Genomic DNA, 72089 nt, shown 5'->3' with positions numbered 1-72089 from the left:
AGACAATATACCGTACAGTATGCAGATTTTGTCCATTTTTATGTGGCTTTTATATTACTTTGGTTTTTTTTTTTTACTTTTATTTTTTTGAGACAGGGTTTCTCTGGGTAACTTTTATCTGCATACCAAGTTTACTTTGCATTCACAGATATCTGCTTGCCTCTGTCTCCTGTGTGCTGGGATTAAAGGCCTGTGCCACCACACCCAGCTCCTGCTGTATTTTTTAAATCATTTTATTCCTTTTCTCTCCAAAACCTACATATATTTTAGAACACACTGTAAACCTTTAGCACTTTTTCTTAATGTGAATCTGTCTTTACTGTAAATCTTTATCTTTTTCTGGCCACAAGTATCTTATCTGGTAAACAACAACATTGCTAAAATGAAAGTCATAGCTGTGTTAGCCATGGTCTATCCAAGATGGTGGCAGCTATTTTACTGCCAGCACTGAAAGCTGTGCTCACCGCCCTAGTCTGCGCTGCCATCCAGCAGCATGCTGCTGGCTTGGAGATATGGTCACTGACATTGCCAGCTCTGGTACACACCAATAAATTTTTAGCAGTGCTTTTTAAAACCATGCCATTTTGTGGCTCTTATGCTGAGTCAGGAAACCTCCCTTAAAGGAGCGGCACAAATCTCTGTTTGTCTCTTGCAAAGCAGAGTCCAAAGGAGAAAAAATGCTATTAGTAAGAAACTGTGCTTGTTTTTGTTCTTTTGTTTCTAAAACCCTTTCTTAAGCTTTTGTTAAATTTTAAGTTGAAGTTATTATTAGCCACGTGGGCACTATATGTAATGAGTATGTTTTTCCTTCTGCCGCTGATCTTGTCCCGTTGCCGCCCCAGCCCCAATTAACACACCAAGACTCTGTATTTGACATAATGCTGTTTGCCCATTTCTTGTTTCCTATCTTCTTACTGAAGAGCCGGCTGGCGTCCTGCTCTCTCCAGACTCTCCATCTTGATTCCTTACTACTTCCTCTTTCCTCTTTGTCTCCCTAATCCCTTCTCTCTTGCTTTCCTATTGGCCAACAGTGACTTATTCATTATCCAGTATGAGAAACATATTTACAGAATGACATCTCCCATCAAGTTTATTTCATTAATACAGTTCAGTCCCCCAATTCTGAACTCTAACTGTGTTCATGTTTGCACTGTCAGTGAAGCTATACATGTATTTCACTGCAGTCAATGTCCTTATTTATCTAGCTCTCAGGTAGATCATGAAAACACCCAATCACTATCACACAACTGCATATTCTCCTGCAGTGAACTTTTAGGCCTTTGGAGCAAACTGATTAATGCTACCAGGCCTGATGCAAATGAAAATCAACCAATTATGTTGTCTAAATTACCTTGAAAGAGTTGGTATGTGAATTCCTGAAAATGTGCTCTATAGGATCTCTTTCATTGAAAGAAAAAGACAGTGAGGTTTACAATCACTTTGAATAAACATTGTTTTCTGTTATAGCTACAATAATCATTACCCCTTTTCCATGCTACATACATCTTATATTGTGTTCTGAATAACACAGCATGTGCCCGCATACACACACACACACACACACACACACACACACACAAGCACACCACACACACACACACATACACACACACAAGCACACCACACACATACACACACACACACACACACACACACACACACACACACACACACACAGAGTTAGGTCTCAGGATGTCCACTTACCCAGATATAAGTTTGAGCAGACTATTGGGGGATTTCTGGAGGTTAGACAAAAACTGGTTCCCATCTTCCCAAAGTAGTTGTTTCCCTTACCACCCACAGAAGGGACATATTGCTGCCTGACAGGCCTGTGACTCTCTGTGTAGTTTAGGGTGACCCTACACTCACAGAGATTCACAGCATCTGCCTCTGGAGTGCTGTGACTAAAGTGTGCACCACCACAGCCGGCCAAATTTTAAGCATGATTTACTTGAAGACCATGAAAAAGTATGGCAATGCTTCATATCCATTTATTCCATCTCACACAACAAATAGGCAGTCACAGAATTTCAGGTTGCTCATGACAGCTGCAGGAAGCAGAGATTAGCCATAGGTCAAATGATGGAATATAGTGTGCAAACCCAAATATTCAGCACGCTCAGTGTTCTCTCTTCCCTTCCTTTGTCCCATGCTGCCTGACCCCTCCCATCCTATCCCTCTCCCCAATCCACAAGGAAGGTGATGACTTCCAGGAAGGATCATCAAAATCAGTCAAGTTCTTTGGAGTAAGGACTAGGCGCTCCCTACTGCCTCTAGGCTAAGGGAGTATCCTTCCATGGAGAATGTGCTCCCAAAGTCCTTTCATGCACCAGGGATACATCCTGGTTTCACTGCCAGAGGCCCCTTAGACTGCCCAGGCCTTCTAACTGAGACCCATGTTGAGGGGGTCTGAGTCAGTATAATGCTAGTTTCCCAGCTACCAATCTATGGGTCCATGAACTCCGCCTTGTTCAGGTCAGCTGTCTCTGTGGGTTTCTGCACCCTGGTTGACCTCATTTTCTTATCACTTCTCCCTCTTTGCAACTGGATTCAATGAGTTTGGCTGTGCATATCTGCTTCTCTTTCCATCAGCTACTAGATGAGGGTTCTATGATGGCATATAATTCCCATTATCAAGGAAAGGTGTGTTTTAAGCCTTTCCACTGTAGCTCAGATTGTTAGTTGGAGTCATCCTTGTACATATCTGGACATTTCTCTACAGTCAGTTTTCTCTTCAAACCTATAATGGCTCCCTTTATTATGGTATCTCTTTATTTTGCTCTCCTCTATTCATCCCCCGACTCAATTTTCTTAGACCCACATGTTCTCTTCTCCCCTTCTCTCTCTTCTAACTCCCTCTCCACTCATTGCCCTTCTACCCAGTCCCACTATGCTCAGGAGATCTTGTACATTTCTCCTTCTATGAGGGATTTTTTATGAATCTCTCGGGTTCCTCCTTGTATCCTAGTTTCTCTGGTGTTGTGAATTATACGCTGATGATCTTTTGTTCTATGTCTAAAAATCCATATATTAGTGACTACATACCATGTTCCTCTTTTATGAATGGGTTACCTCACTGAGGATGGTTTATTCAAGTTCTATCAATTTGCTTGTGAATTTCAGGATACCATTTTTTTTTTTTTTTTTTTTTTTTTTTGCTAAGTAGTATTCCATTGTGTAGATGTGTCACATCTTCATTAACCATTCTTCAATTGAGGGGCATCTAGATTGCTTCCAACTTCTTGCTATTACAAATAATGCTGCTATGAACATAGTTGAACAGATGTCTTTGTTGCATGGATGTGGATCATTTGGGTATATGCATAAGATTGGGATTGCCTGGTCCTGTGGTAGACTGATTTTCATTTTCCTGAGGAACCACCATACTGAGCTCTGAAATGGCTGTACAAGTTTGCACTCCCACCAGCAGTAAAGGAATGTTCCCACATAATTGTGCCTTTTAATTACAAACACAACAGATTTCACATTTCAGCCCAATCACATGACTTCCTAACCTAACCTGCACATACTCTATAGGATTTTGACCAAGTCACCAGGCACAGGCCAGAGCTTCCCTCACTCCCCATGAAGACAATGTCTCTAACATGCCACATAATTTGGACAGAAGGAGATGAAGCGCAAAAGTGGATAGAAAAGAAGTGGGCAAAGAAAGGGTGAAAGGTAAAAGAAAGAGGAGGGAAGATAGAGTCAGGCAGATGAGGGAGGAGAGTAAATTTCCACTGGCAGGGAGAATGGACCATGGAAACGGAGAGTGTTAGAGCAGGAATAATGGTGGTGGTTCTAAAAGAGTTGGGGTGTGCCATCAGCCAGCTGAATTCCTTGCTGATGGTTCATTCTGCCATGGACTGTGGAACTTTTTTGATTATCAGTTTTTATTTCTTTTTTTATTTAATTTATTATTTTACATGTCGATCCCAGTTCTTAATGTCATCACATTCCCTGCTGTTCTCCTCTCCTGTCCCCTCCCTTTTACCGCCCATCTCCCTCCCAGTTTACTTCACAGATATCTTCTAATCTCCCTTTCCAGGGTGATCCATGTCTCTGTCTTAGGTCCTCCTTGTTACCTAGGTTTTCTGCAGCTCTGGACTTTATTCTGGGTATTCTTTCCTTTTCATCAAATATTCACTCATGTCTTTCTGAGTTTGTGTTATATACTTCACAATGTCTTTTTCCAGTTCCATTCCTTTGCCTGAAAATTTCATGAGTTTGTTATGAATAATTCTGCTATTGACATAGGATGGAACTAGATGGCCTAAATAGGGAGGGATACAGTCAAAGAAAATAAACAAGCTATCTAATAGAGAAAACTACTATGGGCTTCTGGAGAAACCTGGTGCTAAGGTAAGTTCCAAGAATCCACAAAGAGAACCCAAGCTAAGATTGTGAGCAATTACAGAGAGGGTGCTTGATCTGGCCTATCCTTGTAATCAGATCAACGCATACCACTACTATATTCATAGAGTACCACATTTAGTAATTGATGGAACATAGAGTGGGACAGCCAAAAACAAAGCCAAGCTCCAGGAAACCAGCCATGAGAGCAAGGAAGGTACAAATGAGCAAGGGAGGTCAAGATCAGGATGGAGAAATCTACAGAGATAGCTGAACCAAGCTCACAGAAACTCTTGAATTCTAAACCTACAACTGTAGAACTCCAGGGGACTGAACTAGGTTCTCCATATGTGGGAGACAGTTGTGAATCTTGGACAATCAGAGGGGCTCCTGGAAGGAGAACAAGGATACAAACCTGGTACATGAGCTAGTTTGTTGGAGCCCATTCCTTATGGTGGGATCCATGTTCAGTCTCAATGCATGGGAAAGGGCCCTGCCCCAAACTACTGTGTCAGACTATGTTATGTCCTCATGGGAGCCCTTATTTGGGAGGAAGAGAGAACTAGGTGTGGGCTGGGGGAGATGAGAAGTGTGGGAAGAGGGGTGGAAGGAGAAGTGTGGTTGGAATATAAAATGAGATTTAAAAAACAGAAAAAAAATTCTTCCTGCCAAATTCCAGGTCCAGTTTATGCATGGTCAAAATACAACAAACCTAATGCAGGGCAAAAAAGGGCGGGATGTGCCAGGGTACTTAGCACACACCTTTAATCCCAGAAATTGGGATGCAGAGGCTGGGGATCTCTGGGAGATTGAGGCCAGCCTAGTTTACAAAGTGATTTCCAGTGACCTAGTGTCACCCCATGTCAAATCACCCCCCTAAGTGGGGAGGACAGAGCTTGATGGGAGCTTTCTGGCATTTCTCTGTATTACAGGCTAACTCCTGTCACCTCAGAAGACCAGGTAGCCTATAATTTCCATGTATTCTACTCTCACCCAGTAGACAGGGAGCTGCCATTAGGTGGTGCTGTCTTTATTATTTCCCCTGTGCTTACCCCCTCGCTAATCCTATACAAGGAGATGAAGGGAATGAGAAGCCAGAAAGCTATAGTGAGGACTGGAAGAGGCAGGCAGGTCCCAGCCTTTTCTACTTTCAAATATAAGGGTAAGTGTAGAGACTACATATTTCTCTGTAGCTTTAAAATAAAATTTGAATTCAGAGATTAAGTTATTATCCAGAAATATATAATTTGACTTTTATTTTTTTAAGGAATGTGTTTCACTTGTGAGTAAGAGATTTGGTAATGTAGACCAGGCTAACTCTCAATTCTCAGAGATCTGTCTATCTTTGGGTCCTGAGTGGTGGGATTAAAAGCATGCAATGCCATTCCAGATTAATATCATCTTTCACTTGATTATAAACCTAGTAACTAGTAACTGAAGAGACAACAATCAGTATTTACTTTTGAACATCTCTTTCATTGTGTCTGCTTTTAGATAGCACATACATGTTGATATTAGGGGCAGTATCACTTGTGTTCCTCATGGACAAGTCTGGATGCAGATGAGCATTTTTGTATGTATATAACCCAGATTGTGCTAAAGAAGCATCTCTCAGCAATTGCTATTTTATTATTATTGTCAACATATGGAATACTTTCCACATATTATAATGATGAAAATACATGACATTTTAACACTAAGGTTAATAGAGAAACTAAACAGAAGAATTAGAATTACTTCTAAAGCAAACACACACGAGCCGGTGCTTCGTCTAAATAAATGTTGTTGTGCTCATTATGACAGACCTAAACAAGGCAACAGCAAAACAAGATTTTAGGAGGGCTACCATAAACAAATTGTCCATGTTTACAAGAGTCCTTTGGCAGCAGTGTGCAAGGCAAACATCTTAGAGAAGGTACAATCCATGGTGCCTGGTATATGGATAGGAATCTGTTACAGTTTACAATAGAAATGCTGAGGCCGTGACTTGGGACAGGGAGTGAAGGGCACATGCGTGGACATTTACATAGCTTTTCACTCCTTCCATGTACAGGTAAGAGTGAAGCAACATGGTCTTTATCACTTCCAGCTTTCCAAACAGGAAAAGGGGTATGAGGAAGAGGTAGGACAGGAGACAATGTTTAGGATTGATTTTGTCTGTGAGGCTCCTAAGGGGTCACTACTGGGAACATTTTCCCAAAGATATCCAGTAGCAAACTGAAAATATAAGCCTAGGCCACAGGTTAAAGGCTTTCACCAGTCGAGCACATAGTGACTGCACAAGGGCAACACTCTTGTCAGTTTGTCCACTCTATTCCCAGGATCTCAAGCAGCACTTGTAACGGCTGCACAGCAAGGCCAAGGAGAGCTCATGGCATGGGAAGTGGGAGGGTTCACAGTCCTAGAGAAGAGCTCACTGTGTGTAGAAGCAAGCGAGGCAGACACACCTGGCTAAGAGCAGGTGAAGTGAGAGCATTGACAACAGGACACGGAAAACAGGGTTTAACACAGTGAAATGGAGCTGCTTGGTGGAGCATGCCTGTAATCCCAGCATTCCAGAGTAAGAGGAATACAAATCTCTGTGAGTTGGGGCCCATGCTAGATCTCATTAGAGATGGTTGCTGGGAACTGTCAAGAGTACAGTTTCTACTGAGCAGGCAGAAGTCTAACATGTCACAGGTTTTCTGGGCTTATGTCCCTGAAGTTTCATAGCCACATGCTAAAGTTACTGTCTGATAATTTACAAGTCATTATTAAAGTCAGCCTTTTCTCTCTTCATTTCCATTAATTTTGCATAATTTGTGTCTTGCCCTTCTTCCATTTTCTGTTAAAGAATCCACTTTCTAGTTCCATAGTTAGTAAAAGTCCAAGTAGCTCCCTGGCAATTTTGGGCAGAAAAAGAAAATACTCACAAATGAGCATCATTTCACTTTCTTGAAGGAACAAAATTACTATCCATATTTCAAATAAGGTTTATAGACACTTTTTGAGATGATGAAAACATAACTATTTATTTGATTCAATAATATATTTAAAATAAAAATATTGTAAAATACTAAGATTACCTTAAAATACTAAAATTACTCATAACTTAAAAAAAACCTGTTATCATTTTCTTGTGTAGGTACTCCCTTGGCACAGTGAGCATTTGAAGGTCTGTGGAGACTGAACCTAAGTCTGCAGATATGACATACTCAGCCCTCATATGTACTGTAAAAGAAATAAAAAAAGTCACCTCATTAATATTCTGATATATAAATCATCTACTTCCCTGCTTTCCCTTCTGCTCTAGCTCTTGTTGTTGGAATTCTTGCATAACCCCTTGTAGTGTCATCCCTTCAAGGTCTAGTTTATACACTTGTTGCCTCTTCTCCTGCAGCTGGGGGTGAAGCTCTTCCACTTTGCTCTGCAGCTCCTCCCTTTTCTGCTGGCCCAGGGTGTTAGCTTCCTTTTCTCCCAGCAATGTCTTTTGTGAACCTGCCTGTCCTTTTCCATCATGGGTTTTGCTCAGAAGGAATCCGGTTTCAACTTTTAAGTTCCATTTAGGAGTTCGATCATGCGTTTCTGCTTTTCTTCTAATTGTCCCTGAAGCTCTTGGGCTGCCCACCATTGCTATGCATCTCCTGTTCCTTGTCTAGGGTGAACTTTATCTCCTGAATCCTAACTTTTTCAGTCTCCAGAAGAACCTGAACCTCTAAGTCCCGGCCTTGTCTTCTGATATTTGAGCATTATACAACAAGTGACTCTATTTATTGTTAAAATCATTTAGTAATTGCCTGTGTTGTCTCAAAAGTTCATCCAAGTCTATGTTCCTGTGTTTCAGGTCTTCTAGAGTGGATCTTAGAGCCTTGAAGGGAAAATGTAATTTAGATGATGTTATGAGTAGGTTTCCCTGCTCCAGTCTGGTCTCACTACTATGCCAGCCCCAAATAATACACAGAGAGTCTGTATTAGATATAATTCTGTTGGCTAGTTACTAGTTTCTTAACAGCTAGCTCTGTCTTAAATATTAACCCATTTCTATTAATTTAAGTACTTCCATGTGGTCTCATCTTACTGGAGAGAGGGGCTGGCATTCTCTCTGTCAGTCCACCATTTTGGATCTCCTCCCTCCTACTTCCTCTCTCCTCCTAGTCTCCTAGTCCCACCTATCTTGCTTTGCTATTGGCCAACAGTGCTTTATTCATTAACCAACATAGCAAAATATATAACAAAGCAGTTATCAAATAAGAACAGTTAACAATATTTAGTCCATTAACATTTAGCAAGTTTTTAAGAAAATATTTTATCATCTATCATATCTTTGTGAGTCTAAAATCCTATATGTAACTTATCTTTAATCCTAACTATGGAAAACTATACCATAACTATCTGTCTTCAACTCCATCAAAGACCACAGAAGGATAATATATACACTCTAGAAATGACAGAGACAACTCGCCTTGTCAGTCACCTGAAGTTCTTCTGTAATGCTCCATCTTTAGCCCATAGGCCATAGTTTGTCTGGCACTATGTGTCAGCAAAGCAGGAAACTTTAAAGTGTCTACCTGTATTGGCAGTTTGTCAGTCACTTTTTTCTGTGTCCTGCAAAATGTCTGGCAGACTATTCCATGAAGCAGGAACCCTGTAGCAAATGTCTATCTTGTATCAGCAGTCAATTTCCTATGGGTCCTTCATGTCCAGTTTATACAGCATAAAGTTGAACAGTCCAGGCAAGAGTACTTTCTTGTCCAAATGGCTAGTCTTTCCATATTGGGAGTAAACTCCATAACAGTTTCTTTGATGTCTATCTATCTTCCTTTCTGACATAGGTGGTGTTGCCAGGATCAATTGTGCCTCATTGTTAAGAAAAACCCTAAACCATTTTAAATGCCATATTCAGTAGGTCTTTGAAAGGTTTAAAGAATGCCTATTAATCTCAAATACATTTTAAAAAACCTAAGCAACTTAACTCTAAGTTTTGGCTATCATAGGTAACTATCTATAATCTGTACTAATTTATACATTACATTTTAAAATGAGCTTTTTAAACACAATACCTAAACAAGAGGAGAAATATACACATCATAAAATTGACCTCAAATTTGTATCAATAAATGAAAATCCATTCCATAACAATTTATTCATATCTATACCATAATCCCCTTTTTAACCTTTAAAAAGATTGGTTGTGATTCTTAACCATTTATAGCCAAGTCTATTTAAATGAAAACAAATATTTATAGACAATATTTGGGAACTTGGGTGTCGTTCTTTCCAAACTGCTTCCTGCTGGTAGGGGGCGCTGTCATGGGACTCCTAAGAAGACACAGAAATCATGGCTGTGGTCTGCAATGCTGCCTTGTCCAAGCTGTTTTGAATGTTGGATCACCTGGGACAATGTTTCAGGGGGTTTGGCTTGATCAAACCACATTAGTCTGGAAGGAATCCACAGCTTTTCATTTTCTGTGGAAACAAAAATAGAAATCCTCTTCCCCAGTAACCTGTCCTTAGATTTAAATTTTGGAGTCAAAGCAGTTTTAAAATATATAAATTGAATTAATCCAGCAGCATTTCTTTTAACAGTTGTTATTTCCTCAGCAGTCAAATAATTTAAAGACAACAGAAAAGTGTATAGTATCCAAAGTTTCTCTGTGCTTGCCATCTTTACGTGGCTCTTTTATTACTCTATTTGTTCTACTTCTATTTTTTCATTTTTTGAGACAGGGTTTCTCTGTGTAACTCTTATCTGTCCTGGAATTCACTCTGCATACCAGGTTTACTTTGAAATCACAGGTATCTGCTTGCCTCTTTCTCCCGAGTACTGGAATTAAAGGTGTGTGCCACCACACTCAGCTCCTCACTGTCTTTTTTAAACCCATTTTATTCTTTTTCTCTCCAAAGCCTACGTATATTTCAAAACATATTGTAAACCTTTAGCAGTTTTTCTTAACCTGAATGTATCTTTACTGTAAATCTTTATCTTTTTTGGCCTCGAGTCTTTTATCTGCTAAAATGAAAGCCACAACTGTATTAGCCATGGTCTATCCAAGATGGCTGCAGGTACTTTTACCACCAGAACTGAGAGCTGTGCTCACCACCTTGCAGCAGCTTGCAGCAGCAGGTTGCAGGCTGGGAGATGTGGTCACTGCCATTGCCATCTCTCATACACACTATTCAATTGTTAGCAGAGCTCTTTAAAAGCCATGCATTTTGTTTGTTTGTTTATTTGTTTTTGTTTGTTTTTTGCTGCTTATGCTGAGGCAGGAAACCTCCCTTAAAGAAGCCACTCAATTCTCGGCTTTTCTCTAGCAAAAACAGAGCCCAACTGAGAAAAGTGATGTTACCAATAAGCCTTGCTTGTCTCTTCTTTTGTTTCTAAAATGCTTTTTAAAAGCTTTTGTTAAGTTTTAAGTGGAAGTTCTTATTAGCCACATGAGTGCCAATTTGTTATGAGTAGGCTTACCCCTCCGATCTGGTCCCACTACTGTGCCAGCCCCAAATACCACACAGAGATATTGTATTAGATATAATTCTGTTGGCCAGTTACTAGTTTCTTAATTGCTAGCTCTGTCTTAAATATTAACCCATTTCTATTAATCTAAGTACTTCCACGTGGTCTCACCTTACTGGAGAGAGGGGCTGGCATTCTCTCTGTCAGTCCACCATCTTGGATCTCCTCCCTCCTACTTCCTCTCTCCTCCTAGTCTCCTAGTCCCACCTATCTTGCTTTGCTATTGGCCAACAGTGCTTTATTCATTAACCAATAAGAGAAACATTTACAGAATGACATCTCCCATCAAGATGAACATGTTAATATTTAAATAACTGTTAAAGTATATGACAATGACTTTGGTAAAAGCAATATGGAACTATTGGTAATTGATGATAGAATTGTTATCCATCAGACACAAGTAATTGTTTAGAGAGCCAAATGACTTGTTTGCACCAGGGATATAAACACAGACTTCTCTAGCTTAATATAAAGCAAAGTAAATTTCTCCAAATGACAATCTTTAAAATATGTATGTTCTCATTCTACACTTTCAATATATCAATGGAATGTAGTTTTAAATTTTTAGGTACTTATATATGAAGGCACAAGACAATACCTGTTCTTCAGTGTCATGGCAAGCAGAGAATTGTGGGCAGAGGGGAGGAAGCCATTTTAGAGAGGGAAGGATGTAATGGAATGAATTTGAAATTAAAATACAAAGGGGTGGCTGGGCATTGGTGGCACAAGCCTTCAGTCCCAGCACTCAGGAGCCATAGGCAGGGGAATCTCTGCGAGTTCAAGGCAAGACTGGTATACAGAATGAGTTCTAGGACAGCCAGAGCTGCTACACAGCGGAACCCTGTCTTGAAAAACCAAAGAAAGGAAGAAAGAAAGAAAGAAAGAAAAAACAAACACACAACAACAAAAAACAAAACAAAACAAAACAACAAAGAGGACTCCATGGAGAAAAGGAATAATTGGAGAATGGCCAGGGAACAAGACAAGTCAATGAGGCCGGGGAATGAATGAGAACAAAGAATGACACCTGTATGAAATACCACAATGAAATCTATTAATTAAAAGAGTAATTTAAAAATTAGGGATTAAAAAGGAAGTGTACAAACATAGAAAGATTTGGCTACATAATTATAATTCTTCTGCCATGTGGATTCCTAATAGCCTGTGATAGAAATTGAACTCGACCATCTTAGTTTTTTCAAAAGAAGAAACATAGTGTAAAATGGCCAAATGTCCATAGAGCATCCAAGACAGCTGCACCTTTGTTTTCTAGTGTTCAATGAATGAATTTTGATCCAGGTATATAATCAGTAAAAAGTTTGTTGTGTTGACTAGAGAGATGGTTCTGTGTTTAAAATATTGGATGTCCTTCCAGAAGACCTGGGTTCAATTCCCAGAGCTGACATGATATCCAACAAATAGCTGTAAGTCCAGTTTCATGGGATCCAATACCATCACCCGAGTTATTTACAAGAAAAGATGATTGGTTACCTAGATCGAACCAGATGAGGTCACTGCATGAACAGCACCTGTTCACTAGGTAAAGCATATGTCATCTAGGCACGGGATAGGCAGACCTTTAAAACCATGGTCTGGCTGTTTTCTAGCTCTGTTGTTTTTCCTTTAAAAGATGCTTGCTATGGGACAATAAATGAGTACCTGCTTGGGTAGACTCCCTGCTGCATCTGATTGTCTCTGGGATCCTGGGAGGCTGGGAAACAAGCGATCTTCATGTAGTTACCCTTCCTTAACTCAGTTCAGCCTTCTGTGGTTGGGTTATGACCCTGCACAGGAAGTTTTGGTAGCAAGTGCTAAGACAATGAAGTAAGTAACATTTTAGGCAATGGCTAAGAAAGCCAGAGTGGTTGAGGATGAGGTGGTTGAGTGGATGACAGGATATATAATTATGGAGACAATTTAGAAGAGCTCATAATGGTTCTTTTGCTCTGAATGGTTTATGTCTTAGTTAGCTTTGTCAACTTGACACAGCCTACAGTTACCTGAGAAGAAAAATTGGCACGTGTATAGGAGTTTTCTTACCATTAATTGAAGGGCCCAGCCTACTGTGAATGGTATCATCTTTAGACAAATTATCCTAGACTGGATATGAAACCTAGTTAAGTGTCAGGAACTCAGATAGCAGGCTTGCCAGCACTATTGCTTAATGGTTTCTGCTTCAAGTTCCTGCTTTTAAGTTTTCACCCTGGCTTCTCTAAATTATGGATTGTGGCCTGGAAATACAATTCGAAATAAACCCTTTTCTACCCACATGGATTTGATCAGAGCATTTTATCACATCAATAGTAATAGAAATAGTAATTGGTCTTAGGAAAGCGAGATGTAGCTGTGATAGACCTGACCCCGTGCTTTTGTTTTGGATGTTATGCTTGGAACAATGTTGTTTATTAGGGTAATTCTGGTGCTTTAGAGTAAATGCCATTGACTGTGTAGAGCTTGATGAGCAGTGGATATAGGAATTTGAAAGACAATGTTGAAAATGTGGTCTGTGAGGCCTAGCTAAGGAGGTTTGAGAAGGTTGCAAAGCTAAATTTAGAACTGGACTGGGGTCATTCATAAGAGATTGTTACTAAGAATTTGTGGTTTCTGATCAGCTGAAGAATCAGCTATTATTAATAAGAGATCAAAGCCATCCAGGTGACATCTCCCGAACTTCATTGGAGAACAGGGACATGCTTCCTCAGGACACATGTGTCTACAACACACAGAAGCCACAGTCTAAAGAGGCCAAAGCTGAACTTGACAGTGTGAAAGAGTCACTCACATAGTACTGGCTTTGAAGGGGATGAAAGCTGCAGGTTTGAAGGGTCATGGAAAGAAGCTAAATTTTGGCGTAGTTTGGCAGTATGGACATGTGGAAGAGACACCAAGAGAGGACACTGGTGAAGGTTCAACCTCAGTTTCAATAGACATCAAGAGTGCTAGAGATGCTAGGACTGTGGATTGTCTACCAAGGACAGTAGCAGGAGAAGCCAGCCAGAGCCTACACAACAAGCTATGAATGGCAGCATTGGAGAGTGGGACTGTCCAAGCCCTTTGGAACATAGAAGGTCATGACTGATTCCCAGAGATCAGACATTTAGGCTACATTGTTTTATTTGTAGTCTAGAAAGTAGCAAAAGGTGTAATAGTTATTTTGATTTCTGTATTTGTTTTCTTTAAGCCTAAAATAAGATCTATGATGGAGAAATTCCATGGGTTGCTGAAAAGAATGTGTATTTCATCACTGTTGTTTGGAATATTCTTTAGATGTCAAATCATCTAATCTATTGTTCATTTAACTCCCAAACTTCTTGGTATTTTTTGTTTGTTTGTTTTGATGACATACTTAACAATGCAATAATGGGATATTGGAGTCACCCACTATTGTAGCTGGATGTATATGTGCATTAATGTTCAGTAGTGTTCATTTGATCAAATCAAATTCACTGATGTTCACTGAACATATAATTAGTAAAGTTTTGTGATGACATACTTGCACAGGTAATTAACACATAGTGTATGTAGTGATTGTGTGTTACAGAAGAGAGAGGTAGAGATACAAAGAGAGAGAGAGAGGAAATATATATGGAGAAAGACAAAGAGAGACAGTGAGGAGAATAGGCAATCAAATCAGGGACTGTGAACTTGTGAAAACTAGGCAAGAAGAAAAGAGTCCCATCCTCATACGCTGGCTAGAATTCATGGTTCTCTTACCTCAGCCTCGTAGTGTCTGAGGTTCCTGGATGTACCACCATGAACAGACCAGCTCTTTTTTTAAGACATGGAAACTACATACATGGTGCTGCTCTAGTTTGCAGTATGTATTGTGTCATTAGTGAGGCATATGATGCTTGGATACTCCTGGATGATGGTGAGTCTGACCAGGGGCTCTAATGCAAGAGAATCTTAAAAATCCACATCAGTTTTGTAACTGATGTTATCCCTATCTATTGTTTCTTTGGGTTCTATCAGCTATTTCTTTAGAAGATGTAACATTTCATCTTGACTTTTCACCAGTGTCTTTATGTCATTATATTAGTGTAGAATTAGATTCATTTGTTTCATTTTTATTTTGTTTTTTGGAGACAGAATTTCTCTGTGTAGCTATGAAGTCTGTCCTGGAACTCTGTGTAGACCAGCATGGCCTCAAACTCACAGAGATTCATCTGCCTCTGCCTCCCAAGTGTTGGATTAGAGGCTTCACCACCACCGAGAGCTCATTTGTTTCTTTTTAAAGAGAGGTTGTTTTTCATTTTCATAAATTTGGCTTTTTAAAACCAAATGTCTATATACCTTCACAATAGTAAGTTATATTTAGAGTTTCTTAGATGAAAATATGTAGGGATAAATAATTTATGTTATTTTGCCTGTTTTTAAAAATGCCGTATAGTATATGTGAGATGTATTTATTAGATTTCTTAAAAAATGAAAAAACACATCCTGATCACCGTTGGCAATGCAGGATTTGTGTAAGGTTGTGGTGTGGTCTAAGCTATCAAAGATGTTATTTTTTGAGTTATCCAGTTACTCAAGGCAACTCAAGGAAGTAAATAAGAGGCAGGTGTCGTGGGAAACAGGAGTCAGCCTAAAGTCTAATGACTGGAATTCTCTTAATTCATAAGACATGTTGATTTCCAAGGAGAGGTTGTGATTGGGTTTGTACATTCATTTTCAAATAGTATCTAAAATGGTTTGAATTTTGTGCTGTTCCACCTCAGGAGAGATCATCTTCTTTGTGTATCTAGTCTTTACAGTAGTCTGAATACTTGTAGGCCAGTAAGATTGATTTCTCTCAAAACCACCAGTAGCCATAGCACCATCCAGCACTTTTCTTAGCATAAGTAACACAAATAATTCCATTTAAATTATTTTATTCTGAATATACAGACCATATGGGCCTTTGTCGCAATAATTCGGAAGCTGAGTTCATGTGTTGTAACTATTTAGTGGTATAAACTCCTTGGATACTGAATTTTGTGATCATGTATTTCATTAGTCAGAAATTAACTGCACTGTCTTGGACAACTGGTACATAATTTCATCCTTTGCACAGTAGGACCACCTACTAGGATTTCATTTAGATCCCATTTCACTTTAACTGTATAGGTCAGTTTTATGTCTTTATTTTTAAACTACTTTTATTTTTAAACTTAAAACAGAGCTGTCATATTTTATTGAAGACATTTTGTAAATATATATTTAATCCTTTGAAACTCCACTCTAGGTGCTGGAGTGGTGGCTCAGTGGGGAAAGTGACTGCCACACAAGTGTGGGGACCAGAGTTTGCCTCTCAGGCATATTAACATTGAACAGGCACAGCAACAAGCCTGGGACACAAAGCTCAAGAGGCATCCATGGGTAGGACCTGTTGCCTATCAACATGACCTAAATGCTTTCTTGTTACCTTTGGAAGTAGCAGGTTGCCAAGAGATGATGCATCTCCTTCTTTATGACATCACCTCAGTGTGAGGGATAAATACCCTGAGCCAGGTCCCAATTCAGCTGTACTGGATGCAGACTAGTTTTAAGCTTCTGGTGACAGCTAGCCTTTTGAGGAACATTGAAATGAGTATTATATAAAGGTAGGCTGTCTTATTCAGTCTTTGTGCCTTTGACCTTGAAGGGGAATGAATACTTAGGTCAGTAGAAGGTTCCATAAATGTGACTAATTTCTAGGTATTCACCCCAGGTCCAGGTAATCAGGTGACCCAATGTGAATGAGATCTCAATAAAATGAAATCCAAACTCACCTTTCACTACAGCTTCTATACCTAGTAATAGCATAGACCATGAGACGTTCCCAGAGGCTTCTGGTCTCATTCAGAGAAATGGGCACTAATCTTACAAGAGCCTTCATAAATTAGTCTGGCCTTCTGTGACTACTGTGATTTTATGTATAATCTCCCACTCTTAATTAGCCACCTTTGTGTCTGGATCTGCCTTTAGGACACCACTCACACTGTACTTTATATGTGTTCCTGACCTCATTCACACTAAGTGCTCACCACCTCATGCGATTCAAGCCTTTAAGGTTGGGAAGTGAGTGTAGATCAGTTTTGTTCCCAATTTATATTCCTAATTCCAGCCCCTTCAGGAACAAGGTTCTCAAGCAGAAGCCCCTGAGGGAGGAGAGCCTCTGCATAGCTTCAGGGAACCAAGAGCTGGGAGAAGCCTGGGACACCAGGAGTTGTTCTCCTTGTAGGAGAACCTGGGTGGGCAGGAAACTGCTGGCACAAGGAGGAAGGACTTGGGGTGGGGTAAGGAAGGAGTAGGGTGTCCTCAGGGTTCCCCCTCATCCTGGGCTGATGGATCATAGTCAGGGGGTCCTTCCCTAGCCACCTGATTCCCCACTGCAGCTTGTCCTCTTCAGGCAGCCTCTGCTTTTGAGTTTGGAAAGGCACTGTGGTGTGGTAGAAGCCCCCATCCCAGATCTGGGAGCAGCTACATAGCCAGGCTCCCAGCAGGTGCGAACACTCACCCTCCCAGTATATTTCTCAGGGGATAAAGATGGCATTGGTGATGGCAGGGTGGTGAAGAAGGCAGTTGTGGCCAGTGAGACAGAGCTTGACCTGGGCAGCTTTGTACAGCTGGGCAGCTTTGGAGCTTTGTACAGATCTTTCCTCTCCACCCTGTCCCTTCTTGGCCCGCAGAAGCGATGGAGGACGAGGAGAGAAGGAGGAAGATAGAATATGGCAGGGCGAAGGTAGGACCATGGTGGCCTGGCTGCAATGGGAGGAGGTTATCTCTGGGTAGGGGTAGGGTGAGGAGGGGCGGGGCCGCGGGGCAGGGCCTTGGCTGGGGAGAGTTGCCCACTCTGGCTGTAGAGGGAGACCTGATACCTGTGCACTGACACCATCCTTTTTTCCCCTTAAACTTTCTAAAGAGAGTTTTGTAACTGATTGGCGCTTTGAGCTTCCAGAGTGTGTGTTTAGTGTTTTATTTTGATTTTAGAAGTATCATTTCTTCATCTTCTCCTCCTTTTCCTTCTTATCTGGTATATTTGTGTACAATATCTTTTGGAGGTGTGTGGAATTGTGAGATCGAAGGTTCTATAAATTAAACAGCACCGGTAGAATTGCTGTTAATGTAATTATTATGAATTTGGAGTTCAATTTTTTTGTGGGCATGCTTATATGGCAAGGCCTGTTAATAATCGGGAATTAAAATATGTATCTGTCAGTGGGCTTAATGAATAATTTCACACAGGAAATGAATGTAATGATTTCTTTCTGAAATTACCTCTTTGAGCATATTTTGCCCTCCTTGCTCCCTAAAATGAAGTTACCTTTGAGATAATATGTTGTCATACGTGGAGACAATTAAGATATTTTTAAGGGTTTTTCCTATTGTACTAGATGGTTTTGTATCATCGTGACACAAGCCACAGTCATCAGAGAGGAGGGAGCCTCAATTATTTTATAGAAAATTAAATTTACAAAATAGGAAGTTCAGGCTGGATAGATGGTTCAGAATGCAAAGTGTTTCTTGTGCAAGCGAAGTTCAGGTCCCCAACATCCATATAATAACCCACGGCTGGTGGTGTGAGTCCTATATTGCATCACAGGATAAGACAGATGGAGACATGAAAATGCCTGTAATTTGCTGGCTGGCCTACCTAGCCAACACTATGAGCTACTTCTTCAGTGGTGATGATACAGGATGGTACCTGCAGTCAACCTCTGGCCTCCCATTCATACACTCTGGCAAGGACATCAGCATACTCAGAGAAATTAAATCTAGAGGAAAACACTTGTAGATTCATTTCAAAAATACACAAAACTTGTTATACCTTTTTATAAGATTTAATTATGGCTGTGTGTTTAGTATTACTGAAATCCAAGCTAGATGCAATTATAGATGTTTCAAGCCTGAGGTGAAGCCTGCTCTGTCTATTAAGAAGAGGTGCGATGATTTTATTTTCATAATAATTATGCTGGGATAATATTTTAGCCTCTACTCTGTCTTAAGTATTGTCATTAGTGGTTTGAATCAATATTTTTAATAAGGATTCACTATAGTTCACCCACCATTGTGATATGTATGTGATGATAATTCTAAGGAGATGATGGTAGTTTATTTGTCCTAGTCCAATGGTAGGAATATTTTATATTATTGAAGAAGTCTGTTACCTTTTATATTTTTCCTTCTACCATGTCAGCTGAAAGTGTTTCCTGCTCTTCTATCCCTAAATGGTTTAATCCTCATTTGTTTCCTTTATAAATTTCATTAGAGCCCAACGTTTTAGATATAGTTTTGCCCTTGTTTTAATTTTTATTGGCTACATTTTAAAAACGAAATCGCAAGAGAAAGAGGTGTCCAGAATTAAACATTTTCAAATTAAACTTAGATAAGAAAGGTACATTGCTGTGGAGTCTAAATGAATTGTATGAATGATATACAAATGATTGAAGGCTAGAAAGCATTAACCTCTGAAATTTAGATTATTTCCATTATTTTCTTTTAGATAAGGCTAAACAAATCACAGTTAGGGCTAAATTTTTGAGCATAAGCTAATTATCTTTAGCGTTAAGATACAGACCTAAGAAAGACATGAAGGATGATAGTCTTTACCTCCTCTGTGTGTCATGCCTGAGGCATGTGAAATGTCTTAAATGCTCTGAGCACCTGCCTCACTCTCCATCTTCTGATGTTGAGCTAATTCTCTTTCTTTCAGATAGTTTCACTTTTTAGTCCTGATTTAGAAACATCCTGTTTCTTTGTAGCACAATAGGAATTCTCTATTAAGGACAGCAAAAGTGTCCTTTGTTTTGTCACTCCATTTTAGTGATAGTTTGAGTTAAATAAAATGACCCAGAGCTTTATAATGGTAGAAAAAAATCTTAGATGATAATTCTGCTTTGTCTCCCACCCACCCCCATAGCTTGCTTAATATCGAGCAAGAAAGGCCCAAGGTGACCAGCAGTCTAAGAACAAGATTAAAAAATTTTCAGACTGTGTACAACATCAACACTACTTGAATAATAATGAAAGAACTTGTCATGAGTTCAAAACCGATGGGACACCTAATCAGGTACTAGTTGCGGTGAGTTATTACAGTTTTTCAGCATAGTTCTGAATTTAATGTCATCGTAAGGAGAGTGGCCATCAGTACCCTGTGCTGTTTAATGATGACTTTTGTCCCTTCTTGCAAATTTCAGCAGTAAGGCAGTAGCTAGCCATAAAATATTTAATAACCTCTGGGGGATCCTTGTGGGCTTCATTCAGCAGCTATTTATTGAGCACTCACAGTGCAGAGATGAGGAAGGGAGATGGAAAGACTACTACCACTACGTTCAGACCCATGCCTGCAAGAATGCATCTGCTTTTCAAGTACACAGGTGATGCCAAACCCTTGTTGTGTTACTTGGGTAGGTAGCAAATCAAAACTTAACTATGAAGCCATTTCCTGCTTTTAGTGTACTAAAAGAAGTATATTAGTGTACTATTTTATCATACTGAAAACACTGGTACCTTTGTGATGATATTAGTAACCAAAAAATTGTTTGTTTGAAACAGAGTTTTCTGCATAGCTTCTGAGCCTTTTCCAGAAACTCACTATGTAGACTAGGCTGGCCTCCTCATAGAGATGCTCCTGCCTCTGCCTCCCAAGTTCTGGGAATAAACCATATGCTGCCACCACTGCAAAGCCTACGCAGGAATTGTGATCCCTATTTCATGAGTGGTTTCCTTCTATTATTTAAACCCCTATTTCTATTTTGAAAGACTCCAAAATCTTACCACTGTAGACCAAATGTATTTTTGCAGGCTTCACTCTGTAGCTGCATTGGACCTTTGTAGACATGGCATATTTTAGTTAGGTTATAAATGGTAACTGGATCTACACCTTTCATTAACTTAAAATTTGCCTTGGTAATGCTCCCTGGTTAAGTTAATGTCAAGTTAGAGTTATCTGAAAGAAGGGAATCTCAATTGAAAATATGCCTCCATAAGATTGGCCTGTGGGGCATGTTTTTATATTTATTTTTCTTATTTTACATGTGGATCCCTGTTCCCTCTCCCTCCATCACTGCTTCCCCCCTTTCTCCCTCCCTCCCATGCCCTCCACCACCCTGCTGCCACCCCCCACTCCCCAGAGAGTGTGATGCAGTCCAGGAGTTATCAACAAAATCTCTCAAGTCATTTGTGGTAGGGACTAGGCCCTCCTGCCTGTCTCCAGGTTAAGGGAGTATCCCTCCATGGGAAATGTGCTTCCAAACTGCTTTTGTGCACCAGGGATAGATACATTCTGGTTCCACTGTCAGAGGTCCCTTAGATTGCCCAAACTTTCTAGCTGAGACCTCCGTTCAAGGAGTATGAATCAGTCCTATGCTGGTTTCCCAGCTATCAGTCTGGGGATCCATTAGCTTCCCCTTACTCAGTTCATCTGTTTGTGTGGGTTTCTGTATCATTTCCTCCATGTCTGCATCTGGATTCCAGTTGTGCTTAGTGTTTAGTTGTGGATGTCTGCTTTTGTTTCCATCAGCTACTAGATGAGGGCTCTATGATGGTGGATAAGTTAGTCATCAATCTCATTATCAGGGAAGGGCATTTAAGGTAGCCTTTCCATGTTACTCAAGGTGTTAGTTGGGGTCAGTCTTGTAGGTTTCTGGATATTTCTCTAGAGTCAATTTCCTCTTCATACCTATAATGACATTTTCTTAATTAGTGATTGGTGGCAGAGGTCTCAGCACATTGGGAGTGGTGTCGTTCTGGGGAGGGGTCCTGTGTTCTTTAGGAAGGCAGACTGAGCAAGCCATGAGGAGAAAGCCACCATGCACAATCCTCCATGTCATCGTCTGTATCAGCTCTTGCTTGAAGGTTCCAACCCTGTTTGAGTTCCTGGCTTGACTTCCTTTGGAGATCGAACAATGACATGGAAACATAAGGCAAATAAACTCTCTCCTCCACAACTTGCTTTTGGCCATGGTGTTTTATCCTTCAGCAATAGAAACCCTGACTATCACAGTATCTGATGTCATTGATCAAAGTTTGGTATCAAATCTCAGAAACCAGCTTAAAATATCTGAAGCCAGAGAGTTCAGTGTAAGTATACAGGTGTCCTCCAGAATTTATGGGCAGAAATACAATCAAGACTTCGAAAGATAAGGGAAGTAGAGTCTGAAAAGTCACCATGGTGCAGCAGTTAGTTCCCGGGCCACTTCTCGTGGTATTGTGGGTGGCCTCAGTCTTATTTCCCTCAGTAGACATGAATTCTCTGAACTATCATTTGGAAAATAATTTATGGCTCATTCAGTCCAGTCATAACAGCTGCAGATCTCAAACCCCTGAACAAAGAGAGGTCACAGAGAGCCAATGTCTGCAGAACAATCCTTCAGAATTCTATTCACAAACAGTCACTTCAGGGCTCAGTATGTTGAAGGTTCTTTCTGTTTTCAACTTACAGGCCAGCAAGACATGCCTGAGCAATGCCCACAGTAGCTCTGCTGAGGGGCTGGTTTTCGTCAAACAGCAGGTCCTTGCCCAGCAACAGCAGCTAGAAAAACAAAACCATCTGCTAAAGGATTATCAGAAAAAGGAGGAGGAATTAAAATCTCTAATTACCTTTCTACAAGAGAAAATTAGAGTACATGAAATGGCAAATATAGATGTCAGTTAGCCTGTCACAACTTTGTAATATTCTTATTCATGTGTCTTATGAATGTGAATTAGAAACTTTTATAATTAAGTCAAATTATGAAGATGGAAAATATTTTATTTCTAAAGCCATCAAGAATCTTATACTACAGTTATGAACATATAGTGGCATAGTATTGTGTTTAATACTCTCAGAATTTGATTAGTAGCTTAATACTGTATTGATTAATGTTACGACTATAAATAGTAGCAACCTTAAAATACCCATTTTTGAAATCTGTTTTGTAAGAATTGGAGCCTTGGCTGCTGCTCTAAGCTGACAAAGTTTCCAGTCGTCAAAAGCATCAGAGTTCTTGAGAAGGATAAAATTTTACCTGAATGATTAGAGTAACAGAGACTCAATAGCTGGCAGCATGGACAGCCACCCCAGGTCCTCCACAGTTGTTGAAGTCAGAGGCTTTAAGGACATCTGCCTTCTGCTGATGGCAGGAGACCTGTGGATTACGAGCTTTTGGAAGACTTACCTACTGTTGGCCCAAACAACATGGAGAAATTCGATTCCACTGCCCTCTTGTCCACGGTCCTTAGAGCCCTTTGCAGCAGTTGAGATGAAAGGCAGGATTGCTCTGTGGCTAGCATTGCCACTTTTGTGGTTGGAGCTTCTTTCAGTTTCCATCAGTCTTCTTGGAGGAAATGGGTGGTGCCAGGAGCTGGCCTGTCTCTCTGTTATAAAAGCTTTTTAATGAAACATTTTAAATGCCATATTTTCTAGATCTCTGAGCATTTGAGAGCTGTCTGACTGTTTAGCATACCTTAGTATACAAAATTTGTCTTTACATACTTGCCTTAAGCACACAGGTGGCTAGGTAAGGCTTTATCCTTGTAATTAATTAATCTGTTTGGAAAACTGGATCCAAGCTGAGAGGCTGTGGAGGGATGTTTTACTCAGAGACCTGCAGCCTGACTGTAACTAGTTTTAACTTAGTAGGTTAGACTTATACCTGTAGAGGAAAAAGTGGTACAGAAAAACTCCCTTTGATAATAGAGTCTTAACCTTTATAAACAGCTTACAGGAAAGACTGGGTGGCATAAATATTAGTTAGCTTGAAATAGACATGTATAACCTTAAATGTTTACCACCATTAAAAGGTACATGAGGGAGTTTTTTTCTACAGGTTTATTCATGTGTCTTATGAATGTGAATTAGAAACCTTTATAATTAAGTCAAATTGTGAAGATGGAAAAGAATTTATTTCTAAAGCCATTGAAAATCTCATACTGACTGTATATGTCACACCGATATAGTTGTTGAGATAGTTATACCCTCTACTGTGTTTCTTAAAGTGGTTTCCATGTGTTACCTCAAGTGTCAGTAGAAACTAAAGCTATAACTAAAATATCTATCTTGTCCCATCTGAAATCTTCCCATCTAGTTTAGCTATGATATTGAAATTGTGAAAATCCCTTTGTCACAGTGTAAAATTCTGTAGATTTATTACAAAAAGAAATGCAGTGGATTATTTCATGCAAATTATATTCTATTTATTGGAAACATTTAGATATTAAGGTTCTTTGGGGCAGGGGATTGCATTATGTATCATATAGATGAAAATCTTAAATTATAAGTCAATTCATCCTGAAAGTTTTGCTTTCACTGATTTTCCAATGAGAAAAGAAAATTCAAAAGTGATTTGTTGCTGGCTGATTTATTCCCATACCAGATTTGGAATACAGATGGCTTGGGGCAGGGTAGAGCTTTGTACTAAATTGCCATTTCATATGTGAAAAATTGCATTATAATCTATAGGAAATCAAGGGCACAATCTGAGTTTGAGTTGTAAGCTCAGAAAATTCATTTTAGGTATGATGTGACTCCTGAGCTAGATCAGCAGTAAATAAGTGTGTTCCAAGTTCCAGAGGCTTTTTAAAAATTCAAATGTAAGATTATTAGTTTGCAACCACTAAACATCATGAGGAAGTGCATATTTCGGAACATTTGGATTTTGTTTTCTTTCCACGGACAAAACAACTTAAAAAGACAAATATTAGTTAGGATGTTCTTTAGTGAGCAGATGGGAGGGTGTTAGCAGTCACATGTTGTGGCATTAGGCTGAGATGAACTGAATGATTTTCTTATTCTAATGCAGTTCATGCCTATGGCCTGGAATTCTTCAGTCCAGTTTATGCCAATTTCCAACATTTTTTTTTCTTCAATTGAGTATCTACATTGTGTATGGTTGGATGATCATGCTGCCTCTTGAGTGCTGTGACTATGTTATAGGTGTGCCTGGCTCAGGGTATGATTTTCTAGAGGGACTATAACTGTCAAAGGCTGAAGACTCTTTTGTGTTTTTCCATGAACTGAACTTAGAAGGGTACACTCAGCACTTCCTTCAGATGGCTTCCTTCTGTCTGAGCTGTGACATTTTTTTTTCTGTCTATTAGTATACATTCATTCAGAATTCCTTTGAATTCTGCTTGCCAAGGACCTTTGTAATATAGTTCACCTACTATGGCCAGTTCTGTAGTTATTTCATGCTTAGTATTTGGGTCTGAAGGCTTTGACCACAGAGAAAACTAAAGAACAAATCGAAACCTCTGCCTAGGACTCTGCTCCACCTGGTGCACTGATGAGGCTGTGATATGCCTGTGCTTTTAGTGTTCCTCTGGGCTGAGCCTTTACAGTTGTGTAATTGACATCATAGGCAAACAGCACATTCTCTCAGTTTCCAAGTTTTTGCTTGCATTGAAATTGTAGTTCCAGTTCCATATGCTCTATATACTCAGTTTTTGTTGATGTCCCTTAAGTGTCACACAGTGACATGAGGACAGACCCATAGAAATATTTCTTATCATAGGAACATGTTCAGATCACTAGAGTTTATGGGAGTAATCTGAACTTACTTTGAAATCTTTTTGTCTGAGTAGTCTGGGAGTGATTAATATTATAATTACCTATCAGAAAATTACATACAATGCAATATCAAGCAGTTAATTTTAAAAGGGAACTTGTAACAGTTCAGCAAAGATTTTTGGTTTCTTTCTTACAATTATTTGTCTGGAGAATGAACTCAGGTCATGTCATCAGCCTAGCAGTCCTTAATTTTCCTTCATTCTTTTCTAATTCTTGTTTTGGCAGTGCTGGTAATTGAACCCAGATTCTCACACATGCTAAGCAAATCTGGGTGTATGTTTCTAATTTAAAATGTGTTTCATATTTTTTGTTATTTTAAAACTTTTTATACAGTATATTATCATTTTCTTTCCTGTTCTTCTAGATTGTCCCTACCAACCTTAATTAAAATTTTAATCACAGCAAATGTAATTCAATATTTCTTCCTAAAAAAGTCTGAAATGCTGTAGAGCTCTGATTTGCTCCTGACTGTCTCATCATGGAGATGATTGAGGGGTGGGCAGGACAGCTACTTTTCATAGAGTGATGTAAAAACATGACCTCCATCTGTCTTTTGTTAAAGTTAAGCAACAAAGTTACCAGAAGTTGTTATAATTCCTTTTTTTTCCTCCTGAAGGAAGAAGATGAAAAAGTAGAAAATGCTAATAAGATACACGAACAGCAGGCAGTCATTGAGGTGTTGCAGGAAAGAAAGGCTATAGAAGAGAAGAGGAGTGATGCTCTACAGAGACAGTTAGAGACTGCTGCAAAATTAATATTAGACTTAAAAGAACAGCTTAAAAGACAGGACCAAGAGACCCAAAGCGTAAAACGGGAGCTAGCCAGTTCTAAAGATAGAGAGAACTCCTCTAGTTTAGAAATGAAACACTTGAAGGAGACAGTTGAAGGCCTTCAGAAGAGATGTTACCAAGTTCACCAAACTGACATGGGGATAGAGCAGAGCACCGAAAGAACAACAGAGAGGAAATTAGACAACTTCCACATGGAGCTTGAAGAAATGTACAGTAGAGAAATAATGAGCTTGAAAGAAGGATTAGTAAAACAGCACAAATCTGAGATAGAGGATCTCAAATCCCACCATAAAGGTGAAAGGGAGTCTATTTTAACATCGTATGCTCATACTACTGTTGATATGTGCAATATGTATAAAGAGTGTAAAAAGCAATTAGAGTTGTGGAATGTAATGGTAAATGGACAGAACATAAAATTGCAAGATACTCTTTGTCAAAAGTAGAACCTCAGCAAAGAGCTCTGCATACTTCAGAGAGAAAAGCATGCACTTCAATGTCAGTTTAATGACCTTTTAGAAGAAGTCAACATTTTACAACAGCAGATTGATGGAGAAAAAAATTGTAGATCAGGAAAGGAAACTAAATGATGCACGTAAATGCCACCAGACAGTGGGAGAATTGAAAGCCAAGATCTCTGCTCTATACAAAAACCAGAAGAAGCTTGAGTTTAAACATGAATCAGAAATTAGAAATTACCAAACAAAACTTGAAATGCTAGAAAAAGAAAAGAATGAGATACGAAACACAATGTCAAAATCCCAAGAAAACAAACTGGAACAGCTTCAAAGTCAACTCTTGTCCAGCCATGAAGGACTCTCTAAGTTTAAAGAAGATCTAGAAGTTGAATTTCAAATGAATATTGCTAAACATAATTTGGTCATTCACCACAAGCAACAGATAGATGAGTTAGAAATTGAAATTGTTAAAAAGATGGAAAGGATGCAGTGTGAATACCACAAGCTGATAAGTAAGCAGAATCAACTAACATTAGAAATTTCTGAGCTAAGAGATTTACAGCACTCACATATTGATTTGAAATCAGAACAAACGACTCTTCAGATTAATGAGCTTAAAAAGAAATTGTTATCCTCACACTGGCCAAAAAGGAAAGGTGTACACTTGATCAGGAAATTAAAACTGAGCTAGAAAATTTCAGCAATCGTTGGTGTTTTTGATCTTAGCCATTCTGATCCGTGTAAGATGGAATCTCAGAGTGAATTTGATTTGCATTTCCCTGATGAGTAAGGATGTTGAGCATTTCCTGAATTGTCTTTCTGCCATTTGAGATTGTTTTGTGGAGAATTCTCTGTTTAGATCTCTACCCTATTTTTTAATAGGATTATTTGGTAGTTTGATTTCTAGTTTCTTAAGTTCTTTGTATATTTTGGAGGTCAGCCTTCTGTCAGATGTGGGGTTGGTGAAGACATTTTCATTCTGTAGGGAGCCATTTTGTTATGATGACTGTCTTCTTTGCTTTTCAGAAGCTTCTCAGTTTCAGGAGGTTCCATTTATTCATTTTTGCTCCCAGAGTTTATGTGACTGGCTGTCTACATAGGACGTGTTCTCCTGTGCCTATGCATCCAAATATATTTTGAATTTTTGGTGTGCATGGATTTATATGGAGGTCTATGATCCATTTGAACTTGAGTTTAGTGCATGGTGATAGATATGGATCTATTAGCATCCTTCTACATGTTGACTGCCAGTTATACCAGCACCATTTGTTGAAAGTTTTCTTTCTTCCATATCGTATTTTCAGCTTCTTTGTCAACAGTTAAGTGTTCCCAGGCTTGTGGGTTGATATCAGGCTATTGGGTTCTATTTTATTGGTGTGCCTATCTTTTTTTATGCCATTACCAAGTTTTCATCACTCTACCTCTATGGTAGAGCTGGAATTTTGGCATGGTGATGCCACCAGAAAATCCTTTATTCTACAGAATGCTTTTGGCTATCCTGGGTTTTTTTTTTTTTCATTTGAAATTGAGTGTTTTTCGATCAATTTCTGTGAAGATTGTGCTGATTAAGAATCTGTAGATTACTATTGGTAGGATTGCCATTTTCACTTTGTAGATCTTACATTTCCAAGAGCATGGGAGATCTTTCCATTTTCTCATATCTTCTATAATTTCTTTCTTTAAAGACTTCCAGTTCTTGTCATACATTTTTTTAACTTGTTAGGTTACAGTTACCCCCTAAGACATTTTATGCCTTTAGTGGCTTTTGTGAAGGGTGATGATTCTCTGATTTCCTTCTCAGCCTGTTTGTCATCTGTATATCGAAATGCTACTGATCTTTTTTTTTTTTTTTTTTTTTACTTAATCTTGTATCCTGCTACATTACTTAAGGTGTTTATCAGTATTAGAGCTCTCTGTTAGATTTTTGGGGTCACTTATATATACTATCATGTCGTCAGCAAATAGGGAGAATTTGACTTCTTTTCAAAATTGTATCCCTTTGATCTCTTTTGTTGTCTTCTTGTTAGAGCTAGGACTCTGAGTACTATGTTGAATAGGCATGGAGAGAGTGGACATCCTTGTCTTGTTCCTGATTTCAGTGGGATTGTTTGAGTTTTCCCCATTTAGTTTGATGTTGGCTGTTAGGTTACTGTGTATTTCCTTTTTTGTGTTTAGGTATTTACAAATAGGAATGGTAATTTTTAAGTCTTCAATAGACTTGCTCTGCTGAAAATGTCAGATTTGAAGAATCACTTGAGAAGGAAGCTAAGGTTTCACTTCAAGACTTCTTTGGTTTTAATTTGATTTGATTTTACTTGTATTTTAATGCCATGCATTGTTTTTCTTGATATTATCTTCAGATATCCTGTCCATTGTTTTCTAGTGACACTGGATTGTTCTATTAGTAGGTAATAAAGTGGTTTAGTGAGTACTGATCCCTGTTTCTGAAAAGAGAAGAAGAGAATGAAAGACATATATAAAATTTTTGTTCTAATTGATTTAATTTTTTGATACTAGGGCTGAAACCCATACTAGCCAAGGTACCCTACCTCTGAACTATATCCCTGTACAAAAAAAGTGAAGACTCAGTGTGGAAGTTAGTATTTGAGTTTTGCAATAATTTATTTAATGGATAACTACATGGGTATATTGTTTTGGAGTATACCTCACTTATATATACCCTTTTATACAATAGAAATAGCCAGTCTTTGAAATTGATCTCTGACAGTTAATTTGCACAATGGACACTCAATTTGGAAGAAATTAAAATGTCTCTTGTTTTAGGGATACTTCTATTTGGAACATTTAACTCTGACAGTATACTTACACATATACAGTGAATGGCTCACATGTGTTATATCTTCTGCTAGGTAACAACAAAGCCCTTTCCAGTTGCTCATTAGAAGACTCCAAAGGGCAGTATCTGAGGAGTGCTGCTGTATTACAGAGGTAAAATATTACTCCTTGAGGCGAACACCTGGAATCTAGTTGCAGAGAGGGAGGAGTGATGAGCAAAGTTTTCAAGCCCACAGAGATAACTGACTTGAACAAGGGGGAGCTCAAGGACCCCCAAGACTGATAGGTGGTAAACCAGTAAGGGACCAACAGTGGCCCCCTGAATGCAGGTGCCAGTTAGAAGTCCTGGGCAGTCTATGGGACCTGTGACAGTGTTACCAGGACAATCCCTGGTGCCTGAAAGGATTTGGGATGCACATTTTCCATGGAAGGATATCCTCTTAACCTAGAGACACCTGGGAGGTTCTAGGCCCAGGTAGCTGGGTTCCTGGCCAGCTGGGCGACTGGGCCACTGGGCAGGTAGACCCTGATGTCCTCCTCTCCTCATCCTCTTACTGCTCCACTTCCTCAGTTCTCCTTCTGTTTTTACTCTGCCTGCCATGCCCTTCTTTCCTTATTCTGCTTCCCTATTTCAGATTCAGCTCTGTATTAGGACCACCAGATGTTTTAGACAGGCATAACTTCTCAGATTTAAACAAATGCAGCACAAACAAAAGTCATACATTTTGAAATATTCTACCATAACCGTGACTGCAGCCCATGCCGAGTCCTGGACTATCAGGTCAGGACTGCAATGCATCAGCATCTCAGCCAGATGAACTTAAACTCTCACTCCTGGTCTTTGTTAATGACATTCCGTTTTCCTACTGGTATCCATCCTCCTCCAGTCTTCTTACTTGTTCCTGTTCGTTTAATGTTACTTTCTTGTGTCATCTTCTCTTGACTTAATAGGCTCAGACATTTGCCCTCTGTCCCTCCTAGTTTCTATTAACCCAGAAGCCCAGTTAGCCTTCTTAATTTCATGCTTCAAAGCTCTCTGGTAAGCATATATTTGCTTCTCATGACTTTATATTCTGTTATTATTGATCTTCCTCTTCCACAAGACTCCAAATTTTCAAATCAGAAAAGTCTGTGTTTATTCCATCCTGTTATCACAGCACTTGGATTGCACATGGTAAAGGCTCAGTAGGTATTGATGATTGAATTGAGTGAATATATAAAAATATCAGACAATAAATTATGATATTATTTGATGTTTTTGTTATTTTACCTAGGAAGTAACAGGTAATTGTTCCCTGTTTAAGTGTCCTGGAGTCACTGGAGAATGGCTCAGTCAAGAGCTTGCTATGCAAGAAGAGGACCTGAGATTAATCCCTCCAAACTCATTGCAAAGAAGGCATATCCAGGAATCCCAGTTTGAGTGAAGTAGAGACAGAAGGATCCCTGGGACTTGCTGACCAAACGGTCTAGCCTAATTGAAAAGTTCCAAATGTGTTGAGAAACTGAGATGAAAACATCTGCTATTGAGCTCTGACTTCCATGCTTATGCAGACCCATATAAAGTTTATATGCACGAACATGCATGTACACACTCAAGCAAGGAAATAAACATCGGGGACATAGACGTGTGGTAGCAGACACCTAATAGAGTTAGTAGTGACCAATTAAAATAGCCTCTTAGAATAGGGTTTTGATCCTATTCCTGAGTGGTTTACATAGCATCCTATATTTGTCTTGTCCAGCTAGTCAAAACTCTTTCCCCTTGTAATTTAGGTGTGCTTTACTTAACTAGCTTTATTTTCCCTTTTCATCCAATATAAGCCCCTGTCAGCATGTTATTGTTTTTACTCTTAGAGCCTAGGTCTTGTCACAGAGCCTTTTCAGAAAGTCACTGCTGTAAACTACTAACCATCGCCCAGGTCATATCTGGGTTCTCCCCAGTTGCTCAGGTGCACTTCTGAGTCACTGTGATTGTATTCAGACTTCACAGGTATTGCTTTTCGAATAGTTTTATTTCTTCAGGTAGCTAATGAACACTCTGAGGACACAGATGCATACACACCAAGGCACACACACACACACCCATACCCCCCCCCACACACACTCTCTCTCTTTCTCTCCATCTGTCTTGGTGTGTGTGTGTGTGTGTGTCTGTGTGTGTATGTGTGTGTGTGTGTATGTGTGTGTGTGTGTGCAGATTCTTCAATTTTTAGACAGTGTGTTCATTGTAATGAGCAGTATACTACCTGTCAGTTACCTGTTTAAACCAATCATCCAGAGGTAAACAAAAATTACGTTGTCAAGTATTGATGATAAAAATTAGTTGCTTACACTAAAATCTCAAAGGGCTTTAAGGTGAAATTTCTGTGAAACATTTGTTCCTGGAATGTGAGAGATCCTCTGGATATATAGATGATTGCTAATATAATGTCATTCCCATGAGTATGACAGTGAGTCACTTGTCAAAAGAAAACAGTGGTTGATTCAGAACAGTACTATTGTTGGGGTTTAAGAAACACATTTAATGCAAAGTTCTTTAATTGTTTTAACATAGATTTCAAAATACCAGATTGAATATTAATGTCATATTCTGTTTTCAATAGGATCACAGACAGCAAGAAGATGCTGTGAAAATTGATTACACAGAAGAAAATGTGGCAGGAGAGGAAGCAAGGTTTTTGTCCATTTGCTCTCAGGCTGCTTTACAGAACAATGATAAATTATAAGTGTGGAACACATTACAGTAGTATATACCCAATATTTACATAGTTGCTTTACTTAAAACTGTGTGCATTTGATGATGTTGGGAATTTATTTATTAATTTATTTTATATAACCAAGTCCATTTAAATGAAAACAAACATTTATAGACAATATTTGGGAATTTGGGTGTCATTCTTTCCAAACTACTTCCTGCTGGTAAGGGGCGCTGTCATGGGGGATTCGAATAAGTTGCAGAAATCCTGGCTGTAGTCTGTAAGGCTGCTTTGTCCAGCTGTTTTGAATGTAGGATCACCTGGAACTCTGTTTCAGGCGGTCTGGCTTGATCAAATCACATTAGTCTGGAAGCAATCCACAGCTTTTCATTTTCTGTGGAAACAAAAATAGAAATCCTCTTCCCCAGTAACTTGTCTTTGAACTTAAATTTTGGAGTCAATGCATTTTTTAAAATTTAATTTATTATTTTACATGTCGATCCCAGTTCCCTCTCCCTCCCTCCCTCCCTTTTACAATCTCTGCCCTTTCACATGCACCCTAACTACCCTCTCCTCCCATCCCCCACCCCAATTCCATATGTAGGGGAATGCCATCCAGTTGGGGTTATGTAAATGTGACAGGTCATGTGAAGTAGGAACTAGGGCTTCTATCCTGTCTCTAGGTTAAGGCAGTTATCCCTCCATGGGGGATGTGTTCGCAAGGTCCTTTTCTGTACCAGGGATACATCCTGGCTCAACTGTCTGAGGTCCTTTAGACTGCTGAGTCCTTCTGCTTGAGACCCATATTCAGGGGGGCCTGAGTCTGTCCAATGCTGGCTTCCCAGTTATCAGTCTGGTGCCCCGTTAGCTCCTCATTTTTCAGGTAAGCTGTCTATATATGTTTCTGCTGCATGGTCTGGTCCTCTCCATCTGTATCTGGGTTCTAGTTCGATTCAGTGTTTATGTATGGGTGTTTGATCCTCTTTCCAACAGGCATTAATTGAGGGCTCCATGGAAAAATTAGTTGTTGATCTCACTCTCTGGGAAGGGCATTTATGATAGCCTTTCCACGGAAGCTCAAATTGTTAGTTGGGAGCAGTCTTGTAGTTCCCTCGACCTTTCTTTGTGTTCAATTTTATCTTCAAACCAATATTGGCTCCCTCTTTTATGTTCTCTCTCTCTGTCTCTGTCTCTCTCTCCCTCTTTCCTGTCTTCTATTCCTAACCAGGCTCAATCTTCCTGGTCACACATGTTTTCCTTTCCTCCCCCTCGTTTTCTTCTACTTCTCTCTCCATTCGCTGCCCCCCCACTTCCCCTGAGCTCTGGGGGACTTGTCCCTTCCCGGTTCTGTGAGGGACTTTATATGAATCTCTTAGAATACACATTGTATCCTAGTTCATCTGGTGGTGTGAATTATAGGCTGGTGATCCTTTGATCTAGGTCTAGAATCCATATATGAGTGAATACATACTGTGTTCCTCTTTTTGTGACTGGGTTACCTCATTCAAGATGGTTTCTTCAAGTGCCATCCACATGCCTGCGAATTTCAAGATACCATTATTTTTTTCTGCAGAGTATTATTCCATTGTGTAGATGTGCCACATCTTCATTAACCATTCTTCAATTGAGGGGCATCTAGGTTGGTTCCAGGTTCTTGCTATTACAAATAGTGCTGCTATGAACATAGTTAAACAGATGTCTTTGTTGCATGGATGTGAATCCTTTGGGTATATGCCATTTTCTGGTATCTTCTTTAATTTCTTTCTTTAGAGCCACAAAGTTCTTATTATATAGGTCTTTTACTTGTTTGGTAAGCGTTACACCAAGATACTTTATGTTGCTTGTGGCTATTGTAAAGGGTGATGTTTCTCTGATTTCTTTCTCTGTCTCTCTTTGTCTTCTGAAAAAAAGTAGGGCTACTGATTTTTTTGAGTTTATCTTGTATCCTGCTAGTTTGCTGAAGGTGTTTATCAGCTGTAGGTGTTCCCTGGTAGAGTTTATTGGGTTGCTTATGTAAACTATCATATCATCTGCAAATAGAGACAGTTTGACTTTTTCCTTTCCAATTTGGATCCCCTTGATCTCCTTTTGTTGTCTTATAGCATTAGCTAGAACTTCTAGTACGATATTGAAGAGATATGGAGAGAGAGGACAGCCTTGTCTTGTTCCTGATTTTAGAGGAATTGGCTTAAGTTTCTCTCCATTCAGTTTGATGTTGGCAGTTGGTTTGCTGTATATTGCTCTTATTATGTTTAGGTATGTTCCTGTTATCCTCGACCTCTCCAAGACCTTTATCATGAAAGGGTGTTGAATTTTGTCGAAGGCTTTTTCTGCATCTAAGGAGATAATCATATTGTTTTTCTTTTTCAGTTTGTTTATATGGAGGATCAAGTTGATAGATTTTTGTATGTTAAACCATCCCTGCATTGCAGGTATGAAGCCTACTTGGTCATGGTGGATGATTTCTCTGATGTATTCTTGAATTCGGTTTGCCAGTATTTTATTGAGTATTTAGTGATATATTTAGTGATTCTACAACCACAAGGATAGAAAAAGGGATCTTGGGTCATACTGTATTTTTTTTAATGAGGATAAAAGTCATCAATATAGCATGCTTGTAAAGATAACAAGTATTTTCTATACACACAAGTAATTCTGCTTTGTCACCATGAAACTTGTACCCCATTGTGCCTTTGATTCTGTTCCTGTGACACAGACAGGAGTATTTGTGAGTGCGAGGTATCTTCTCTTCCACAGAGTGAAGACAGTAAAGAACTTAAAAATCCATTTCAGGGGTTAGAGAGCCCCGGGAACACCTTGCAGCATCAGCTGAAAGAACGGGAAGTTCATAATGGAATGGAGAGTTCCTGTCTTCAGGGAAGCATTCAGACCTTCCATGGACTGTCAGCACATCCAAGGTATCCAACTGTGTGCTGTGTGTCATGCATCAGTTTATCCAGAGAGGTTATTTTAAGGCTAAAATATAACTTGATTAGAGGCATAAGAAGAAGTAAACAGGAGATAATTTTGTGACTTTAGATATGTGAAATAAATGTGACTCAAAGACATTTACCATAGGAATTGTGCTTACATTTTCAGAAGGAATTTATTCTAATGATTGAAGCAGACATTTGATGCATGTTTGTTGTATATTCTTTGCCTAGTGTTCACTACCTTGATATGGTCAGTACCCTACCCATGTAAGGTAGATCTTTCCACTGGATTTCTTTCACAGTGTGATGGAATCCTGACATTCAGCAATGTCTATAGTAAACCTGTATCTTTTCAAAGTGTGCCTTTCTTGGCTCTCTCCAGCTAACTTGATTCCTCTTTTCTTCATACTTTTCTTCTATTCTATGACAAATTCCTGTTCTCTCAGCCTTCAAAGGTCATGGGAACACCACTCCTCACTACCCACTGTTCCCTGCTTTTTCAGCTGGACTAATTCATCTAGTTCTTTCATAGGGTCTGTTCCTCATACAGAAAACTCAGTGCCAGCATTTTGCTCCTTTAAACTTCAGACAAACCACCGTACTGCAGTGTTGTTTTGTACTGCATAATAGGACCCTGTGACAGTCTTGAATATTCTCACATAATCAATGTCAATGTTCTCAGGATTAAGCATCCTCCTTGCAGTCCTTAAATATATCAGTCTGTTCTGCTTAAGAGTTTGCCTGATACTTCCTTCCAATTGGCATGGATTCAGCACTCCCTGACATGTCCAACACTCTCACCCTTTCAATCCTCACTTATAAACATTGTCTTGAGGGGTTTGGGTCACCTTAAAAGAATTAGTTTTGACTATGATGGAGACACATAAACCTGTAGGAGGAAGGGGGTATCTTGGGTTATTAGGAAGTTGCTTTATTCTAAGGATTCATAATCCTTTGCAAGTAGTAGGTATCCTTGATGAATGTTTTGTAATTGACTTTGGAAGTATACTTTAGATGTGTATAAAGTGGCTTTTCTTGTGCATTTCAATGTAGTTATGAAGTAAGCATCATTCACAAGTAATGATTCTAAGATAATACTATTTTCATCTATAAACTAGTGACATAAGGGAAGTTCTGAAATTTAAGCCAATGTGTGTGGAACAATTTCATTGCACATAGCTGTAATGTTGCATACTAGAACACCACGAAAACAGAATAGAGGAGTATTACAGATACATGTGGTAGACATCTTATTGGTAGTACAGACAATCAATATCTTATGATCCCTTGATTTTGGTCGAGAATATGAAACTTGGCTTCATTTGTGTAAAGGGTGAATTCAGATAGAAAGAGACCAGTGGGCACATCAAGTCTAAAAGTAGCAGTCAATTCAGCGTTAACCAAAATAGCCTCTTTCAATTTGGATAAATACCAGTAAAGTTTACAGAATGAACTCATTGCCCATGAAGTGTCAGGATTTTGGGTATTGCACTTAACAGCAATAAATCTTTTATCATAGAGAGATAAGAATGCATCAAAGATTTTGTTGTGATATTTGATGTTGCACATTTTTTGTATTACTGAATATTTGAGAATGGTTAGATGCCACCAGAAGCTATGTGGTAAAGCTAGACAATGACATCATTTGTATGTGGTCAGTTTTAGACAGGACAAAATGTGAGAGAGAATAGGAGAAAAACGTAGAACAGAACAGAATAAATGAAGAAATTGGAAAAGAAAAATAAAGAGTGGAATAAATAAAGAAGGCAGTGTGGATACATGTGAATGGGGAATGGTTAATTATATTTCCTAGATATGAAAGTTATTGTTTTCTTCCATTTTCTTCTCCTGTGTTTTTAAATGATCAATGTTGCTTTATTTTATTGTGCACAGAATCATTTTAGGAAAACATAAATTAATGACTGCATTTAGAACAATGTAAAAGAGACATGCTATATACCACAGGGAGAATAGATTAAAAACAGCAAGTCCCAAAGATACTATATAACAAGGAACCATATCTTCCTACCCCTGTACCTCATTGCAAATGATGGTGATCATTCTGACTGTTTTTTTTTTGTGTGTGTGTGTGTGTGTGTGAGTGTTTGTGTGTGTGTTAAATATTTTAATAAAATTGAAATAATGGGGACTTTTCACTATATAATGTATCTTTAATAACTTAAAAAATAATGTTTGTATGCATATCTAAAGTACTTCATGAAAATATGTCAAGTTTGTCTGTGGATCTACAAAGATACTCTATTATATAACTTTTAAATATAAAAGGTAATAAAAATGTGAATTATGTTACAATATCTGTATGCCTTTCTCTATAATTTCTTGTTTTCCCCTACCCCACTATATGGATATATGCTATAAAATTTGTAAAATGAGTGAAAAACTATAGTAATATCCAGCCCCATGTTTTGTTTATACTTAGTGTTGTTCCACATGTATTAAAGGAATGTGACGCAGAGGGAACAGATTAATATGGAAATTGTGTACATGATGACATCACCTTCATCACAGAGTTATCACATTTCTTCTCTGTTTTATTATACATTAAAGTTCCCTGATATTTTTAACCATAATTTCTATGGTTGTGTTTTGGTAACTATCTACTAAGGAGAAAAGATGTAACTATTTTAAGACTTCCAATGTTTTTTATCAAAAGAAATGATAAGATAAGGGCTTTATTTTTTTTCTTATCCTATATGTTACCTATTTAAATATTGTCCTAATTTACTTGATTTTGATTAATGTATAGTTAATTTCCCTCCCATGTTCCTTTTTTTCTCAGGTCTCCTGCATGTTTCCTTTTTCTTCTAAATTCAAGGTCTCTTTTTATTATTATTATAATTATTACACACACACATACAAACACAGATACAGAAAAATAGACACAAATAAAGAAAAACTCACAGATACACGCAAAAAAGACAGACGCAAACACACAGACTCCCCCCCACACACACACACAGGCACCATTTATTTAGTTTCAGTGCCCTGATCTTACTGTGGGGATGTAGAAAAGGCCATCTTTTGGACAGTGTTCAGGAATCCCCATAATCCCAGGTCCTAGAGCTGATAGGTGGTTCTTTATGTAGCAGGGGTCATATCTTTAACTTGAAACAGTGCCTGCCACACAGGGAAACATCCTGGAACTCCATATCACAAGTCAAGGAGCAGAACTGTGATCTTCATCAACATTCAGAAAAGATCAGCTCATTGCTGTCTTTATTCTGCTCATCCATTAGAGATATAGCAACATCCTCTTTGCTCCTGAACTCATGTAAATCCTATGTTTTGATGACATTCCTATTTTAAGGTGTGTATGAGGCAGACTCCAGGCCTATCATGACTATGTCTTGCAAGAAAGACTGAGAGCAGGCCAAGAGGAAGAATTGAGGTGATACTGGAAAGAGGAGAACATCCTAACAACTGCAAGTGCCTCTCAAGTACCATCTCTGAAGAAATGACCAGGGTCCTAGCCAGCACCCAGAGGTCAAGAATCACTGACAGTTCCAAAGAAGCTACAGCACACCTGTGTGTGATCCAGAACCTATTAACAGCCTCACCACATATACGTGGAAGAGTTCTAGAAGCTCTATCATAGTAAGAGATCTAAAAAGTCCCCGTGATTGAAGTCTAAAACTCAAAGGAAATGTGAGGTGCCTAAGGCTTGGGGAGGAAAGGTCAGAGTTGGTCTATCTTGTCAATTGCTGAGGAGCCGTGGGGCTCTAGAAGGAGAAGATGGGGAAGACAAAAAGATGCAGTAGACTGACATGCTGGGAGCTGTGGCCACTGCAAATGCTGACAAGCACATCGGGTTTGAGTGTCCTCACTGAATACTTTCAGAACTGAGAGATTCTTGGCTGCTGAATCATAAATGGATCATGTGGCTGTCCTGGATTTAGTGACAAAGTAGCTCATATGTGAAATCAGCATTATGGAAAGAGGACAAAGTTGGAGGCAGCACTAGCATAGGGAGGTGAAGGCACTGTAGGAGAATAGAGTGGCAGGGCTCAACTGTCTGAACCTCCTAGCCCTGGCAGTTTAACTGGTACAGTCCTAGTGGTAGTTAAGGGTCTGGGGAGAAAAATTCTTAATTATCTTAGCCAGGTTCATCTCCACACTGAACAGGGCATTCAGTTTGAATTTGCATAGAAATGTCCTCTTCAAAGTAAGAATGGCAGACTGAAAGTATTCTTGGAAACATTCTTCTCTTTGTACAATTTTCATAGATAGTACAGTAGAAAGCTGTAGAAATGATTGTTCTCTTGTAGCTTGCTTTTAGTCGGGTTTTTCCTCACCATGTGGCTAAGCTCGCTGAGCAGATTCAAGAATATTAGCCTAAATGACTACAAAATTACAAAAGTGTTTGTTTTAGGAGGTTCTTGCTATTTTTTTTCTTTTTTGATTAAAGAACACAGGAAAAACTAGCCTGTACTCTTCAGATGTTTCAAGGTTGCCAAACACTAGTACCACTTTTCATTTTCCTGGAAATGAGGTAAAGATGTAAGTTTTGTATGTTAGATTGCATACTAATGTTCCTAGCTCTTGCCAAGAATATTGTGGCTATGTACAATGTTGGCTGCCAAGCCTGACAAACTCAGTCTGATCCCTCAATCCCACATTGGTGGGAAGAGAAAACCAATCCCCACAGTTTGTCCTCTGTCTACCTCATGCTCTGTGGATCAGAAGACACACTCAACAAGTAAGTTAATGACTAATAAAAAACAAGAATGTCACAGCACATTTAGAAATTCATGCCCCTCTGTCTGCAACAGACCCTCAACTTCAAAGATTGTTTTTGTTGTGGACAAAAGCAATTTGAGAAATTTTAAGGATCAAAATGCACCACAAGGCTGAAGTGGCACAGGCCTGTAATCCCAGCACTCAAGATGCAAAGGTAGGTACATGTGTATGAATTCAAGCACAGCCTCATCTACAAAAACTAATTCCAGGACAGCCAGGTCTACACAGAGAAACCCTATCTCAAAACCCTCTCCCCCAAATGAACAAAATTACCATGTGCATTCTATTCTTTGTCATTCAGAATTCCTGGTTGTTAGTTCTATTATCTCAACCCCCCCATCACTGTATTTTTCATTTTCTTCGTTACAGGGCATTGAAAATGAAACAGGTGTGGAATGTCTCCAGAAAACAGACAGAAGGCTTTTCTTAGCTGAAGATCAAACTTAACATGCACAAATCAATGTCAGGGAAGTGAGTGTGACTGGAGAACAAGAATCTCTCACTTCTAGTCAAAGTTGGTGCCAACTGGCTGTTGTAATTCCCCAGTCAGTTGTGAGTATTCGGTTTGTTCTCCCCTAAAAATTATCCCATTACACAAGGATATAATCAACATTATTATTAATAGGTTTAGTAGTAGTCAAATTGTAAATACTTGTATTTTAAATAAAAAGACATTATGTTAACATGGATCAGCTTCTTCAGTTTTTCTTTATTGTAAAGGTATTTTTTTTTTGAGAAAAGTCATTTATCCTCCCAAGATATCTATGTAAAATAAGAGGATTCCACAATAAAAATTAGCTGTTATTTTAAAATTCTCATCTTACATAAAGATAATGTGTAGTTTCCATACAGAATATTACAAAATTCAGAAGCATATTATAACAGATTATATAATGAGTATGTGGGGACATTATTTACCTGTCAATTGAACTTGTGCTTATATACTCTTAAAATGTATACGTTTCTAAAATTATCTGGGTTTGTTTTTATCAATCTATGTATAATGTGTGTCTCCTTTTTATGAGATTCCTCCAAGTTTCTACAGCTATCTGTAAGTTATCTTCTGTTGTTATAGGGACTTATCTCTTTAACTGTATGTGCATTTTCTGTGTCTGAACCTTTGGTTCTTTCTTGGTTTAGCTGTTGGAGTCACAGCAATTAACAAAACTCCTTTGAGATTTCTAGTACACAGGGACATTTTCCCAGCCTCCTAGGAAGTGAATCACTACATCTTGGGATGTGTATCTTTAATTTGTTAAATGATGCCCCATGCTTTGTTTCATTTGAGAGCTTGTCATGTCGCCCAGGTTGGCTCAAGCTTTGTGCAGCCAAGGATGGCCTTGAATCTTTGGTCCTCTTTACTTTCCCAGGCCTGGGGTGACAGTTATGCATTACTGTGCCTTGCCCCCAATCTGTGGAAAAACAATACTATTGGTGTGGCACTCACTACCAAGATGTGAGTGCTCTATTGCCAAGAGCTGGTATTGTCAGACAAGTTGCCAGTCTGCTGGGTGTGTTGTGCATAAGTATAGGGCTTCCCTTTTCACATCACTGTAGACTAGCTGGATTTGACTTCTGTGTGTACTTAAGGGTTATTTTCCCACTTTTCATTAGGACATGCTTGACTTGAGCCTTTTAGAGAGGAGTGTTCATCATGTCAGGTGAGGACTCTTGCTACTTCTTTAATAATTGTGTTTCACTTAGTTTTAAGACAGCACAGCTTTAAAGTTTTAAGTTAGGATCTCATTTGTAATAGAAGAGCTGATTCAGAGCTGGGTGTGGTGACTCAAGCATATGATCCAAGGATTGGGAAGACTGAATGAAGGTTGTGAAAAACAGCTGTATTGTTCTTCACTTTCCTCCTTGTTTGAGACTTCATTTCCTGTTCTTCACAGTGGAATACAGAAGGCTAGATGTAATGTGTGGTTTTAGATGTTCACTCTCTGTCTCTTATCCCATTGGAGGAGTCATGGGATTGTAGATGTGTGCTGCCATGGATTTACTTGGGATCTCGCCATCTGAATACAGGTGTGTATTAAGACACTTGTCTGGCAAGTGCTTTACCCAACAAGATTCACCACAAACCACAGTGTTGCTTTGCTAAACTTTGTAGAAATTTGCAGTGCCTAATCTTCAATCAACAGTGTGTACAGTAGTGCAAAGAAAACAATCTGAGAACTTTTTATTAAAAGAAGGATTGGGGTCAATAATGTATACAGATTTCAAATGAAAGAAAGGACAATCCTATTCAAATAAGCATTAAATGAATAGATGCTTCTCAAAGGAAGATTTACACATGGAAAGCAAGCATGTAAAAAAATGTATCGGAAAATATGTACACTGAAACTTCACCTGGATAGAACTGTACTTCCTTCAGGATATTTTCAAGAGCACAGAATAAAACAGGCTAGGTTGTGCAGTGAGAGGCATACTCACACACTTGAGAGGATGCGAAATAATATAGCGATTGGAGGAAAGACTATGGGATGGACCAGCCACTTTTCTTTTTGTTGTAGTAAAATAAGTATGATGAAGTGATTGAGTAAAGAAGGGTCCATTCTGGGTAACAGTTTGAGAGGATCATGGCTTCAGGCCAGGACAATGGGGCATGGTGTTGGGAGCAAGAGTCTGGCTAGTCACTTTGCACTGGTGTTCAGGAAGCAGAGAGTGATCATTGCTAATGCTCACAAACATTCTCCTCTGAATTTAGTTCAGGACCAAGTCCTTGAAATGGTGCCATCTCTGCATTTAGGGTGGAATTTTCCACATCAAACAGCCTAGTTAAGAACGTTCCTCAGAGGTATTTCCAGAGGCTCCATTATTAGGAGATATTACTATGAACCATCATACAGATATTAGTAATAATATAGAATGAGACCAGCATCCTAAGTTTATAACTAGAGGAAGTGAAATCAGTTTGTTGAAGAAAACCTTGCATTCCCATGCTTATGGCAGTAGTTGTTCTCAATGTGTAGATGAATGGGTAAAGAAAATATTGTATAAATACACAATGAATATTATTGTGCAAAAGAGTGAATGGAATGCTGTTACTTTTGAACAGGATTGAAAGGATAGGAGGCATGTCCTATCAATTCCTAGAGAAGTTTTGTTCACTGTAGTGATTGTGATGAAAATTGTCTTCTATGTGTTCCTGTATTTGAACAATGGATGCTCTATTGAAGTTGTTGGTGTGTGTGTGTGTGTGTTAGTCCACTCTTCTTTTCCTACCACATGAGACACAGTTAGAAGGTCCCATGTCTTAATCACTTCTTCACCAAATACAAATTTACTTCTGACTACTTGACCATGAATTTCCATCTTCCAGAATTGTGAGAAATAAACACGTGTTTTCTTAAAACTCTCTATTTGTTACATGGTGTGGCTGTTTATGTTATGGATGTTATCTTTCTTGCTGTGATTTTCTAGGATATAATGCCTCCAGGGGATGAAGGTAATACTCTGAGGAACATATACTATTCATCATACTCTAAAAAGAGTGATTAAAAAGCTCTGGTAAGGAGGAATTGGTACTGAGTATGAATATTCAAACTTACTGGATTCATGTGTGTCTGGTGGAGAGGTGAGGAAGGATTGTGTACATATCAGGTTTCTTTTCTGGTCCTTATTTATCAGGAGAGGAAAACTGAAGCTAATATGATTAGAATACTATGGTGATTTATTCAGTATTATTTGGTTGAGTTTGTCTTTTGCCTACCACTTAATCAATGCCATAGATGAATGAATGAAAGTTAAATTATCAGGCATTTGCTGGACAGTAGTCAGTATGGTGTCTTTGTGGGAATTCTGAGCACAGGATGAATAAAATGAATTGCATGAGCATTAAAGTAATAAAAGAGGTAGTTCCAGTGTTCAACAACCTGCCTAAATTGGTTTGTTTCATTATCTACCATTTTTATTCTTCAGATTGGGAAAGTTTTCCTCGATGATTTTGTTGAATGTGTTTTCGGCACCTTTGAGCTGGGCTTCCTCTATGCCTATTATTCTTAGGTTTGGCCTTTTCATGGTGTCCCACATTTCCTGGATGTTTTGTGTTAAGGATTTGTTGGATTTATGATTTTCTTTGGTCGATGAATCTATTTCTTCTAGTTTATCTTCTGCGCCTGAGATTTTCTCTTCCATCTCTTGAATTCTGTTGGTTATGCTTGCGTCTGTAGTTCCAGATATTTTGCCCAGGTTTTCTATTTCCAGCATTCCTTTGGTTTGTGTTGCCTTTATTTTTTCTATTTCAGTTTTCAAGTCTTGAACCGTTTCCTTCACCTGCTTAATCGTTTTTTCTTGGCTTTCTGTACTTTCTTTACTTTCCTTAAGGAATTTGTTCATTTATTCCACTTTTTTGTTTGTTTTTCTTCCATTTCTTTAAGGGATTTTCTCATATCATCTTTGAGGGCTTCTACCATTTTTATGATAGTGATTTTTAAGTCGTTCTCTTCTGCTTCCTCTGCTTTGTTGTTGTGTTCCTTTCTAGTTGGGGTAGATTCCCTAGATTCTGGTAGTGCCATGCTTTTCTTTCTGTTGTTAGGTGTTTTCTTTATTGCTGTCTTTACCTAGCTTCTTCCAGTAGGTGTTGGTGGGGTCTCCCCCTCTCTCTATGGTACTTCCCCAGTGGGATTATGTGGATCAGAGGTTCAATATCTGTAGCTCTGTGTCGTCCAAGCTCTGTAGGAGGTCTCTCCACAGACAGGGGCCTAGGGATGGGGTCAGGGATGAGGATCCAGTAGAAGAGGCCTGCAGAAACTCAGAGTGGTCCTGCAAAGATAGGCAGGTCTCTGGGAGGGGCCCAGGACTCCAGCAGAGGACTGGAGTTGGGGGTCAGAAACCAAGCAGGTGGGAATTATGGGGAGTCCCATGTGGATGGGCAGGTCTCCTGTGTTTAGATTTGCTCCAAGAAGTCCCCCAAAGTAGTGTGGACTCTAGCCAATGGCTGGCAGAAGATGACAAAGGCTGGGCTGATACTTGTGAAGTTTCTGCACAATCTCACTGGGATCTGGCACTCTCCAGCTGAGCCCTCTTTCTTTAGCAGAGTCTCTGCTTTGGGGGTCAAAGATCTTGCTGCTGGTAACTCTGAGTGGACCCACAGAGATAGGCAGATCTCTGGGAGGGGCCCTGGACCCCAGTAGAGGACTGAAGGTGAGGGTCAGACACCAAGGTGGCAGAAATTACAGGTGGTCCCGCATGGATAGGAGGTGGTCTTTGTTCAGAGTTGCTCTGAGAATTCCATGAAGTAGTGTGGACTGTTGGCTCCACCCTCTGTCCCAGTGGTCAACAAGAACAGCAGGATAGTGGGCAGGGAAGGGCACAGGCTGGGGGGGCAGGCTCATGGTGGGGATGGGTGGGGGTGTTATCAGAGCTCCAAGGGTGCTCTCGATGGGGACAGGACACAGGAGCAGTGGGATCAGGGGCCAACCCAGGGAGTTCGGGGGGGGGCACAGCATAATTCTTAAGAAAATCATCACATCTCTTCTTAATAGTGACACAGCAGCCTTCACCTCAGGCTTCAACCATCAAGAATTATATCACCATTTATTTTACAAACACTAAACTCACAGCCTTAATTCAATCTTGAAAAGAGTTATAACAACTTTTGTGTGTTTCCAAACTGGAACAACAAGTGTTTTATCCTAGATTTAATATCTCTGAGTATGATAGCATTGGAGTATGTGTGTGTACAGGTGTCCTTGCCTGAGTGTGTGCATGGGAGGCCAGAGGCTGACCGCAGGTACCATCCTGTATCACTTATCACTGAAGCAGTAGCTCATAGTGTTGGCTTGGGAGGCTGGACTGCAATTCCTGGCTATTTCCTGTCTCCATCTATGTATCCCCGTGATGTGATTATGGACACAAACCACCAGGCCTGCATTCTTATATGGGTGTTGGAGAGTTGAACTTTAGTTGCACAAGAAGCACTTTGCATACTGAACCATTTCTCCATCTTAAATTTCTGTTTTTAATTAAATTTATTTTCTATGAAACATATACTCACTACCACTACTTAATTTTGAGCTGTTTAATCACACCAAAGAAAACCAAAAATAAGACCTAGAGCTTTCAAAAAATCTTTCTCGGTTTAGCAAGTTGTTCCACTGACAATTTTCATTTATATAGAACACAAAAATGATCTTTATAAAAATACCTCATTATTATAGTATATGTTATGAAATGATTTACACCAAGTTAAATCCCGTACAGGACAATCATCCTTTTCTGAAGCCAGCTTGGATTACACATTTAGCATGAGGCCTCGCTGGAAATGGTCTAAGACTGCTAAAAAAGGAAGAAGGGGAGGTGGACAATGGACAGGAAAAGTCCTGTGTAATCAAAGTCTCCCTGACTGGAAAGGAGTGAATACACTATCTTCAATTCCTTCCATGCAGGCACCTTACTCAGTTCCTCAGGTTGCACAATGGTAGGCAAAGCTGGGCTTCTAAAGATGCTGATTTCCCTATTCCTCCATATACATACAGAATGCTACACAGAGACATTCTAATCTAGACCTTACATAGAGGGAACTTATGGGAAAATCAGCTAAGCATATTCTAGAAATACAGAGATAGCTCCTGCACCTATTCTGTAACAAACTACTCCTGACCATGCACCACCAAATCTCTGCAGTACCACTCTTCAGTCATTACTGACCTGCTTTCCTCTGTTAATGTGAGAGAAGAAAGAAGGAACATAAGTCTCTCAGTTTGGGTGACTATTGCTATGATGAAACACCAGGAACAAAGCAACTAGGAGAGGCTTCTGTTCCCATACCACAGTTCATCATCAAAGGCAGTCAGCACAACTCTAACAGGGCAGGAACCTGAAGGGAGGAGCTGGTGCAGGGGCCTTGGTGCTGCTTATTAGTTTGCTGCACTTTGCTTGCTCAACCTACCTTCTTAAACAACCCAGGACCAGCAGCCCAGAGCAGCACTGCCCACAATGGGCTGGGCTCTCCCCAATCAATCACCAAGAAAATGCCCTATGGGCTTTCCTACAACCAGAATTATGGAGACATTTTCTCAATTGAGGCTTCCTCCTCTCAGATGACTGTAGCTAGTGTAGTTGACGCAAAGCCCATTACAACAGCAAAAACAGATTTAAAATATCTTAATTGTCCCCAGGTATGACAACATAATGTCTCAAAGGTAACTTCATTTTAGGAAGCAAGGAGGGCAAAAGTAAACTCAAAGAGATAATTACAGAAAGACATCATTACATTCAATTCATGTGTGGAATTCTTCATTAATCCCACTGAAGGACACCTACATATAATTCTTTCTTGTTTATAGGTCTTGCCTTACACATATTCCCACACAAAACTGAACTCACATAATACATAATAAATACATTAACAGAAATGCTACAGGTGCTGTGTAATTTTTAAAACCTTACCATGCTCAGAATTCCACACACTGACAAAAGACATTCTACACAAATTTACAAGAAAATAAAGAGAAGGAGGACCAGGAGAAGGAGAAGGAGGAGGTGGAGGTAGAGAATAAGAAGGAGGAAGGAAGGAGGAGGAGTTGGAGAAGGAGGAGAAATACTACTACTACTACTAGTAATACTACTAACATTAATAATAAATATAATACTTCTAAAAAATGCTCCAACAGACAAGTTCACCTGTAACACACTCAAGCCACTGGGGAGGCAGTTGTCATAGGACAATCACAAACACACAGACATACACACGCAGACACACACACGCAGACACACACACACACACACACACACACACACACACACACACACACACACACACACACACACACACACACACACACCTAAATGCAGCAGGCTTGTGATCAGAGCAGGGGAATCCCTGAGAATGAAGAAACCCCTAAATACCCACTCGAAAGCTCAAAGCACGAACCAGTCACAAAATTCCCTCTAGAATGTTTAAGGGCTGAGGCTGCAGAGCTACTCAGGAGCAGTTTATGGTGGGGGACAAGAAGCTTTGTGTGGCACCAGGCAGAAAGGAGGCTATCAGTGCAGGCATCACATCTCCCACTGCAGCCAAAGGGGTCAGCTTTTCCTAGCCCAACCCCTGCCTCGCGGCCCCGCCCTCCCCATTCCACCCCGCCCCCAGAATAACTGCCTCCCATCAAGGCTAGGCCCTTGTGCTCCTACTTTTGCCTGCCATACTCAATCTTCCTTCATCTCTCCTCATCCTCCATTGCATCTGCGAACCAGGCAGGACTATGTGGAGAGGAACAATCTGTTTGGATGCAAGTGGACTGAAATTCGTGGCCTCCTGGCGCAAGCTCAGAGCTCACTGGCCACTCCTGCCTTCATCACTGGCCCCACCATCACCAATGCCAATTGGCCCACATGGAAACACAAGGGAAGGGTGAGCAGTTCCAGCAGCTGCTCCCCAGCCAGGGAGTGGAAGGTTCTACCACACCACAGTTCCTTTCCAAACACAGAACAGGGGCTGCCTGGATTGGACAAAAGGCAGTGGGGAGTGAGGTGGCTACGGAGGGACACCCTGGCTATGGTCTATCAACCCAAGCTGAAGGAGCACCCTGAGGACACCCCACTCCTTCCTTACCCCACCCCAAGTCCCTCCTTCTGGTCTCAGCTGGTTGCTGCCCACCCTGGTTCTCCTATAAGGAGAATAAATCCTGCTGGCCCAGGCTTCTCCCAGCTCTTTGTTCCCTGAAGCTATGCAGAGGCTCTCCTCCCCCAGGGGGCTTCTCCTTGGGAACCTTGCTCCTGAATGGGCTGGAATTAGAATTGAGAACAAACCCCATCCACACTCACTTACCAGCTTTAAAGACCTTAAAACAGCTAGGTTTCTTCTAGGACTTTATCTGCAGTTTTAGCACAAGCTGTTTCATATTTCTGACTCTTCCTGGTTGTCGAAACAACAAGACCTTTGTCAGTTCTATTTCTTTACTGAAATGACTAGTGTGGAATTTTGTGCCCAATGAACTTGTTAGACTGAGTTGAGCCCTTCTTGTGAATTAATATTAATGTCTTCCTCCCCCATCTGTTCTAGCAAGCCATTCCGTTCTCCTCCCTCCAAATCATTCCTGCAGTGTGTCTCAGATTGAGCACTTCTTTGTTTTAACATTTGGTCTGTTAAAATTAACAGGTAAAAACTAAAGTAAATTTAATCATAAAAGTGGGGTTTAGTGGAAAGACCTATGAAAAGGGGGAAACTAAAAGCCTTACATCTGTCCGACACCAAAGATGTTTACAGTAGCAGTGATTTAGAGATGCCTATACTTCAAACATAATTGTGACAACTTAAATCAAATCTACATTGCCCTGTAATCACGTCAGGAATTGGGAATGTTCAGTTAGACAACTCATGATAGCAGTAAGACATTGAAAGAGTGGGGGTGGTAGAAGGAGCGATTTTCTCAGTCATGCACCCCATGAGTAATCTAAGTCTAGAATGAGTGGCTGATGGCCACTCTCTTACACTGACATTCCTCTCAGAACTATGTTGAAAATCTGGAAGCACAAAACTCAACCAGGACCTGATTAGGAGTATCTTTTTATTGGGAAGAGCTCTCATTTTGTTGGAATCAGGATCCCATCTGATTCTACACCTTGAGAACGATTCATGGACATCTCAACTGTTCCTTCATTAATTTTCGAGCTGTGTTCATCTTGTTTACAGCTTGAAATTGCTTTAGTCTTCTTAATCTTCCAATCTCATTGGGCTTTTCTTTTTCTATACTGAGCAAGATAAAGGGGAGAAAAAGAAAGCAGCATTATTATCTAAGTTTTTTATTATCATTATTAAAGTTCTGGATCATTTTAATTAACTCAAACTGTCACTAAGAAGGGGTGATGAAACCAAGGATGCTTGTCCTGTCCTTAACAAGAGAAAGTATTACTGTGCTGCAAAGAAACTGGATGTTTCTCAATTGGGATTAAGAAATGAAAATGTGATGGCTCAGAGGTTAAGAGCACTGACTGTTCTTCCAGAGTTCCTGCATTCAAATTGAAAGACCTAAAAAGTAATGTTAATGATGGACTAACCTAGAAACCAATATCTGTTCCTTGGAATTTGCTAGCTTCCTCTCACAGGGCCCTGAGATAAGAAGAATTCACACTGCCCCTCCTTTCCTGTGAGTCAACAGGTGGTAAATAGGGTCAAGAGATAGCTGTAACTCTGGTTTGCCCAGACAAGATTAATTAGCACACCTGAGGCCCTAAGGCCTGCTGACCCTAATAGCAGACCATCAGGCCTCCAAGGGTCACATACTCAATGGACAGAGGGTCCCCCCCCAAGCTTGTGGGTTTGCCTTTAAAAACACCTGGGCCCAGGGGAGGGGGCTTCTCCCTAGCCTGCATGCTGGAGGAGCCCTTTTGCTCAAACGTTTCCTGTTCATTAAACCCTCTTGCGTTTTGCAGCAACTGGACTGGACATTGAGTTCTTGGGGTATCTACCGAACCTGGAAGACTCCTCATTCTGAGGGTCTTACAAAATCCCACCACCCACATGATAGATCACAAATATTTATAATGAGATCTTGTGTCCTCTTCTGGCCTGCAGGGATACATGCAGACATAATGAATAAATGAATAAAAAAAAAAAAGAAATGAAAATGTACAAAAGAAAATTAGATCAGAGTCAGAAGATGGAGAGTAGGGCAGGTGCTCAGAGTATTTTCTGTAGCTTTTAGGTGTCTCAAAGCATGACACACACAAGGTTGTCAAGAATGTCATCCTTCATGGGTTTTCTGGGACTTTAACTTTACACAAAAGATAATTAGCTACTGGCAAAAGATTTACTTCTAACTGTGGTTTTTATCCTTATCTATAAGGGAAATCATCTAAATTTCAGAGATTGATGCTTTCTAGCCCTCAATCATTTGCATATCTCCCTCAGGAGTCCCATAGCCTAGTGGCACCTATTCATACAATTCACTTACCATCCACAGCACTGCACCTTTCTTATTTAAGTTTACTTTTAAAAAGTTGTTTAATAATGGATACCTCTTGTATTTGTGATTTCTTTTTTAATATTCAGCGAACAAAAACTAATACAAGGACACAGCTATCACATAACTTGATTAAAGTTGTAAAGAAATGGATGAGAATTAAAACATTTATGGATAAAGAGCAGCAAACACTTTCAGCTGCCATGGCAGAAAAAAAATGTAAAAAGTAACATTTTTCTACAATGTTGGTATTATGAACTTCCTCCTAAAACTTAACAAAGGCTTAAAAAATATTTAAAAACGAAAGAACAGAGACAAGCATGGGTTCTTAGTAGAAACAGTTTTCTCAGGTGGGCTCGGATTTCCTAGAGCCAAGCAGAGATTTGTGTGAATCCATTAAGGTATTCTTTCTCACTAGACATTAATGGCCAAAAACCTCACAGCTCTTTCAAGAGGCCTGGCAAACAATTGAATGTGTTTACAAGCAGCTGGCAGTGGCAGTAAGCACATCTCCAAGCCTCAAGCTGGCAGCATGCTCCTTGATTGCAGTATAGATCAATGCGGTGAACACAGCTCTCACTGATAGTGCTAAATATACCCATGTCACATTGGAAAGCAATGATTTTATTTAGCAGATAAAAGACTTGTGGCCAGAAAAAGATAGAGATTTACAGTAAGGATACATTAAGGTAAAGAAAGACCTCTAAAGGTTTACAGTGTATTTTACATTATACATTGGTTTGGGAGAAAAAAACAAACAAGGAAAAGTAGTTTTAGAGAGGAAGGAAGGAAGACAGGAAGGAAGGGATTATCTGAGTGTGGTGGCACATGCCTTTTATTTCTAGCACTTGGGAGGCAGAGACAAGCAGTACTAAGTGATTTCAAGGCCAGCCTGGTGTACAGAGTGAATTCCAGGGCAGCCAATGTTACACAGAGAGACCCTGTCTCAAGAAATTAAAAAAGAAAACAGAAGTATAAGAAATAGAGTAATAAAAAAGCCACATAAAGATGGAAAGAACACAGACAATCTGGATACTGTATGCTATTGTGTATCCTTAACTCAATTGCTAAGGAAGGAACAACTGCTAAAACATACTTGGTTATCAATGCTGCTAAATTAATCCAACTTAACGATTTTAAAAATGCTTGGACAATAAATTTTAAGTCTAAGGACAGGTTACTGGGGAAAAGAATTTCTATTTTTGTCTCCATAGAAAATGAAAAGCTGTGGATTCCTTCTAGACTAACATGGTTTCATCAAGAAGGACCCACTGAAACAGTGTTCCAGGTGATCCAACATTCAAAACAGTTGGGACAAGGCAGCCTTGCAGACTACAGCCAGGATTTCTATATCTTAGGATCCCCCAAACATCGTCCCCAACCAGCAGGAAGCAGTTTGGAAAGAACGACGCCCAAATTCCCAAATATTGTCTATAAATGTTTGTTTTCACTTAAATGGGGTTGGTTATAAATGATTAATGACCACAGCCAATTTCTTTTTTAAAGGTCAAAGGGGATTATGGTATAGAAATTAATAATTTGTATTGTAATGGATTTTCAGTTATAACTACTTTAAGGACAATTTTGTGGTATGTATATTTCTCCTCTTGTTTAGGTATTATGTTATTATAGATGTTGAAAATGTAATGTATAATTAAGTACAAATTATAGATCGTTACCTACAATAGTCAAAACTTATACTTAGGTTGGTTAGGTTTTCTAGATATACCGCGATATATTTCAAATGGATAGGCACTTTTCAAACCTCTCAAAAACCTACAGAATATAGCATTTAAAATGGTTTAGTGTTTTTCTTGACAGTGATACATAAATGCTCCTGGCAACACTACCTGCATCAGAAAGGAAGATAGACATCAAAGAAACTCCTATGGAGTTTGCTTCCAATATGGCAACATTAGCCATTTGGGCAAGATACTGCTCTTGTCTAGACTTTTTGTAGCTATATGCTTTATAAACTGGACATGCAGGACCCACATGAAAGTGACTGCTGATACAACATGGACATTGCTACAGGGTTCCTGCTTCATGGAAGAGTCTGCCAGACATTCTCCAGGTTACAGACAAAAGTGAATGAAACACTGCCAATACACTTGGACATTTTAAAGTTTCCTGCTTTGCTAAGGAGTCTGCCTCATATTATGGCCTATAGGCTGAAGATGAAACATTAGCGAAGACCTAAGGGTGATTGACCAGGAAGCAAGTTGTCTCTGTCATTTATAGGTTTTATATATTATCCTTCTGTGGGCTTTGATGGAGTTGAAGACATTTATTTATGGTTATAGTTTACATTAATTAGGATTAAAGAAAAGTTACAAATAGGACATTAGTTCCGAAATGACACAATAGGCGAGTGAATAGTTTCTTTAATTCCTGATACTATTAATGGACTAAATATAAATACCTATGCTTCTTATTTGAAACATTTTTGTTTTACATTTTACTATATTCATGTTAAAGCCCTCCTTTTTATTTTAGACAGAAAAGAGGAGATTATGGAAAATGTCTCTATAAATCGGTTTCTCTTATTGCTTAAAAGCCCTGTTGTCTCATAAGAAAGCAAAATAGGCAGGACTAGGAAACAAGGAGGTTTCTGGAAGATGTAGTAGAGGAGTCAACATGTAGCAGAAGAGAGACGTAAGAGGTCCAGACCCTTTCTCCAGTAAGATAAGACCATGTGGAAACAATTAGATTGATAGAATTTAAGACAGAGTTAGTCAGTAAGAAGCTCTAGTAATTGGCCAGAACTTTATAAGCAATAGAGTTTCTGTGTGTTATTTTAGGACTGACACAGCTGTGGGACCATCCTGTCCGAAAAGTGCTCTTATCACTGTGTAATCTGGAGAAACATGTGCATTCTTGTGGGCATAGGTCTGGTAGTAGTACATTGGTTTCTTTCCATCTTCCTTCCTAATCTCTGCATTGTGAATACTCAATAAATAGCTGTTGAATGAAGCCACAAGGCTCCCTCAAAGTTTATCAAATATTTTAGGTCTTTCTACTACCATACTGCTGAAATTTGCAAGAAGGGACAAAAGTCATCATTAAAGTGCAAGGTGTGCTGATAGCCCCTCTCCTTACAGGGACATTCAATTCAGAACTATTCTGATACCGGAAGCACTCAGCTCAACTAGGACCTGATTTGGCATCTGTTTGGCCGTTGGGAAGAGCTCTCATTTCAGTACAATCATGATTCCCATCTGATTCTACACTTTGACAACCGTTCTTGAACATCTCATGGGTTCATTTCATTAATATTCAAGCTATGTTCATCTCCTTCACAGCTTGAAATTTTTTTAGTCATCTTCTTGGTAGTCTGTTCATCTCGTTGGGCTTAGACAATACTGAGGAAGCTATGGGGATGGGTGGGAGAGAAAGCAGAATCATCATCTAGGTTCTTTTCCTATCATTATGAAAGCTCTGGGTCATTTTATTTAATTCAAACTATCATTAAAATGGAGCGACAAAACAATGGACACTTGTCCTGTCCTTAAAAGAGAACTTTATTGTGCTGCAAAATAACTGGATGTTTTTGAAACAGGAGGAAGAACCTGTCTGAAGAAAGAAAATCAGCTCAGAGTGAGAAGATGGAGAATGAGGCAGGTGCCCAGAGTATTTAGGATATTTCAAATGGGTCAAAGCATGAGACACATATGGAGGTTAAGGTTATCTATTATCCTACATGGGTCTCAGGGACGTTAAGTTTATGCTAAATATAAGGAACTTGTGCTCCAAAATTTAGGTCAAACTGTGGTTTGTAGCCTTATCTATAAAGGAAAATATAAAATAATCTAAATTTCATAGACTGATGCTTTCTAGCCTTCAATCATTAGCATGTCATTCATATAATTAAATTACCATCCACAGCAATACAACTTCTTTAAGTTTAATTTGAAAAAATGTTTAATCCTGGAGACCTCTTGCACTTGTGATTTGTTTTTAAAAACATAGCAAACAGAAATTAAAACAAGGACACTGCTATCACGAAAACGTTAAACACTTAAAAAAATTATAAGAGATATGGATGAGGATGAAAACATTTAGGGATAAAGGAGCAGGAAACACTTAAGGTGCATGGCAGAAAGAAAAAAACAAAAGGTAATAGTCTTTAATCACATACATTGTGTCTACCATTGGACTAGGATACATAAAATACAATCATCTCATCAGAATTGCCATCTCATATATATGTCAATAATGGGTGAAGTATAGTGAATCCTTATTCATAGTATTGATACATATCACTATGACAATACTTATGATAGAGTTGAGGCTCTAAAACTTTATCACAGTACTATAATTATGAAAATAATATCATCAGAACTCTTCTTAATAGAGACAAAATAGGTTCATCTCACTTTCAACCATCAAAAATTTTATCTAGCTTGGAGTTTAGTAACACTAAATCTACAGCCATAATTAAATCTTGAAAACAGGTATAGAAATTCTTCTGTGATTTCCAACTGGAAGTACAAGTGTTTTCCCCTACATTTAATTTCTCTGAGTATACTGGTGAGTAGCATTTGTGTGTACATGTGTGTGCAGGTGTCCTTGCCTGAGTGTGTGCAGGGGAGGCCAGAGATTGACTGCAGGTACCATCCTGTATCACTCATCACTAAATCAGTAGCTCATAATGTTGGCTGGCCAGCAAATTCCAGGCATCTTCCTGTCTCCATCCATGGCTCACTGGGATGTGACTATGGACACACACCACCAGGCTTGGTTTCTTATATGCTGTTGGAGATCTGAACTTTGGTTGTACAAAAAGCACTTTGCATGCTGACCATTGCTCCAGCCTGAATTTAATTTTTGTTAAATTTATTTTCTATGAAACAAACACTCTCCACCACTACTTAAATTTGAGCTGTTTAATCACACAAAGAAAACAAAATAATAAGACCTAGAGCTTTCAAAATATCTTTCTTGGTTAGCAAGTTGTTCCACTGAAAATTTTCATTTATATAGAACACAAAAATGATCTTTTTAGAAATAACATAATATAAGTTATGAAATGATTTACACCAAGTTAAATCCCGTACAGGACAATCATCCTTTTCTGAAGCCAGCTTGGATTACACATTTAACAGGAGGCCTCCCTGGAAATGGCCTAAGACTGCTAAAAAGAAAGAGGTGGGGTTCAGGGAGGAGAACAGACAGGAAAAGTACTGTGGAATCAAAGGTTCTGTGTCTGCAAAGGGATGTCTACACCATCTTCAATTCCTTCCATGCATGGACCTTGCTCACTTCCTCAGGTTGCACAATGGTAGGCAAATCTGGGCTTTTAAAGATGCTGATTTCCCTGTTCCTCCATTTTTATACAGAATGCTACAGAGAGACATTCTAATCTAGACCTTACATAGTGTGCACTTATGGGAAAATCAGATAACTGTATTCTAGAAATACAGAGATAGCTCCTGCACCTATTCTGTAACAAACTTAATCCTGATCATGCACCATGGAATCTCTGCAGTACCACTCTTCAGTCATCACTGACCTGCTTTCCTCTGTTAATGTGAGAGAATAAAGAAGGAACATAGGTCTCTCAGTTTGAGTGACTGTTGCTATGATGAAACACCAGGACCAAAGCAACTAGGAGAGGCTTCAGTTCCCATACCACAGTTCATCATCAAAGGCAGTCAGCACAACTCTAACAGGGCAGGAACCTGAAGGGAGGAGCTGGTGCTGCTCATTGGCTGGCTGCACATGGCTTGCTCAATATGTATTTTTCTTTCTTTTTTTTTTTTTTGAAGCTGAAGAGTTTTCATTTTTCCTTGATTATAATTCTCCAGCCATTCATAGCTCTTCTTTTTTTTCTTTCTTTCTTTTGTTTATTTCATATAACCAAGTCCATTTAAATGAAAACAAACATTTATAAACAATATTTGGGAATTTGGGCATTGTTCTTTCCAAACTACTTCATGCTGGTAAAGGGAGCTGTCGTGAGGGATTCGAAGAAGATTCAGAAATCCTGGCTGTAGCCTGTAAGGCTGCTTTGTCCAGCTGTTTTGAATGTAGGATCACCTGGTACTCTGTTTCAGGTGGTCTGGCTCATCAATCTTCATTCTTAAACAGCCCAGGACCAAAAGCAGAGAACTGCACTGCCCACAATGTGCTAAACTCTCCCCCATCAATCACTAAGAAAATGCCCTATGGGCTTGCCTACAAGCAGAACTTAAGGAAACATTTTCTCAATTGAGGCTTCCTCCCCAGTTGACTGTGGCTAGTGTCAAGTTAACACAAAACCAGCCAGTAAAATAGGAAAAACATGTTAGAATATATCTTAATTGTCCCAGGTATGACAACATAATATCTCAAAGGTAATTTTAGGAAGCAAATTTTAGGAGCTCAAAGAGGTCATTCCAGACAGAAATCATTACATTCAATTCGTGTGTGAAATTATTCATTTAGCCCACTGAAGGATACCTACATAAAATTCCGGATTGTTTACAGGTCTTCTCATATATGTATGTCCACAGAAAATTGAACACACCATATACATAATAAATACATTAACAGCCATTCTACAAGTGCTGTTTAATTTATAGAACCTTTCCATGTTTAGAATTCCACACACTACCAAAGGTCTTGTGCCCTGAAAAGACTTCTACACAAACATACAAGTGAAGGAGAAGGAGAAGAAGGAAGAAGGAAGAAGTAGACTTCTAAAAACACTCCAACAGTCAAGTTCAACTGTGGCACAATGTGCCAATGGGGAGGCAGGTGTCACAGTACAATCACACACACACACACACACACACACACACACAAGTGCAGCAGTGTGGGGACCAGAGCAGGGGTGAGATTAAAGAAACCACTAAACACCCACTCAGAAAGCTTAAACATGAACCAGAAACAAAACTCCCTTTAGAGTGTTAAGAGCTGAGGCTGCAGAGCAATTCTGTAACAGAACATGGTGGGGAAAAGACGGTTTTTGTGTGAAATCAGGGAGAAAGGAGACTGGCAGTGCAGGCATAAGGTCTCCTGGTTCAGCCAGATGTGATGGCTCTATTCAGCCCCATCCCAGCCCTGCTGCCTTACCTGCTAAACCCCAGCCCTGCCCCCGGATGACCACCTCCCATCTACTGCCTTCTCTCTTTGTCCTCCAATGTGTCTGCAGGCCAGACCCTTCATGAAATCATAGTAGGTGGTCCTACTAAGGCAAAGGATGAAATTGTAGATTAACTGCACTGTGAAAGACAGTACAGTTAATTAATGGAATAAATGATCACAAAATTGAGTTCTCCAAGGATGTTTATACCACTGAGTAATCACAGCATATGAAGTCAGCTTCTGAATTGTTGTAACAAAGGCCTATATGGTCATATACTCAGAACAAAATACATTTATTCTAAATGAAAGTATTTTGTGTTACTTTTACAAGGAAAATTGCTGGATGATGCTAAGGCTACTGTTGGTTTGGAGAGGAATCAATCTTACTGGCCTACAAGTATTCAGACTACTGTAAAGACTAGACACACAAAGAAGATGCATCTCTCCTGTGGGAGAATAGCAAAAAATTCAAACCATTAAAGTTCTGATTTGAAAAAGAATGTACAAACCCAATCACTTCCTTTCCTTGGAAATCAACATGACTTATGAATTAAGCAAATTCCAGTCATTAGACTTTCAGGTGATTCTGGTTTCCCCTGAGACCTGCATGTGATAGGTACTTCCTTGGAAGTACCTTGCACCCAATAGCTCAAAAGATAACATATTTGGATAGCTTAGACCAAACCACAACGTTACACAAATCCTGCATTGCCAAAGGTGATCACGGTGTGGTTTTTCATTTTTAAAAAGAATTCTAATGAATTTATCTCACATATACTCTGTTATTTTTGAAAACAAGCAAACTAATATAAATTATTCACCCCTACACTGTTTCATCTAAGAAACTCTAAATATATCTTACCATTGTGAAGGTCTAGAAACATTTGTTTTTAAAAAGCCAAAATTAAGAAAATGAAAAAACAACCACTTTATAAAAAGAAACAAAATGAATCCTATGGTATACTGATACAATGGCATACAGACACTGGAGAGAAGTCAAGATGAAATGGTAGAACATCTATAGAAATAACTGATAGAACACAAAAAAAAGACAGATAGGGATAACATCAGTTATAAGACTGATGTAGAATTTTAAGATTATGTTGCATCTGAACCCCTGAGCATACTCACCATCAGCCATCATATGCCTCACTAATGAAACAATACAAACTGCAAATTACAGCAGCACCAGGAATGTATTTCCATGTGTTAAAAAGACCTGGTCTGGTCATGGTGGTACATCCTGTAACAACAGACACTAAGATGCTGAGGTAGGAGTATCATGTATTCTAGCCAGCATATAAGGATGGGACTCTTCTCTTCTAGCCTTTGAACAAGTTCACAGGCCCTGATTTGATCCCCTATTCTCCTCGCTGTCTTCTGTTTCTCTCTTCTCTCTTCTCTGTCACACACATGCAGTCACTAAATACATTATGTGTTAATTTCCTGTGCAAATATGTCATCACAAAACTGTGACAATTATAAGTTCAGTGAATATCACTGTGTTTAATTTCATAAAATGAATACAACTGAACATTAATGGACAAATACATACAGATACAATGGTGGGTTGTCTGCAATAACCCACTATTGCTTTGGTAAGTATGTCATCAATGCAAACAAAAATAAATCCAAAAAACAATATGAACAATAGATTACATGACTTGGACATAGAGATAGTATTCCAAACAACAGCGATGAAATACACATTCTTTCTGCAACACCTGGACTTTTCTCCATTATTGATCATGTGTTAGGCCATAAAGAAAACTGAAATACAGAATCAAAACAACTATTGCACCATATACTACTTTCAGGACTACAAATACAACTCTGTAGACTAGTGTCTGCCTTCTGTAATTGAGCCACTATCTTCTTGGTTCCAAAGGGCTTGGACAGTACCAGCTCTCCAAAGTTGCCATCAGGAGCTTGTTGTTTAGGCTCAGGCTGGCTGCACTCTACTCCTGCTACTGTCCTTGGAAGACAACCCACAGTCCTAGCATCCTCAGTACCCTGGTCTCTATTGAAACTGAGGTTGAACCTTCACCAATATCCTCTCTTGATGTCTCTTCCATAAGTCCACAGTGCCAAACTGGGCCAAGCTTTAGCTTCTTTCCATGGCCCCTCAGTCCTGCAGCTTTCATCCCCTTCAAAGCCAGTACCATGTGAGTGACTCTTTCACACTGTCAAGTTAGCTTTGGCCTCTTTAGACTGTGGACTTGTGTGTTGTGGACACATGTGTCCTGAGGAAAAAATGTCGCTGTTCTCTCAGACCTCGATGGTTTGGTCTCTTACTAACAATAGCAGACCAGAAACCATGATTTCTTAGTAACAATCTCATATGAATGACCCCGGTCCAGTTCTAAATGTGGCACTGCAACCTTCTCAAACCTTCTGACGTAGGCCTCCACAGACCACATTTTCCTCAACATTATGTTTCAAATTCACATAGCATCTACTCATCAAGTTCTGCATAGTCAATGGCATTTGCTCTAAAGAACCAAAATTACCCCCAAAAATACTATTTTTCCAAGCATAAAATCCAAGCACAAGGTCGGGTCTATCAAAGCTACATCTCACTTTCCTAGGACCAATTTCTATTTCTGTTGATGTGGTAAAAAGCTCTAACAAAATCCATGTGGGAAGAAAAGGGTTTCTTTTGACTTATTTTTCCAGGTCACAATCCATATCCTAAAGGAGCCAGGGCAGAAATGTAAGCAAGAACTTGAGGCAGAAACCATTAAGGAACAATTCTAGCAGCCTAATCTCTGAGTTCCTGAGATTTATCTAGGTTTCATATCCACTCTAGGATTATGTGCCTAAAGATGATACCATTCACAGTCATGTGAGCCCTTCTATATCAGTTAATAGTAACAAAATATCCTATACACATGCCACAGCCCAATTTTCTTCTCAGGTAATTGTAGGCTGTGTCAAGTTGACAAAGCTAACTAAGATATAAACCATTCAGAGCAAAATCACCCTTATGAGGTCTTCCAAATTCTCTCAATAATTATATATTCTGTCATCCACTTACTGTGCCTCAGCCACCCTGGCTTTCTTAGCCATTACCTAAAATGTTAGTTACTTCAGTGTCTTAGCTCTTGCTACCAAAATGTCCTGTGCAAGATCATAACCCAACCACAGAAGGCTGAACTGAGTTAGAGGAAGGGTAAGTGCATCATGATCGCCTGTCTCCCAGCCTCCCAGAATCACAGAGACAATCAGATGCAGCAGGGAGTCTAGTCAAGCAGTACTCATTTATTGCCCCATAGCAAGCATCTTTTAGAGGAAAAACCACAGAGCTGGAAAACATCCAGCCCATGGTAGTAAAAGCCTGCCTAACCTGTGCCTAGGTGACCTATGCTTTACCTAGTGAACAGGACATGTTTATGCATTTATCTCATCTGGTTAGATCTAGGCAAGCAATCATTTTCTCTTGTAAACAACTCAGGTGATGGTATTGGATTCCATGGAACTGTACTTCCAGCTATTTCTATGATGTCATGTCAGCTTTGGGAATTGAAGCCAGGTGTTCTGGAAGAACAGCTGGTATTTTAACCTCCAAACCATGTCTCTAGTCATTCCTACAAACTTTTTCCTGATTACATGCCTGGAGCAAAGTTCACTCATTGAAAACTAGAAAACAAAGTTGCAGCTGTCTTAGATGCTATGGGGACATTTGGCCATTTTAAACTAAGTCCCTTCCTTTGAAAAAATAAGATGGTTGAGGTCAATTTCTATAACAGGCTATTAGGAATCCTCATGGCAGAAGAAAAAAATTATGATTATGCAGACAAATCTTTCTATGTTTGTACAATTCCTTTTTAACACCTGATTTTTAAATTAATCTTTTATGTAATAGATTTCATTATGGTATTTCATACAGGTGTCATTCTATGTTCTCAGTTCTTCCCCAGCCTCATTGCCTTCTCCCAATCCCTGGCAATTCTTCAGTTGTTCCTCTCCTTCACAGAGTCCTCTTTGTTCTTCCTTCCTTCCTTCCTTCCTTCCTTCCTTCCTTCCTTCCTTCCTTCCTTCCTTCCTTCCTTTCTTTGGTTTTTCAAGAGAAAATTTCTCTGTGTAGCAGCTCTGGCTGTCCTCGAACTCATTCTGTATACCAGGCTGGCCTTGAACTCGCAGAGATTCCACTGCCTACAGCTCTCAAGTGCTGGGATTGAAGGCTTGCACCACCAGTGCCCAGCCACCCCTTTGTGTTTTAATTTCACATTCATTCCATGACCACCTTTCTGTCTATAAAATGACTTCCTCCCCTCTGCCCACATTTCTCATCTGTTTGTCATGACACTGAAAAACAGGCATTGTCTTGTGCCTTCATATATAAGTACTTAAAAATTTGAAACTATATTTCATTATTACATTGCAATGGTAGTATAAAAACATACAAATTTTAAAGATTGTCATTGGGAGAAATGTACTTTGTTTTATATTAGGCAAGAGAATTTTCTGTAGTGATTGTAGTTAACCAAGGACAGTTGGTTATTCGGGTTTGGCACAAAGAATACAAAGAATTCAGTTATGACTATCTCAGCATCCTGGATACCGTCCTGCTGACCTTGCTTTGGTCCAAGCTGCAGACCACAGATATCTGGTTGGCATTGGATGAGAGCAGCACCTGGTTCCCTCCTGTATTTTTCCCATAACTTGACCTTGGCAATTGGCAAGAGCAGTTCAAACAGGCAATATGCATAGTGGTGGTCTTTCAGGTCAGTCCTAAATATCGTCTCCTGTCCTACCTCTCCCCCTTAACCCACTTTTTCTGGTTATGGTATCTCCAGGATTCAAAGTTGGAAGTGACCATAGACCATGTTCCTTCTCTCTTACCTGTACATGGAATCAGTGATAAGCCATGTAAATGTCCACACATGCGCCCTTTATTCCCAGTCCCTAGTTAGGGCCTCAGCATTTCTAATGTAAACTGTTACAGATTCCTGTCCATATAGCCTGACACCATGGATGTGGCAAGTAAGACATTTGCCGTGCACACTGCTGCCAAAGGACTCTTGTAAACATGTATAATTTGTTTGTGGTAGCCCTCCTAAAATCTTTCTTGGCTCGTTGTGCCTTGTTTAGGTCTGTCATCATGAGTGCAACATTTATTGTAATGAAGCAACTGCTCCTATATAATTGCTTTCAGAAGTATTCAAATCCTTCTCTTTAGTTCCACTTTTAACCATAGTGTAAATCTGTCATGTATTTCTTTTATTCCATATGTTGACAATAATAATAAAATATCTGTTATTGAAGGATGATTCTTTAGCACACTCTGGGTTATATACATAGAGAAATGCTCATCTGCATCCAGCCTTGTCCATGAGGAACAGAAGTGATACTGCATCTAAGATCTAAAGATGTATGTGTTGCTTGAAAGCAGACACAATGAAAGAGATGTCTAAATGTACATACTGATTGTTGTCTCCTCAGTTACTAGTTACTAGGTTTATAATCAAGTGAGAAATGATGGGAACATGACTCAGCATGGCATGCCTTTCATCCCAACACTTAGGACCCAGAGACACAGATCACTTCATTACCAAATCTCTTACTCAAAAGAGAGACCCATTCTTTAAAAAATAAAATTTAAGTTATAAATTTCTGTATAATAACTTACTCTCTGAATTCAAACTTGTTTTTAAAGCTACAGAGAAATGTCTAGTCCCTAGATTTACCCTTATAGTTAAAGGTAGAAAAGGCTGTGAAACAACCACAGAGTCAAATAAATAGATTGGTCCCCTGGCTACCCTGAGAGTCCCTCACACTGTCCAGCTTCTGTCACTGCAGTGGTAGAGAGAATCAACAGACTGTGAGCTGGCTGCCATGTTAGAGGCCACGGCTAGACAATCCATTGTGATTTAGTTCAGTCCAATTGAAAATGTGTAACAGTCCATGTCTGTTCAGTCCTCTAGAGTTCCTCTTGATGGTGATGCTAACTTTGAGGACATCCTGGCTTCAAATAAAGAAGGCTGGAGCAAAGAGAAGTTGACTCTTCAGAATTCCCCTAAAAGGACAGAAGTGAAAGTTTGCGAACTCAAAGCAGACCTGAGAAATGACACCTTATATCAGAATCAGAGCCCCGACTCTGGGAATGCTGTCTTCAGGGCACACACATCCCTCTTGCTGACAATGACTTCAATTCACAGACCACAGAAATAGAGTTACCTCTCATAAAATGTCCCCAGGCAGCTCTTTTCAATCTGCTGGGATTATAGTGTTTACCCAATCACAGATCTTTAGAGAGGCATTCCCAGAATTGCAACACATTCAAGTATGCTTTTCTTGCTGGCAGTGGTGTGACCCTATTCCCCAGAGTCTTTTCTCCTATGAGACACACAGAAATAATTTCTTTCAGCTCTTAAGCAAAGTGCCATTCCAGTTCCTGGAAGAGCATCATGCCCTGAGAGTGGCCTGGCCTCTCTAATGCTGAGAATGAAGGCAACAGTAAAACTGCCTTGATCCGTTTAAATAAACTCCAAATTGGAAAGAAAGAAACATAGATGGAATACTTATTCCAACTATAAAGTGATCATACAGGGTTGGAGAACTTTAACTTATGTATGAACATAGAGGATTGAGTGACTACAATTTTAAAAAAGAAATTCAGTATTTTAAAACCTACACAATAATGGCCAGACTGTTTGCCATAAATTTGGGTAAAAGGTAAAGCCCCAAATAAACACAAAGCATGACTGGTTTCTGTAGGTGTACACCAAAGGCAGCTTCTGTCTCCTGTGAGTTTGTCAGACACAGTAGGTGACAGCCTAGGGCCCAGCACTTGTTTTCTTTTCTTTATCATGTTAGTAAAATGACTTCACTGATGTCTTATTCATCCCTTCTTTAAATACAGAATATTTTGGGTAAATACTTGAGAGCTAAAATTACAAAAAGCTCTTGTATTTCAGAGGAAATACTTGCTGCTGCTCCTGGGGAGATTCCAGGAGTGCAAAGATGCCACCCTGGGGCTGCTTGCCCACGCTGAGGGACACTCAGGCTTTACAGATCCAGAGATGGTCCTGGTTGCACAAAAGAACTCTCCAGGTTTAGAACTGCTATTAGAGTGTCTATGGCAATTATCAGGTACAGTTGTGAATAAAGTTCATTTCATAAGTCTTCTAAGAGGACACGTGTGAAGAAGACACTGCAGACACCTGCTTATTTCTGTCTAGGTTTTCATCCTTACAGCAGAATCTTTCTCTAGGAAGTGTTTTCTTTGGGTATCCAGTCCATATTGATAAAAAAGTAAATTCAGGAAAAACCTAGCAGACACTCATAGTTCATAAAAGGGGAAAGATATTTTGAAAAAATGCTTAGGATGGTACATGCATTCATTGTATTCCTTGCTAAAATAATTCATTACACCGTGCTGAGCCAAGGAAGGCCAGGCATAGAACTTGGCAGCAGCCCTCCATGTAATTGGCGTAGAGTGCAGACCACAACTGTTTTCCACTCCTAACCTTCTGAAGTCTTGATCTGGGCTTTGCCCTGAGTGCCTTCCCTTTTGACTGTTCACAACCAAAATCTCTAGAAGTTTTCCTTTTAAAAACCTCTCTAATTAGCTGATAACACAGACCACTTCAGGGGAGTGTGGCTGTTTTCCCTTTCCCTTTCTTTGTTATTTTTTAAAACTTTTATGTGAACGCACGTTGCACTTGTTTGTTATTCTGTGTACCCTATGTGTGCCTGTAGCCTATGGATGTCAGAAGAGACAGGCAAATCCCCTGTGACTAGGATTTGAGTCTATTGTGAGGCACCAGAGAGGTGCCTGGAATCAGATGGGCTCCTCTGGAAGAACAGACAATGCTATTAATCACTGAGCCATCTCTCCAGCCCTTACTTAATTTTGTTTGGAAACTAAGGCACAAGTTTTTAACTGGAAGCTATTCAGGGATTATAGTCAAGAAACTTAAGTCACAGATGAAGCAGGAAGAGGAGACAACCCCAGTGATGCTCAGCCTCTGTGTGCTCCATCAGCTCTACATAGGAGCTAGGGTTTATCTTACTGCTGGCTTCTGAACTGCCTGGCTCTTCCAGTCCTCACTGTATCTTTCTGGATTCTCATTCCCTTCATCACCTTGTATAGGGTAAGCTAGGGTGTAAATACAGAGTGAAAACATTAATAAAGACAGCATCGCCTAATGGCAGCTTCCCCTGGGTGACAGTAGAATACATGGAAATTATAGGATACCTGGTCTTCTGAGGTGACAGGAGTTAGCCTATAATCAGAGAAATGCTAGAAAGCCCCATGAAGGAAGGAAGCTTCTGTCAAGCTTTTACCTCCCCACTTAGGGGGGTGATTTGAAACAGGTTGCCCATCGGCCACTGGAAATCACTTTGTAGACTAGGCTGACCTCAAACTCCCAGAGATCCCCTGCCTCTGCCTCCCAAGTGCTGGGATTAAACGTGTGTTCTAAGTAGCCTGTCAAACCTCTCCCCTTTTTCCCTGCACTAGGTTTGTTGTATTTTGACCCTCTGTAAACTGGACCCTGATATTGGCATGAAGAATGTTTTTCTGTTTTTAAATCTCATTTTATATTCCAACCAAACTTCTCCTTCCACACCTCTTCCCACACACCTCATCTTCCCCAACCCACACCCAGTTCTCTCCTCCTCACAAATTAGGGCTCCCATGAGGAGTCAACATAGCCTGATAAAATAGTTTGGGGCAGGGCCCTTTCCCATGCCTTGAGACTGTGCATGGATCCCACCATAGGTAACGAGGTCAAACAAACTAGCTCATGTAGAAGATTTGTATCCTGGTCCTCCTGCCAGAGGCCCCTCTGATTGTCCAGGATTCACAACTATCTCCCGCATATGGAGAACCTAGTTCAGTCTCCTAGATTTCCACAGTCATAAGTTTAGAACTTAAGAGATTCCATGAGCTTGGTTCAGCTGTCTCTGTAGATTTCTCCATCCTGATCTTGACCTCCCTCGCTCATATATGCCTTCCTCGCTTTCATAGGCTGGTTTGCTGGAGCTCAGCCTGGTTCTTGGTTGTCTGTCTCAATGTTCCATTAATTACTGTATGTGGACTCTATGAATATAGTAGTGGTATGCATTTATCTGATTACAGGGATAGACCAGTTCAGGTACTCTATAATTGCTCACAGTCTTAGCTGGGGTTCTTGTTGTGGATTCTTGGAACATACCCTTGTACCAGGTTTCTCATTAAGCCTGTAGTGGTTCTCTCTATTAAGATATCTCTTTCATTGCTCTTACACTGTATTCCTCCATACTTAGGCTACCTAGTTCCACCCTATGTCCACAGCAGCATTATTCATAATATCCAGAACCTGGAACCATTAACAGAAGAATAGATAAGTAAAATGTGGTACATTTACACAGTGGAGTACTATTTAGTTGTAAAAAAAAAAAAAAAAAGACAACCTCATGAAATTTCCAGGCAAAGGGATGGAACTGGAAAAAAACACTGTGAGGCATGTAACACAAACTCAGAAAGACATACATCGTATTACTCACTCATAACTGAATATCAGATGAAAAGGAAAGGATAATCAGACTAAAGTCCTGAGCTGCTGAAAAACTAGGTAACATGGAGGACCCTAAAACTGAGACATGGATCACCCTGGGAAGGGAAATTAGAAGATATCTGTGAAGTAAACTGGGAGGGAGAAGGGCGGTAAAGGGGAGGGGAGATATGTACAGATATGTACAAGGATGACCCCAACCAACAATCTGAGCTACAGTGGAAAGCCTTGATAATGTGATTGATAACTAAATTATATTCCATCACAGAACCCTCATGTAGTAGCTGATGGAAACAGAAGCAGATATGCACAGCCAAACTCAGGAATCCAGTTGCAAAGAGGGAGGAGTGATATGAAAATGGGGTCAACCAGGGTGCAGAAACCCACAGAGATAGCTGACCTGAACAAGGGGGAGTTCATGGACCCCCAGACTGATAGCTGGGAAACCAGCATTGGACTGACTCAGACCCCCTGAACATGAGTCTCAGACAGAATGCCTGGGCAGTCTAAGGGACCTCAGACAGTGAAACCAGGATGAATCCCTGGTGCATGAAAGGACTTTGGGAGTACATTCCCCATGGAAGGATACTCCCTTAGACTAGAGGCAGTAGAAAGGGCCTAGTCCTTACTCCAAAGAACTTGACAGCCTTTGATGATCCCTCCTGGAAATCTCACCCTCCTTGTGGATTGGGAATTGGGATGAGATGTGAGAGGGTCATGAGGCATGGGAGGAAGGAAGGAAAGAGAGAAAACTGAGCTGATATATTAAATAAGAACATATATATATATATATATATATATATATATATATATATATATATTCTTCTGAATATTTGGGTTTGCACACTATATTCCATCATTTGACCTATGGCTAATCACTGCTTCCTGCAGCTGTCATGAGTAACCTGAAATTCTGTAACTGCCTATTTGTTGTGTGAGATGGAATGTATGCCATATGAAGTATTGCCATATTTTTTCATGGTCTTCAAGTAAGTCCTCCTTAAAATTTGGCCGGGTGTGGTGGTGCACACATTTAATCCCAGCACTCCAGAAGCAGATACAGTGGATCTCTGTGAGTGTAGGGTCACCCTAGACTACACAGAGAGTTCCAGGTCTGTCAGGCAGCCATATGTCCCTTCTGCCAGAGCTAAGGGGAATACCTCCTTTGGTAAGATGGGAACTCATTTCTGTCTAATCTCCAGAAATCCCCCAATAGTCAGCTTAAACTTATTTCTGGGTAATTGGAAATCCAGAGTCCTAACTCTGTGTGTGTGTCTGTGTGTGGGGGGGTGCGTTGTGTACATGCACACATGCACCTGATGTTCAGAACACAATGTAAGATGTATCTAGCATGGAAAATGCTAACTATGGAGTAAGAGGCTAGCCTAGACTACAACAACATGGAAAGGAAACAAAGGAAATTTAAATTATAGCTCATTTAAAATCAAATATAAGACAGCAGAGAAGACTCAGTGTTGTTCTTTTGCAGCAGCTAATGCCTATAAAACACAAACGTGAGACTCAGCCCCCATGTGTAATTTATTGAGAGAAGGGAGACAAAGGGGGGTAGCTGGTGGCCAACCAAAAGCAGGAGAGAAAGAGAGAGGGGGGAGACCAGAGAGAGAGAGAGAGGCCAGAGCGAGAGAGAGAAGCCAGAGAAAGAGGCACATGTGGCATGCTTGTTTTAAAAGGAGGGCTTGAGCATGCATAACTGAGTCCTCCTGCAGCCATGTAAAGCCTGATGTAGTGATAACATGGCCATGAGCATCCTGCCCATGGTTGGGCAGGGTCATCTGGCTGCTGGTTCCTAACATTCCCACCTCTTATTGTTATTAAAAACGTGTGGGGTGGGAATGGCAGGATAGGGAATGAGGACATTGAGTTCTCGACACTGCTTCCTGCTGACTTGGGGGCATAGATCGTCTTTGGGGGATCCAAGAAAGCTTGGGTGCTGCCATGTCCTGGTAGCTGGTTGTTTCATAGTTGTCCTGAGTGTATGGAATGCTGGCGTCTTTTTGAGACTTGGGAAGGTGTTAGCAGAGGAGAGGATGAGGTTAAGTTTTTGTCTCTTAGGTCTGAGTACTTAGTGGAAGAAGAAAGGTGGAGGAAGGGCTCCCAAGGGGATCCCAGGACAAAGTTAGGAAGTCCCAAGGACAGGAAAATGTTGAGTAATATTTATTAGGAGTGAATCTGACCTGTAAATGGATCCAGTTCTGCTCCCTAGAACTTAAAATATTCCTTTGAGTTTGTGAAACACAAATATTAGACACTTTAGCAGCATACTTATGTTAGAAATGAGTTGGCTGAAAGAATTTACACATACAATTGGCAGATTTTTAGCACAATGAAAAGCACTTGAATTGTGAGCTTATAATTACAATTATGACCATATAGTGGCATAGTATGGTGTTTAGTACTGTGTCAAAATTGGATTAGTAGCTTATTAACACTTTATTGCTTAATGTTAAGACTATAAACAGTATCAACCTTAAAATACCCATTTTGAATTCCGTTTTGTAAAAATTGGAGCCTTGGCTGCTGATTTAAGCTTACAAAGCTACCAGTCGTCAAAAGCATCAGAGTTATTGAGAAGGATAAAATTTTACCTGAATGATTAGAGACTTACTAGCTGGCAGCATGGACAGCCACCCTCAGATCCTCCACAGTTTTAGTAAGAGGCTTTAAGGACATCTGTCTTCTGTTGATGGCGTGAGACCTATGGATTAGGAGGTTTTGGAAGACTTACCTACCGATGGTCCAAGCAACATGGAGAAAGTTGATTCCACTGCCCTTTTGTCCATGGCCCTTAGAGCCTTTTGCAGCAGTTGAGATGAAAGGCTGGATTGCTCAGTGGGTAGCATTACCACTTTTGTGGGTGGAGCTTCTTCAGTGTCCATCAGTCTTCTTGGAGGAAATGGATGATGCCAGCAGCTGGCCTGTCTCTCTGTTATAAAAGCTTTTTAATGGAACATTTTAAATGCCATATTCTCTAGATGTCTGAGCATTTGAGGGTTGTCTGACTGTTTAGCATACTTTAGTATACAAAATTTGTCTTTAGTTACTTGCCTTAAGCACATAGGTGGCTAGGTAAGGCTTTATCCCTGTAATTAATTAATCTGTCTGGAAAACTGGATCCAAGCTGAGAGATTGTGGAGTGATGTTTTACTCAGAGCCCTGCAGCCTGACTGTACTGCTTGCTTTAAAAGGGGGGGCTTGCACATGTGTAACTGAGTCCTCTGGCAGCCAGGTAAAGCTTTTCATAGCGATGACATAGCCATGAGCGCCCTGCCCATTGTTGGGGGCGGGGGTCAGCTGACTGCTAGTTCCTAACACTCAGTACAATGTTCTTCATGCAACTATCCTGGTTGGAACCCCAACACCCATGTGAAACAGCTCCATGTAGAAGCATTTATACTCCCAGTGCTGGAGAGGTAGACACAAGCTTCCTGGACCTCAATTGCATATCAACTGGAGATGAATCCACAAACTCCAGCTTCAAAGAGACTTGTCTCACACACTAAAGCAAATGTCAATAAAGAAAGGCAACTGGTATCAACATCTGACCTCTACATGCAGGCACAACACATGCACACATGCACACAGACATAGAACCCACACACACAGAAACACACACACACACTCACACACATACACACACATACATACACACACACATACACACACACACACACTCATACACACAGAGACTTAATAAAGTAGAGAAGACATCTCAAGCACAATTGATTTAATTATGAAAATAAAATAAGGATATAAAAGTTAATTAGTCTCAAAAGGAACTGAGGAAGGGAAAGGAAAAACTCCAAAGACACACTGGATATCAGAATGTCACCATCAAGCACACATATTTTTTTTGGCATACTTTCATCTGGAAATCAATGGAAAATTAAGTTATACATTTTTATGCCAAAAATATAATTATGAATTTAATCAGATACTATGTCAATTGAACAGCGAAATATAGTGATATTATTTTAAGATTTATATATTTTTATGAAAAAGAGAATATATATATGTACATATGTATATACAAACACACACACATATATATAAAATGCTTCTGAATTTCTTTAAAAATCTATGGCAATATCTAATAATTCACTATAAAGACTTTTATATGAATGCTAAACTATACTGAAATAAAACTGAATGCTACCTGGAACATAAGTCTGTATGTCTCTTCCCTTAAAAGATTTCCAGATCGACACATTGGCAATATTTCTGTGTAGAATATGACAAAACGAAACATGCTGCCACACAGTTTTCAGAGTGACTGGGAAAAGGGGATGATTGTAAACAAAGAATACTGCAACTTTCCTCACAGCATTACCAAAACCTATTTAACCTATATCATGGAAGATGCTATATAAACTACATCTCTATGCAGTTGAAGCAGTTTGGAAAGAAAGATTCCCAAATTTCCAAATGTTGTTTATAAATATTTGTTTTCATTTAAATAGACTTGGTTGTAAATGGTTAATAACCACAACCATTATATTTAAAGGTAAAAAAATAAGTATTATAGTATAGATATGAATACTTTGTTTTGGAATGGATTTCATTTATTGATACAAATTTCAGGTCAATTTTGTGATATGTATATTTCTCCTCTCATTTAGGTATTGTGTTTATATATCTCATTTAGAAATATAATGTATAATTAGTACAGATTATAAATAGTTACCTATGATAGTCAAAACTTACTCTTAAGTTATTTAGGTTTTCAAGATGTATTTGAGATGGATAGGCATTCTTCAAAGCATTCAAAGACTACAGAATATGGCATTTAAAATGGTTTGGGGTTTTTCT

Source organism: Phodopus roborovskii, unplaced genomic scaffold, assembly GCF_943737965.1.
Source record: "Phodopus roborovskii unplaced genomic scaffold, PHOROB, whole genome shotgun sequence".
In the NCBI taxonomy this organism is placed as follows: domain Eukaryota; kingdom Metazoa; phylum Chordata; class Mammalia; order Rodentia; family Cricetidae; genus Phodopus; species Phodopus roborovskii.
The sequence above is the reverse complement of the archived record's forward strand: the minus strand, read 5'-3'. Positions refer to the sequence as shown.